At 41.7% G+C, this 72089-nt stretch overlaps 1 protein-coding gene across 3 annotated transcripts; it reads left to right on the top strand.

Moving 5' to 3' along the window:
• The first annotated feature begins 3951 nt into the window (after positions 1-3951).
• Positions 3952-45305, top strand: PITX1 (paired like homeodomain 1). 3 transcript variants are annotated; one of them, XM_087709522.1, is made up of 5 exons: positions 3952-4574; positions 7418-7473; positions 28387-28536; positions 33442-33647; positions 43210-45304. In XM_087709522.1, exons 2-5 carry the CDS (start codon positions 7428-7430, stop codon positions 43741-43743), a joined length of 936 nt encoding a protein of 311 aa, XP_087565648.1. In that variant the 5' UTR covers positions 3952-4574; positions 7418-7427; the 3' UTR covers positions 43744-45304. The 3 variants fall into 3 exon arrangements, with proteins under 3 accessions (XP_087565648.1, XP_087565647.1, XP_013925414.2); XM_087709521.1 differs by lacking the exon at positions 3952-4574 and adding an exon at positions 7085-7172; XM_014069939.2 differs by lacking the exons at positions 3952-4574; positions 7418-7473 and adding an exon at positions 27173-27463 and having other exon boundaries at positions 43210-45305.
• The last annotated feature ends 26784 nt before the right edge of the window (positions 45306-72089 follow it).

Raw genomic sequence — 72089 nt, forward strand, 5'->3', positions numbered from 1 at the left:
GCCAGGTCTTGTATATGTTGGGGAGGGGATTCTTTTCACCTAAATATGTATCTAACAAGCAAATAATCAACAAGCAAAGGGGGGAAATGAGTATTAATTTCAACTGGATGGACAAAGCATATAGATGAGCTTCATATGATGCACCTCAGTCCTAAATATATATTTAAAGGCACAGTCCAATTCATATCTGTGTGTCTCCTGTGTAATGTTCCTTGAATGGCTTAGTCTTTCTTGTTCCAACTCTGAACACAAAGATACTACCAAGAAGTACCAAATTTGTTAGCTGTAAAAACTGTTCTTTGCTTATCTTTCCTGGATGCTTTTCTTCTGGCATCCCTCTTTTTCCCACCAAGTTCCCAGACTGCATTAAGAATAATCCTCCTTTCCTTCTCAGTAGATGTTTGCGTGTTATAATTTCACAAGGAAGAAGAAAGGAAGCAATATCTTTTTAGAAACCTTCTTAATAACCTGTTATTAGATACTGATTTACATGCAATTCTCTTTTGCTCTCTTTAATTTCACAGCGCCTTTGAAACAGCTGCCCCATTGCAACTTGCACATCTAGATGTGCAGGAAATACATCACTAGCTGTCTGCCTTAAACTAGTAGAAAGTATTAATTTATGAGCTGTTTTAGTGACCTTCATACAGCTCTGATGTGCTGGGTTGGTTCTTGTGCCAAAATCTCTCAGACAAGGTTATGTTAACCCAAATCAACCTCATTCCTTCAGTCACATTTGAAAGCCTGAACAGCCCAAGTTAATACTAACATTAATATCATCAATCCATTTAACAATTGATTAATGTCCTACATGTGAATTAATGCCCCACTTCTTACTTCTGGACCAAATGGTAAGACTATAATTCTCATTTAGCCTCTTTAATCCATTCCATATTCGATACCTACATTTTATTTTACATGCAGAGAATCTGGAAAATTCTAATTTTATTATGAATTCCTCAATAAATATGAGAGGTTTTTTGTAAGCATTTGTGTATATATTCAATTGCATGGAGAAACTTCCTGATATTTGTAAATGCTTGAGTGATCAGAAACTATAAATAGGGAAACGTGTTGATCATTTCTGAGACTGTGATCAATCTTAAAATTAATATATTTTTTAATCTAAGCATATCTGGGACATTCACTTCTTATTGATGCCTATAGTTAAATGGGTTACACCCTTTTCCTGAATACATCCATTCTTAATCGCAGGGACCACCCAAAAATCACACTCATTTTATCTTCCGTATTATGCAGGACAATGTTAAACTTATAGAGAAATGCAATGGAAGCTCATACAATGCTAGTGACAAAAGGAATAAGCTTAGACCATTTTGGAGTTTACACAGTAGAATTGTATCTAAAAACTTAAATCAAATGAAAGTAGGTATAGATGTTTGTTGATTTTTGTTATTCAAAGCTTTGGAAAATGACCAAAAATGAGAAGTCACCACAAAACATGAAACAACTTGCTATCTAGCATGACATAGTAGATTCGAACATGCTGTTTTTCCCATGCATGCTTCTACGATACACAACAATCTCATATTCTGGCAGATTGCAAGTTGTTTTTTAAGGGATTAAGCAGATTGCAATAGTTAATTCATTTTATAGTACTATATCATTACATGTATTCTAGACCATCCAAAAGTCAAATAGTGTAACTATAATTATATAACTGTTTACTTTCCATTGCCATTATAAACAATATTTCTATTAATTGTGACCATATAGATGTACTACTTTTCTCAGATAAACTTACAGTATTCTTTAATCAAATTGCATTCAATGAGAATTTTAAAATCCAGTTATAGAGATGTCTGTCTGGTGTGTTTCTTAGATCGATGTCCATAGCAAGTTCAATAAATTATAGCTCCATGTGAATGAATAAAAGACAGTAATCTTAAATTCTTGGGTTTATAATAATTTATATCCTGAACCTTACTGTTCTGAATACAGTTCAGCATCAGATTAGGCTCAAACTGAGAAAGTTGGAAATTATGAGCATATGTGATTTTTCTTATTTTAGTTTGTCTTATTTCCAAATATCAGTGTGCTCCTCCTTCATTTAATCTAGATTTGTGATTTATTTCAATGGATATACTATAGATTATCCATGAACAGAATGCCAGCTCCTATATTTAAAAAATGCTGTATGGACAAAATCAGTCTAAATCCATAATATCCGTTACTGGAACTGATCTTTCTAGAATCTTTCATATAGTATATTCTTTTGTTCTAGAATCTCTTATACTTCCAGCTGTACACATACATTATTTCCTGAATTATTCTCTGAAATTCATAAACAATGAATTCCTTGAATTAGGTCATCTGCTCAAATTTGAAATTCGCTGCACATTTTAGTTTAGCACATTGTGTCAACCCAGCTTTCATCTTTGTACAGATTATCCTGTTAGACAGTTACCGAACTTATATGACAAAATGTGGGGCAGGTACAAGATTTTTAATTCCATTATTTACAAATGCATTTAATCCGTAATACAATTTGGCAATCAGTTTCAGTGTACAATGGATTTATCTTAGTATAAGATGGATTTACTTCCTAACAAATGTGTAATGGGCAAATTGGTCGGGTTCTTGCACCAGATCCTTTAAACTACATCTCCCATAAACCTCACAAACATTATCAATGACTTGGGACTCTGCAAAGTGTAATCTAAGATACCTGGGTGGCATCAGGACAGCTAGCAGTTTCTTGGATGTGTTGCAAGTGAGCACAAATGAATTTTTAAAAGGGTTCAGATTTAATATCTGAATTTGTGGCAATATGTGGTCTTTGTTCTCACATTCATGCCAAATTCAGATTTTCTTTAAGCTGCCTTTGTACAAAAAGGCCTCACCCCGTTCGCCTTATCTCCTCCCACCCACTCCCAGCCGGGCATTAACCCAGGCCTTCTCCCAACTTTGCAGAATCAACCCTTTCAGTCTCAGTTCACGCTTGCCCTTCTTATCGCGAGATGAAGCGACGTGATTTAACTACAAAGCACTCTATTGTATGGGACGCCGATTCCTTTCAGGCCCACTTGTCACCGCGAAAAGGGTTGGTTCGTGGGGCAGGTCGGACTAGAAAGGGAACTTCCTTTCACCTCACCAAAGCACTGTAAAATAAATCAGCTTCGCCAAAGAAGTGGCCGACGGGCGAAGGAGGGCAAAGAAGGGCAAAGTGTGCCCGTTGACCCAGGAAAAAGGACCCGCTTAGGAGTTTAGCTTATTTTAAGTAGACTCGGGCACTAATTGTATCAGTACGGAGCCAAAGCAAGGTTAGCAGGAGAGACTAACGAGCCTGGGAGCCCGTCAAGGCAGCCCTTTTCTCCTCTCTCTCCCCGGATCCCACTTTTTGGCCTGGCTGTTTAGGCTCCCTCTTTTGCCTGCTGGGTTCCCACCTCCTGTCATTGAGCGCTTTAGCAATAGGTTTAGCTAACTTGAGAAAGAGGAGGTGGTGGTGGAGGAGGATTAGGCCTAGCGAGGGAAAGGCATCCTCGCCTGCAAATCCCCAGGCAAAGAGCTTGTTATCCGCTGCCCGGGTGAGGCTCTCCGTAATCATCATTTCCCCCAGCAAGCAAAGGGGGGGAAATGTTAATAGGTCTGTCACTAGCAATAGGGAGCCGGGAACGAGCTGGCAATTGTGGCAGGGCGCGGGGGGGGGGGCAATTTAAGCGCGCCGAGAGGGAAGGAAACGAAAGCAGCCAATTTGTAGAACCTGCGCCTCGTCAGGGCCGCTCGGGGCCTCCACGTTTGGTTTCTGATTGGGAAGTGGCGGGAGGGGGGGGAAGACAAGAAGGCCGTCGGACAGGGGTGGGGGGGGAAGGACGAGGAGGAGGCGGCCCGGGGTCAGGATAACAATCGGGAGAGCAGTTGCGGGAGGCAGGAAGGGAGGGAGTAGCGCGCTGGTCAGAGAAAGGCCGCTGCTGGATGGACGGGCAACCCTCCTTCCCTCCTTGGAGGAGGATACTCCGGCTGTAAAGAGAAGGAAATCCTCTCAGGCGAGGTCGCGGCTGATGCCTTTTCCATTGGGAACCGGCACACCTCTTTGCTGGGGTCGAGACATCCCGGAAGCCAGGTCCCTCCGGAGGCGATCTTCTGCGACGGGGCGGCAGGCGGAAGAAGGGCGGCGGGTGCAGCTTAGGTGCGGCAGGATCAGTCAAAGGGGGGCAGGCTTCCCCACCATCACCACCCCCAAACGCCCAAATCTCGGTGCGTCCCTGGCTCGCTCCCCCTCGACAGCGTTCACCACCCTGCTTGACGTCAGAAGAAACAGTGAAGATCTCCCGCAGGAAAAAGCCTAAAAGCTCCCTGCTCGGCCAGCGCATACCTGACTGGTGGGCTCTCGGACAGAAGCAAGGCGGGGCCAGGCGCTGCAGGGCCACGAGAGGGAGCGAAAGGGAAAGGCCTCCTGAGCGCCCACCCGCCGCCCTCCTCACGCAGGGCTCCGCGAGCGGAGTCTATATGGGACCCCGGGAGTAGAGCTAGAGCGCTCTGAGCTGAGGCGAACCAATCTTTTCTTGGCTGGGAATAAATATCGCCGGCGAACGAGAAGATCGAGACACACGGTAAGCGCTTCTTGGGCCAGGCGGGCGCAAAGAACGGACTGGAGGGAGAACTGCGGGATTCCGCCGCAGCCTCCGGGGAAGTTGGATTTGTCCACTAGTTGTTTGGGGTTCTTGGGAACAGCTCTCGTTTGCCCCCGCGCCCTGCCCGATCCTAGCCCTTGTATCCCCTCCCTACTTAAGCTCCCTTTCCTAACCCCACAGGGCAGTGCTCGAACCCCACTGGCTTATGGGGTGCGGGGACTTGGGAGGGGGGTTGTTCACTGTTTTTTTTTCTTCTTGTCATACTTCAAGAGGGTCTCCGAGGCTAGAACTAGTCCGCGACCAGCAGAAATTCTCCTTTAAACCCCTTCGAGAGGAGTTGCTCAGCCCGTCTAGTCGCCCCAGAGCTTGGCAACCTCCTCCCCAGTGAAAGGAGCTACGGATCGGCTGGGCAACCCGGTCTGCACGCCGCCCTCCTCTCCCTTCCCTTGCCTCAGCACTTTTCCCCCTCACTCCAAGTCGCCGTCGTCCCCGCGGCTTCCCTAATTGCAGCCTGGGCTTAGCCTTGAAGTTGCAAGTCCTTGACATCTTTATACCTTGTATAAATTCTCGAAGGTTCCTGCGCTTCGTCAAACCTGACAAATATACCCGAAAAATATAATTCCAAGGGGGTTACCTCATTTTGCATAAGGCGAAGTCTGAAATCAAACCAGAACGCCTTTGCTTAGGGGAGACTCTGGATGGGGCTGTCTAGCGTCAAGGTTGTGAAGAACAATTTTATTCCCTGCTGCTCCCGCTGGATCAGCGTGACAAGGAGCACGCTAGGACGTCGCTAATAAATGTTATATTTGTATGGAATTCTATTTTCTTTTACGGCAACCGCTACTTGATCTTGGAGTATGGAATTATGTATATTTCTAACACACATTCAAGTATTTTTCAGTGGGAAAAGTTTAATCTAATATTTCACAGGTGTGTTTTTCTAGAAGTTATGACAATCGAAATGATTTTCTTGCAATGTTTTTGCCAGATTCCGATAATTTGCTCACTGTTGATTTGTATAAGCCAAATAAAATATAACATGTATTAACCCCAAATGGAAATAAAGAAGAAAGTTCAATTCTTGTAAAGACCATTTTAATAAAGAGAAATTAATCTTTGTTTACATTACTTAATAGGAAACATCATTTTAATTAAAAAATACAAAGTCTCAGGTAAACTTTAAAGTTAATAAAAAGTATTTATTTATATGGAGGAAATCAAACTTTCCTTATTTAAATTAAAAGTCTAATTAGAAATTATGGCATTAATAAGAACAGAAATAAGTTGATTCCAGAATTCAAAGTTTGACAGATATTGCTGTCATGTTAAAATACTGTTCCTTATAATAAAAATTCCTCTTAGTTTGGCTTTTTGGATTCTACATATAGTTTAAGACAGAATACTTATATTTAAGCAGATTTAGATTTAAATCATTCTCTTTAACTTAAAACATACACATGTTGATAGTACAACTTGGCATTATTTCGATGGATCCGTATTTGTTTGTTTAGGAATACAGATTTACTTGGAAGTAAATCCCATTTCTACCAAGGGTACTTGCTTTTTAACAAACATATGTTTCAAATTGGAGTGCCAATCCCACAATCAGTTTAAATCCAAACAAAACTCTGGCTTAAATGGACTGTGGATTTAAAATACTTCTTTCCTTGAAATAAAACAAGTACACAAGCAATTATTGTATCCAATCAACAATTGACATGTTTCTTTGGAATAGGACAGTTTACTCCCCAACCCACTCCCCAAAGCTGTATATCTCAATATGTGCCCTTCTGTGACACAGTTTTCAATCTGTTCATGTTGATCTAAAAATAACACATACGCTGACAGTATATGACATTAATCTTTACATTGGAAGAAAGGGAACACTTTCATATCAATGCACTGAGACATATAATGTTTCCAAAATTGATTTTAAGATAAACTGGAATCTGCTGTTATAATATTAACTTTCTCTGCTTGCCTTTGGCATTATACAATATTTACAGTTTTTAGTTTCAATTGTTCACTTTTGCTTTATTTTATATTTTCTGACTATCACCTAGTTCAGAATTACCCCATTAGGTTCCCATAGTCTGCAAGTTTTCTGGAAAGCTGTTCTAATTCCTGCTCCATTAATACTCCATTAGGTCCTGGGGGAAATCCAGGAATTTTCTACTCTTTGGGACCTAAGGTTGACAAATAATTGAAAATGAGAATTTAATTGTGGTAGCATTGATATAATTCTCAAAATATACCCCTTCCGAATAAAGTGAGAATAGGTCTGCAGATTTGCTAGTGCCTGTGGGGGATTTCTCTGTGACAAAGATTTAAAAGGAGTTGCTGGTAAGAGACTTGCCACAGCCGTTTTAAAACAGGATATTGGCCTCCCGTTTCACTAACAGCACTGGCTTTCCTTGCCAGATAAATCTTGGGCAGAACCCTTCCACATCCCCTTGTCTTCCGCCAAATCGAACTGAACCCGATAGACATCAGAGGGACAACTGAGCCGTTTTTTGTTTAGGACAGCTGGCTCCCTCATAGCTGCAGAAAGATGGTTGTTTCGGCTATGAACCCTAAGTGAGCAAATGGCCTAAGAAGGACTTAAATTCAGCAATAAAAATGGAGAGAAGTTTTCCCCATCTTAAAATGTACTTTATTGAATGTTGGCTTTTTCAGGGTATTTCAGTTAAAAAGGGATCTTTGAGACATAGCGTCCTTTTTTAAAAAAAATAGTGGGGTTTTTGGCGTTTATATTATTATTTCTGGCAAAGCAAACACTATAAAATAGTTAATTTAATCACGGTGTGTTTTGTTGTTCACAGAGTTTGTGCCATGGAGCTCGGTCGGTCCAAAAGTATCACTCCCTATGCGGATTTAGGTAAGAAGATGGGGCATTTTCGCAGTTGGGCGGAGTGGGGCAAAGGGGTTTCGAACTATGAGAGCCGCGATTCCTTTCGTGCCCTAATAAATCTCAGACGTGATTCAAATTCGTTGCTTATATTTGCTTCCAGTCTCCCGATTCCACAGGCCGGTGTCAGCGGCTGAGTACCCCGGCTCTTCCTCCGCTTCCCCAGTCCTTTAGCGAGTGATTACCTATATTAAGATCAAGCGGGGTTTTTTTTACAATGCAACCACAGAAACGAGTGGGGTAGAAGCAACCCTGGTTTTTGTCACAGTTTTGGCTTTCCGGGGCTGTTGCTTCCGTGACTGGAGGCGCCCAAGTGACACACCGGGTCTAATGACCTGGGTCAGGCGATCTGAAAAGAGCTTATTTATCTCAAGGGAAATGCATGTTAGTTGGGATTTATCGGTGGTGCGACCCAGTTTGCAGTGCCCTCTGGGCTGGGTGACCCTGCCTGGGAAATGAAGTTTCCAGTTTTTTCCCCCGCGAAGGGCAAAATCCGGCGAAGTCCGAATCAGATTGGTTAGCGGAAACGCCCACTGGACTGCCGCGGATTTGGGGTTAATTAAGCCGATTTTCTCGGTAAATCGCCTAGCTTAGTTGCCCAGTGCCTGAGTTAGATTTGTGCTTGTGCTTGTTTTCGTTTAAATGATTGTTTTCTTTGAGGCGACGTTTTTACTCGGAGGCCATACAGCTTAGGTTTGGGGAAATGTCTATCATTGACCTTTATGAGTTTTTATCTTGAGTTTTCTCCCGATCAGAAACTTGTTTTCTCAGGTTCTTTTTATATAACGTCTTAAGTTTTTTTCCTCCCCACAAAATTGACCCGGTTCGGGACGAAGCTTAATTATTTATCTGCTTGGGGCAGGAAATACGCTGGCTCTCCCAAACCTCGAATTTACCCTCAGCATATTAAAACACTGGGCATTATTAGAAGACTTCAGCTATTCAGGAAATGTCCCTTAAGAGAGAACTTCTTCCCCACTCCCACCCAACTCCGAATATGCCAGCAATTAAGAGGCTGCTCGAATTAAACATGTATAAGGAGGGTGGTTGGAAGGTGTGGGGGAGGGAGAAAGCGTGGAGATGGTGGAGGGGATGGAGAGATAGTCCCAAAGGGGACATATAATCTCTGGAGGTCCGGTCGCCTTTCTTTTCAGCCTGGGAAAGGGCCCTAACGAAAAGGAAAAGCTGGCTCTTCGGCCTTTGATTACACTGGATCAGAGAGAGACTGTTAATTCAACACATACCCCCTACGCCCACAAAGGCGCTCCAAGTTCAGAGATGCCCTGAGTAACCTGAGCAGCCCGCTTAACAAACTCTCTGCCCCCTTTTCTCCATGCATGCAATTAATCTAAAAGGCATGCTCTCCGTGGGGGAAAGCCAGGAATTCTCCAGGGCCCCCGATCCTGCTGTCCTTCTTTCCCCACTCTCCCGGGGTTTTTCTGCCTCTCCTTCCCACCCCTTCGCTCCAGAAGCCCCTTCTCCTCTGCGGATCGAGAATACGCATCTCTGGCTCAACCAAGGACCGCTGTTGGCCCTGGAGTGGTGGATAGGAAATTGCCTGTGTGGAACCAAGGCAAGAACTACATGGGGTTCGGTTTCATTTGCATGGAATTCGCATTAAACCCTGTTCACGTGATTACTTTCTCATGTATGCAATTATTTCTTCCTTCGGCTCCATTACAGATTGCGTGGTCCCAAGTCTGGGAGGTCCCTGAAAACCATGCCCAAAATAGACCAATGAAGCTGATCTGAGCAAACGGGTTGGCTGCTGTGGTCCTAAGGCTGTGCTTTTCATTGAAGACTAGTTGGTTGGTGTCTTTTAGTGAGACTCTTGGCTCCATGGAATCCTCTGCAAACAGGAGCACGTAGACCCAAAAGGGTAGCCTCGTAATCCGAAGCTGAGTTTCTAAGCAGGTTAAAACCAAATTCGGAAGGATTTGATGCCAACAAGCTTTGCCATCAATTGGTACCCTCCACGGAGGGTTTGGTCTTATTTTTCCACTGAGTGGAAAAGTGTCCTTTGCTTTCCTTCTGATAATAATTCTTCATTTCTATGTCAGCAATTTATAGCATCACCTTGACATTGTTCTGGCATTGCGTCAATGGCGCCTTCTGCTTAATACTATTTCCTAGGTGTCCCATTAAAAGGGGGGGTCAGGTTTGTAGTGTTAATCCTATTTGAGATCATTTCCAAATTGTCCAAGAGGGAAGTGGAAGGCTATTATGTTAGGCCTGTTTGCCCATATTTAAACTTGGACTTTTCTTTGAAGCAACTTCTAGCCTACTGAATGGGACGTCAGCAAATGATTTTACCAAATTGCACCCCATATATCTATCTATACAGCTGCTGCTGCCTTCTAGGTATTTTGTGCTTCAACTTCTCTCATGCTCAGCCAACATAGCTGATGGGCATGATGGGAACTAATGCCCATCCCAAGAACTCCCAAGTCCGTACACGCAGTTGTTCTTCCGCATTTCAGACCGGATTCTGGAATATTTTCCAACTTACCTAGGAAATTTCAGTAATTGGACCTTTTGATTAGCTCAAGTCTTACTGGGAGAAGAATAACCCCTTAGATGTTTTCTCATCTTCTCTTTGTTTTCTGTCTTTAAAAAAAACGAATGAGCGGTCCAGGCCTCTGTGGGTCTTTTCCCCCAACTTTTCGCCCTGGCCACCCTCCTTCGGGTTTTTTCGTCGGAGCGCTCTGGAAATGGCCCGCAGCGCTGGGCGGGACCTTAGGATGTTCACGGTTGCTTAGTCTCCCGGTAGAAACTGACCGCTGTAAAGGTAAAGGTGTCGCTGGTTACCTTCTTTTGAGGAGCCTTTCTGTTTGTTTGTTTGTTTGCTTGCTTGCTTGCTTGTTTGTTTTGAGACTTCCTGGCCTAACCAGGAGGTCCCTATCCAAGCGCTAGTTAGGACTGAGTGGCTGAGATCACTCAAGAGCTCTCTGGCTTCAAGTGAAGGCGGATCAGCGCAGCCGGCCGTTTCTCCTTCGAAAATAAGCTTTGGGGTGCCGTTTGTCTTAAACTTCCCATTTCTTAGCCCTTGTTGTTTCTGTTAGACACCCTTCCCCCCAGACCTTTTTCGGGGCTGCGAGTGTATTATTAAAAATCTCTTTCTCTCCCCACCCCACCGTCCCTTCGGAGCAGACCTAAATGGAAGACTCAACATGTTCGGGGTTGCTCCTCTTTCCAGCCACGCTTCCTCAGGACTTCCTCCCGCTTTCCTTGATATTCCTGCAAGAGGAAAGAAGGAAAGCTCCCGGCTTGTGATGCGGGGGGGGGGGGGGGTAGGGTGCTGAAGGGCTCCTGACCTCGCCGAAAGCGGGAAGGTTGGAAGGTGCTCCTTTAGATCCATTTTGTTCTTTAATCGTTGCTGATCTGACCCTCTTCGGCTAGCAACGGCACCTGGACTGCTGAGTGGACCACAGGATGTCCCCTTTCCCTCCTTCCCTGCTCCGAAAGCGCGCCTTCTAAAAGTCGGGGGCTTCCAAGCTTCACTGGAGGAGTTGAACTCTTGGGCTAGAAAGAGGGCGGGCCAGTCGCCAGTAAGATCCAAAGCCTTGGCGCTCCCACAAGAAGCCCGGCACCGTGGTTGCCTTCCCCGGGTGATTTTGCCCAGCCATGGTGAGCAGGCTCTACAGCGGGTGTGGACCGTGCAAGCAGCCGAGGGGAAGCCAGGCCAAACTCAGTCAAAAGGAGCCCTACTGGCTCTGGAATCACCACCGCTGCTTTTCTGGCAAGCGGCTTCGACGGAGAGCCGCCAAGGATCACTTTCGGGTCGGTCGCCGTGGGCCTCGGAAAGCTCTTCCGCTTGGCTCTTCCCAGTACGCCTGAAGGGAAAAGTCCTGGCTGCCTGCCTGCGCTGACGGCGATCGCTTGGACGGGACTCCCTCCAGCTCCCGCCGTCTCGCAGGCCAAAATCCTCGGGGCGGGGCGGTCAGCTTTGAGCCGCCTTGGGAGGAACCGGGCCCCGAGAGCAACGGCCACCCGCGCCGAGCGGGCTGCCTGCCCTAAGGAGCCTCGCCACGAAAAAGCGTTTAGTCTGCGTGTTCCTTGGAGGTGGTGGTGCGGGGGGGTTCTACCGTCTAATCCCACCTAAAGGCTTCATTTTGCAAATCTACTTCCCGGGCCCCGGAGAGAATAGAAAGAATGGGAGTAGTTAAGGTGGCAGTTTGATGGGAGGAGGGGGAGATTTCTCTTTGTGCCCTGCTGGAGGTGCAGACGCTCGCAGAGGTGGTTCATTTTTGCCCCGCTTGGAGTGGCGACTTGGCAAAGGCCGCTTTTCCTCTTCGTTCAATGCTTTATTTTCACGGGGCTGTCTTAAGTTTCAAGGGCCTGTTTTGAGTTTGTATGCACGACGGCGTGCACAGATGCCATGCCTTTAATCAATTTCATTACAGTATGTCCTATCTATCAAAGTAAAGATGGCTGGGTGGAGTTTGCAACATTAATTTAGCGTGTTGTGTGTGTTCTGCTAATACTGCAGAATTCGCACATGCACAAACCTAGGCATTATGATAAGCTATAATATAGGTATGCAAGTGTGGATACATAGATAATGGAAACAAGGATAGTTTGTGAAAGGTATGGAAAGGAATTGGAACTGATATATACATATACTGATTTTAGCTATGTTTCCTTTCTCTAAACCTTTAATTAGTCTGGTTGCTTATCCCAAAGGAATAGTGTGGTGGGCATGTATGTAAGTCCTATATGAAGAACTCTAAACAGAATGTGAATAACTGAGTAAACTACCCAAAGCAATGAATTCACATTCCATGCCTTTAACCCAACTGGAATTTGGTAGATTTAAATATCAATAGTGTGATTGAACAGGAGACTATCACTGCACTATGAAGTGTGTGTGTGTATTGTGTGTATACGTTGTGTACATTAAGTGTGTGTATACACACACACACACACACACACACACACACACACACACACACACATATATATATATATATATATATATTGTGTGTGTATGTATATATGTATGTGTTTGTAAATATATGCATGCAAGCAGGTAAGAAATCTACAAAAATTAGCAGTGTGCAGTATTATAAGATTCCTGAGGATAAACATGAATACTATGGAAGGGTTTCTCACTTTCCCCACAGATTAAGACAATGAGTGATTACATGTGGTTATATAAAATAGACATGAAATTTGATGTTAGGGCCCTAAAACCTAGGGGGAAAGACATGAAGAATGACCTCAATAAATCCATTGCTAATGAAAGAAGTGCAACGCAATCCTAAACAAATTTACAAGGAAGCAACCCCCCTCCACTTGCATTCAAGAGGACCTATGTCTGCATAGACAGTTCTCTGTCCATGCTAGGATACATATCCACCTCTCCCACTAAAGTAATGGAATGTGGCAGTAGATCAGTCCCAACTTTTATATATAGGTGTAAAATCTGCCGGTGTTTTTTGTTCAAGACCTTCTAAAATATTTTACTCTGATATCAAAAGCCATAATGTTTGGAGGTCTTTTATTGCGAGAAATAGATCTCAGTTACAACTGGAGCCACTATCTAGAACATTCAAAATAATGCCAATTCAACGTAAGTGCCATTAAATTTGCGGAGGATAAGGCCTGTTAAGTTTGAATATAAGGCCGGAGTCAGAAGATTTTGTCTCTTCTTTTTCTTGAATGTCCACTGCTATGACCATGGTAGTAAGAAGATACTTGGGGTAGGGTCCATTTTAATTGCAGACTTGCTCATTTGTTTTGCTGGTGGAATGTTGTGGAAGGCGGCTTCTAGCGACAACATTGAAAAACCAACAGGCATCTTCTACAACATGGTATGCTCCAGCTGTTTGGAACTACCACCACCATTTTCCTGGCAAGCAAGACTATGGTGTTATATTCCGAACAGGTATCATTTGGGGAGAAGCCGAATTAAAGTTTAAGAAAAGCTCTTAAGAATGTAGAGCCTGTGCATGTAGATTTTGTCACTTCTTGGGTATTTTTCCCTTTTACTGCATGTTTCCTTCTCTCTCCAGCCTCCACCTTTTTAGCTGCACCCTTGAAGAAAGTATTGTGCATTCATTAAGCCAATGACTTGTCCCATTGCGGATTTTTAGATAGAACTTATCTTTTCTTCACAAGATAGAAAATAGCCATTGTTCTTTTCTTGTTGTCTGCAAGAGGCTGATGGGCAAATCGTCATTCTATGCCGCATTGTCCTCTGATAAAATAGTTACATATTTCCCATAGAAATCCCGGTGTCACTTTGTGTTGTCAAAAGGCACACAATGAAGTCCGGCTCAGGAGCCTGCCATAGAAGGGGGAGCAAACCTTCCTTCCATGATAAGAAGTCAAAGCCCTTTCTCATAGCTTCTCAGATGCCCTTTACTCTAGGCCAACCTTCTTTAAGTTGGCGCCTTTCAGTTATCTTGGATTACAACTCCCATAGTCCACTAACCACTGATTATGCCAGCTGGGGCACAGGAGGGAATTGCAGGCTTTCCCATCTCAAGGGCACAAAATAACACTTGGCAAAGTTGCAGCTGAAGACTTTTTTAAAAAAAGACTTTCACTTGTGTGGAATAAAATCTGCAAGTTTGCACCAAAGCCCTTCCCTCCAAGCCAGATCAATTTCATTATCAACTTGGATATTGGTACATCTGCATGACAGCATTCCTGCAGTGATGGTCCTACTGGCCCTTGCAATGGAGCCTCCTCTATCCCATCCAGTTAAGACTTTGTCTTCTAGAGACCATGCCACCATGTAAAGTGGGGGGGGGAGGAGCACATAGAATGGCTTATTAAATTCCTTTAAGAAGAGCATAACATGAAGCAATAAAGAAGCAATCATCTCAAAAGAGAGTCCACCGCCTTTGTTTGTTTGTTTTTAATTAGCTGTTCATTATAATAGGCTTCGGCATTAGTTAGGAAATGGCATCATTTACAAGTTAACAATTCTCTATAATTTATCAGTGAAATATGAGCTTCTGTAGCATTAATAAAGCTGTACAAAACCAGCCCAGGCAGGGAGTCTAGTGGTGCCCTACCAGGGAAGTGAATTGCTTAAGATGGTCATTTTCTTATGAAGATGCAGATACAGATACAGATAAATGCAAGGATAAAACATGTTCACCACAACCCTGCTGTTTTTAAGCCTCCTTTGCTCCCACAACTGGTATGCATGCGTGAAAGATAGACACATTGCATCAGAGTTGTTCTTTCTTCCCTTTTTTTTTTAAGTGACTGATACTAGATAAAGTTAGATTTGCAACCACACATTAGTCTCTTCTGTGTTTGTTGGGAACAGATGGTTTTTATCTGGATCACTCTGTTTGAGTGCTCATCCAGGCCCATTTTTATTCCCATGGAATGGTAGACATTTCAGACTGGCTTGTCATATTTTAACCTTGTTTCCTGAAGGGAGGGAGGAGAAAATCTGACCGATTGTTAATGTAGGTAGAAGTTTTACTGAACTTCTACCAGGTACAGACTGGTTTATCTTTTGTTTTTTAATAGCAAGATTTCCAAAGTTCAAAATTGCCCAACCCAAACAATTGCATTTAAAAGTTTGTGGTTTTTCTCTGTTCTCTATTAATCAATTAATACAAATGTTCTGTCAATTCGAAACATTTGTTACGGTTTAATTGAATGTAACAATTTAGTTAATGTACTTTAAACTCAGATTTCAGTTTGAGCTGAATGATCCAGAATAATAAATGATCCACTATTGGTTCTTTGTAGATGTCCCGTGTTTTATAGATTATAGAATATTTATACTCTATCATCTTTATAAATATACCACTTGAGAAATGACATAGATATATCACAACGTTGTGAACATTAGATAAGGGAAATTCTATGACCTTTACTCATAAATAATTGCATGCCAATGTAACCAATTACATGAGTGAATATATATGGCAGCCTTCTGTAGAATATATTTCCAGTAAGCATAAGTATAGGATCAGAAGAATGTAAAATTTGTTTCATAAATTGTTATATAAAATTGTGTTCTTGAGTAACATTTTTTAAATTGTCTACAGACAAATTTCACTTCAGGCAATAGAAGCTGTATCAGTCTCATAAAATCTCAGTTTTAAAACACGAGGTTTACAGAAATGCGCATTAATCATTTGGGTCAAGGGAAAGATGCCTGTTATAAATGGTCTGAGCCTGAGGTAATACTTATGAGGCAAGTAAATAGTTAAAAACAAGTCAGAATAATGGGGATTTTTCTGTAGGAATTCCATGGGTATACCTTAAATGCAAACTAACCTCAGCTTTCATGAAAAAGTATGGAATTGCATTAACCTTTGTATAGATCTGACCCACGAATCTGTTAAAGGGAGCTGAATGAATGCTGATGAATCCGTTTTGAACCATACAAAAAGTAGATACTGAAAGGTTGTAGGCATTAACTTGAGCAAGAAGATTCCTGGTGAAGTTTGACGTTTACACTTTTATCAAATCAGATTACAATTATTTATGATGGTGATAGTAGCGATGAGGATGAAGGAAAAGAAGGGGGATGCAGATTGCTGGCTCCGTGCCTACTGTTAGTACGATATTAATGCAGGATCTCCTCGGTTCCCAGTGCGCTCCCTGAAAGGCAGAAAAGTTACGTCCACCAACACACATTTTCGAGTGATCGAACCCGGTCCCGGCTGTTCACTTGAAAGTAACCCCGCGATCTCCAATCACCTAATCCCCCCCCCAAAAAAAACTCCATTTCGTCCTATGTCTTTTAGTCTACAACACAATTTATACATGTTCGCTTAACTCTAAGACTCGCTAAGTTCGACCCGGTGACTTTTGAGCAGAAATGAACAAACCTATGCGGCGCTAGGATCTTTTCTTTGTTTAATGGAGTGGGAACTCAAGACTGGATTGGGACAGGACGGGATGGGACAGGACAGGAGGGGCCGAGGTTGAAATATCTCCTGGCTTTGTGTGCCTACAATAAAAGCTTGAACGGGAAGAGAACGGCTTCCAAAATACAACCAACCTTAAGAAGGAGATCTGGAAGCCGGGCGCGGTCCTGGTGTTTACTCTGGGGGAAGGGGAGACTAATTGTGGAAGACCCGCAAATTTACTTTGATTTTTGTACCAAACGCAGTCTTGCAGACCTCTCATTTCCCCTCCTTTCTCCCCGTCGATTTAATCCATCTTTCCCAGGCCCGGCATCATCAGTTCTCGCTGCTCCCCGCAGCTTCCAGCTACCATCACCCAGCGCCCCTTCTAAGAAGAGTACCAAGGACCGTGGCGGGCGTTCTCCCAGATTTCTATCTTCTGGCCCCGCCCCCCAACACACTACCTGCCTTTGGACGAGGGCTCTTAACAAGCCACCATCAGCCTCAGAGAGCAAAAGCAGGAGGGCAATCTTAAAGCACGGTCGTATGAATCTTCCCTTCCAAGCGGAAGGTGACCGGCCAGCCCTACTCGAGCTTTCCTATTGGTGGTCGTTTTATTTGCTGGCCCTCCAGGATGCGGAGCCCTAGGGGGACCGGTGGAGGCTAGCGGGTGATGTCCCGCTCCCGATTAAATGACCCATCACATGAACCGTCGGGTCTCTCCGGGCACAGTTATTAAGGAGGAGGGAGGAATCCATGCATTTGGGGTTCAAGCAGACACCATTTAATCATCCATATTCCTCATGCTAGATGAAGTCGTTAATCCAACCTGCGATCTTTGTTTTCTTCTTCGTAAGACGAAATAATAAGTGGTTTTACTAGCGTCGATTTAGAATCAAAATAATATGTCTAATTCCTTTCAATCAGCCTTTCCTAATATGGCACTAAATTCTAAAGCAATATGTTGGGATTCTGGGAACTGTAATCTAACTTCAGGCAAGCACTACCGGCATATTGAGGAAAATGTTTAAGAAATCTACACTCACTGCACAATCATAGTAAGTGGTTACACCGGATGCCATCCCCAATTATGCAAAGCGACTTGGATCTTAGCACAAGCAACAGCTATTTGCAAGCCAGTTGATCCAAACTTCTCTCTAAATGATTGGGATATTTCATTGATTGATTGATTGATTGATTGATTGATTGATTGATTGATTGATTTTGGTGCCATCAAATCAGAGTTGACTCCTGGTAACTGTCTTGGCTAGTCCTTGCAGTTCTTTATATAAATGCATTGTTCTAAACTTTAGTCTATAACTTCATCAGAGTGATCCAATATCCCAAATGGAGAGATGGTGCAGATATTAAATGATAAATGTAACATACAGGGTTCTTTTCTTCCAGAAGATCCATGGAACTGCAGGTACACAGCTTCTCAAGGACACATGCATAGACCAAGCATCTTCAAGATGAAATGGGGTTGGGAAAAGTAGGAATGTGGGGAAAATATCGAGTCCAACTGGATACCTGGGTTTAAAGTGCAGCCAACCTCTTCCCAAAGCTTTAAATCCTTATCTCTATGGAGCTCACATAAAACCTAAGAAATGTTTCGAACAGCACTGTTCAGGCATGGCATTGCTTCAGATGCCACTGAAGCCAAGCCAGAATGTTCGTAGCAGAAATTGTATTGGGAGAAGAGGGGAAATGCTTTGAAACAGGAAGAATTAAGACAAATTTAAGTTACCACTGCTGTGAATTAGGAATGAGACAAAGGCAATGTCACAGTAAGGATATGCCACATTCGAAAATGTACTGCAATCTGTTAATGCCACAGGTAGGGATATGCTTGGTAGGGGAGAAGGAATATTGATTGTGTTGACAATTGAAGTTTGTTTCTGCATGGTGAACTCAGTGAAAACTTAATGACTGCTGTGCTCTTGTTGTTTAGCTTGGAACATTTCTCCAAGCCACAAACCTGAGGCTATATCAGGAGACTGAACCACGGATCTATCTGTGTACGTACATGTGAGTGTGTGTGCACGCGCACGCACACACATGTGTTCTAGCAGTAGAAAAGGCTGCATAACTTTGAAAAGGAAAAGGAGAGAAAGGGAGTCCTGCTGCACAGTAGTAGCAGCAACAAAAACCCCACAATATAATGCACATAGTGAAAAGGGCAGTGTTCACGCTTGAGCTACTTTGCAATGAACAAAACACAAATATTACAGGCTAAAATTACAAACTTAGCAGCAGCAAGAGTTACTTGGGGATCTTTAGGCACCAAAAGAAGCTGTGCATAGAATTCTTTCTGTCCACCTAGGAAATGGTCTAAAAAGAAGTATTAGTAGTGCCTTACAAATATCCCAGTAAAAATTACCCTCAAACAAAACATGAGCACCTGATTCAATATCATCTTTGTCCTTGGAAAAAGAGGATAACTGATGGGTCCCTTTTAGAAGGCATCGGGAGGAGAAACAGAAGCTAGGTACCAACTCAGAACCCATTTGGGGCACAGTTGTCTGAACCATTTGGTAGTGTAACCTCTAAATTGAACTAGCTAGCATCACATTTCGCTTGACTACCCAGCATCCTGTTATGATAGGGAAATAAATGGGCAAGGAAAGTCAATAAAGGGGAAACAAGGACAAATCTTTTTTTTCCTACTTCAGAAAAGTCTTGTCCATCTTGCAGTAATGAGAGTATAATAGTAAAGCTAGTAGCACTTTTATGCAATTGTATCTCAGCCCCACCTATATCTATGTACATTCTGTACTTCGGCTTTGAGGCTTTGGTGTCAATTGTCTTCTAATTTCACATAGAGGATTATTGGGATTTAAGTTGCTGTTAATTCTCATTGATCCTAATTTTAATAATCAGCTTTTGCAAGCTTGTTCTTCCTTGATCAGATAGCCTTTTCATGAAATCTAGAGAATCCCTACGAAGTAATATACTGAACAGATCATATCTGGTCTATCTTCCAGTATTAATTCTGAGGTCATTAATGCAAAATCAGAGCAACCAGAGTGGTTGGTAGCCTCTCAGAAAAGGAAGTAACTAAAGCAAACATGAATAATGAAGGGTATGCATATCTCATCTCCCACACTTCCTTTTATCTTCATTCTAACTTGACCCAGTGGTCATTGGGTCATTCATGGGTCCTTGTAGAGCATAATGCCCCAAATGGTGCATCCCTCCACTTCTCCTAAAATGGTCAGCCATTAGTTTTAAAGAATTAGAATCGATTTTCGTGAGAATAAGATTCCTTTATCTTTACAGTGTAAACATATAATTACAAAGGATAACTACTCTTTTTTTTCTCCCACAATCTTTTCATGATTGTCAAAAACTGAAGACAACTTTTTCATCAAGTGGTAGAAGAGGTTAAAGTAATAGTAAATATGTAAACATACTAAATTAGTTTATATTGAGTCACATAGATAACTGATCACACTCAGTATTTCCGCTCAAACCTTCCCTTACCTAGGAGCTAAAAGGGGTTGGACTTAAATCCACCATTGGCCATGATGGCTGAAGGAACATGAAAGTTGAAGCCTACCACATTGTGCTGGACCTAAAGTCAGGGGAAGCTGGTCTATTTTAGCTTTTCCAATTGTGCCACCCAAGATCTGTTTTACCTGCTAAAGAATGAATATACTTAAAGCTTTGGAGTTCACCTGAACTTTTTGACATGCTGAATGGCATGACACCAGAGGGAAATGGTTCAGTCATGTTGAGGAAGCCAAAGTTGCAATAGTCCATACTTCAGATCAAGTGTAACTTTTTTCATAATACTCAACAACTCTGTGGGGGGGCATGCGCACGTATGTGTGCGTGCGCGCATGTGTGCTTCCTCCCCACCCCCCACCCCCACCCCCATTGTGTATAATTCAAAATGATAGAGAGTTCCTTCAACTTCCAACTTCATGGTGTGATTCTTGTAATATAAGAAATATATTATGTGGGAGCCGTGGTGGCACAGTGGTTAGAATGCAGTATTGCAGGCTAATTATGCTGACTGCCAACTGTCAGCAGTTCAAGTCTTACCTCTCAAGGGTGTCTCAGACTTCCCTTCTCCTGAGGTCAGACCCAGATTGTCAGGGACAATATGCTGACTCTGTAAACCACTTAGAAGCAGTATATAAGTCTAAGTGCTATTTCTATCCCTACATTAACTACCATTACTTGGGAATAATTGTTGAGAGAATCATTTCCTCCGTCTTCTGCACGTAATATTGATTTTCTCCACACCAAAATCATTCCAGGCAGCCTTGCAGACCACACTAGTAACTGAGGAAATCTTCAATAGTTAGGCCCTTTGTTTTATTTCACTAAAACAATCTTTCCTCTTCAAAAACAAAACAAAGCAAAAACCAAAACAAAACAAAACAACCCATACATTCAGACTGCAGACTTGAATTACAAGTATTGTAAAGTAAAGCTCTCTGAGCTCAGTGCCATTTGCTCTTAAATAAACCACTTTAGGCTTATTTTGTTTGCAAAAATGCCTGAATTGATACTTGACACTAACATAATGTGTTGTTTCGCTTTTAAAAAAAATGCTTCCCTTTCTTTTACATTGGCACTCTGATAATGATGATTCTTGTCTCCAAGATTGAACTTCAAAGTCAGTTTCACTGTGGTCACAAGCAACATCTTTATTTCAAATCAGTTCTGAATGACCACTCCTCCAATCATAGCTGTTTCTTAATCTGTTGCCCTGCAGATACATTGACCTAGATTACACATTATCTGCAATAAACATCACTGAAAACCATTACAGGAGCCCTGCTTGAAGAGTGTACTGTATCTAAATCTACGCTTGTTGTAAGATATAGTGCCCCCACACACACATACACCTTTTGACTCTGTGCTTGGGTGAAGTTTAGTACTGAGATTTACAAAAATTCTTTAAAAAAGCAAATCCAGAACCAACTGCTCAACCCTCTCTCATATACATCCTGATGAACCTGTTTCTTACCTGGCAGCCAGACCTGAGAGTGGCAAAGTAGCATAAGAGACTTGTGGTTGCTGGGTCCTCCTACACCACATTGACTAGGTGGAGCAAATCTTTCCATCTGGCTCTTCTGATCCCTAGACTAGAACCCTCTCAAGGCTGTTTCCTTCCTTTCAGGGCCTTTCTGGTCCCCAACAGTCCCTGTAGCCTTCTCCTTGGCTCACCTTCTCCCTGGCTCCACGTTTCCTTCCATCGTCCACAGCCCAGGCTGCCACTGGCCCTGCAATCTGCTTCTCCCCCAAAGGAACAGGTGAGCCAGGCCACTTTTGCAACCTGGAATTGAGAGAAAGAAACAGAAGACAGGTACAGCTTGATTGTCCCAGTTATCTCAGTGTTTATGTTTTCTGGAAAGACCATGCTGAGAACCAGCATTTAGAGCTGTGGTGGTGTAGTGGTTAGAGTGCAGTACTACAGGCTACTTCTGCTGACTGCCAACTGCCAGCAGTTTGGCAATTCAAGTCCCACTCATCCTTCCATCCTTCTAAGGTCGGTAAAATGAGGACCCAGATTGTTGGAGGCAATATGTTAACTCTGTAAACCACTTAGAGAGGGCTGTAAAAGCACTATGAGATGGTAAATAAGTTTAAATGCTGTTGCTCTTTAGGTATTTTCTGTTCTAAATGGAAAACACGGTGAGTGAAAAGTAAGAAGAATTAAAGTTCCTTCTTTCCAACGTGGGAGGGGAGGATGGCAAGGGAGCAAGAGAGTTACCCTCAAAGCTGTAACCCAGAGATAGGAAATTTGACTCTCCCGGATAGCAGCTCCTGGGAAGTAGCTTCAACAATAGCAAGAGACTCACCGTTTTGTTTTCCCTGCTGGTTAAAGCTGGCACACATAAAAAGGGCACACTGAACCTGCTTAGGGACATTTTTGTTACTTTGCTATTAAGACTGATACAAAAGCAAATGATAGAACTGCAACTTGGCACAGATGAGCCCCAGCATGTCTCTTCCCAAGAGAGCCCCATTCATTGCAATGGGACCTTCTCCAAGAAAAGGGGATATATGACAATGGCTTGATCCTGTGTTTACCGGCCTGGAAGGCATCGGCCAATGCAAGCTGGAGAACATCTGTTTTCTAAAGGCCTCTGGACATTTGGTCTGCTGGCAAAGATACAAGTGTTCATGAAAACAGCAGCATCCTCTGAGGAGAGGAAGGGGAGAGGAAGTCTGTCTGAACGTTAGGAGAAAGTTGAGCAACGTTGTTGTGCTGCGAAACTTTGTACTGGGCTTCCCCACCCACCCACTCCCATCTTGCTGCTTTTCTGGTTTCTAAAATCCAAAAAGCCTTTGGTGTCTTCTGCTGCATTCCCAAATGACATTTCAGAAAAGTTATTCACTGTAGCGGTTAGAGCACCACAGGCTTAATTTGTGATACAGTTAGGTAACAGGTTTGCCCTCCCCCCCCCCCGTCCTCTTTAAAAGCAAAGGGTGATTACTTCAGGTATTTCTTATGTAACAAGGCAGCTACGTTGGAGTGGGGGCTCTGCTCCATTTATTGAGAGGAGCCTCTACATACCCCAAAGACCAGCCCTGACTGTTGGCATGCAAGGTAGTCAATGTAAGGTAGAACCCTAACTAGGTTCCTGAAATAATCCATTTTCTGGATTTTCTCAATATAGTAAGCCACTCCCTAAAATAACACTTACAAAATAAAACCCCAAAAAAAAACTAAAGAAGAATCTAACCCTAATCCAGCTTCATTGGTTGCATTGAAAACAGCCATTGTAAAGTCGGGGTCTTTCAGGAAAAGTGTGATGAGGCTGTGCTAACCTTGTGTCCCAATCTTCAGTCTTTCTTTGATGTATTTCCCACTTATTCGCTTGGGGGAGGGGGTTAATAGAGGAGATCTAATAAGACCAGGGTGAAATGACTGGACTTTGGGAGTTTGTTTAATCGAAACTGACGTTGGGTGGGTTGGTTTGTTGATTATTTGAGTACTTCAGTCAGAGGAATCGTTTCTTCTCCTCCTCCACGGTGGTTTTCCTTGTCTCTGAGCTCAATATAGACAAACATTAGGCAGCGTTAAAGTTCAGAGGTCATCTTTTGGAGCCTGAACATGGGATGGGGGTGTATGTGAGTGGGGATAGAAGATAGAGAGGGAGGGAGGAGGGGAGAGAGAGAATGCAGAAGCTGCCAGGAGTAAGATCTCGGTAGTGGGGCAAGATCTTCCTGGTGCTTTATCAAAAGGGCAAAGTGAGTGAGGTAGAAATTTTGCGTCCCATTGCCTTGCCAGGTGTCACTACTGGAAGTGGTGGTTGACCAACATCTAAAGGGCTTCAAGTTCTCTCTCCCCACCCCCTCCCTGGATTAATGCTCTTTGCCCGTCGCTGCAGCACAGTTATGGGGCGTTCCGAGTCGAGTTCGACTTAACGCTGTATTTATTTCCAGTTTAAACTTTAAAGGGTCTTCTCAGATCGCTCAGAAAGTCTGGATTTGAATTTCTGGACCTTAATGCGCAGGAATGACTGTCAGAGGAAATTGGGGGGGGGGGTGTAATTCCTTCATTCAATCGGTTGGAGGGGAATCCAGTTTCCGAGACGAACTCTGGGGGAACACTGTGGAACCACCTTTGACAGTTGGTAGCGGAGTGTGGTCCTGGCAATAGTTTTCCTTGGATTTCTCCCCGTGGGAAAGCGCAGGGTGGAGGGAGCCTACAAAGGCTGCTGGTTTGGGAGTTACGGGGGGGGGGGGTCCTAACCAGAGCGGTTGCGGCGGTGCTACTGGATTTCGGCAGGGTAAAGCAAAGGACCCCGAAGCGGGCCATGTAGGAGCCTGGAGGGCTAGGCGACAGAGAGAAGGCTATGTTCTTAGGCTGTGGATCGGCTCTAAACTGCGCTCTCCAAAAAGCCATTTGTTTTGCGGTGGGCGTGAGAAAAATCAGCCCGGCCGCCCTCCATCCTGAGCCCTCGCGTGGGGTGGGAAGAGAGGATCCTGCAGAAGCTCAAGGAAAGAATAGGATGAACAGAATTTGGCTTCTCCAGAAAAGAGCCCTCACTTTTCCCTGTCTCTTTGTAAAATTCCATCAGTAGTATTTCTCCAACCCAGAAATGGGGTCTGAACATGACACCATCCCAGGTCCAGAAGAGGCAGATAGAGACATTCGCCCGACCTTCGCGGAATCTTTTCGTCTGTTTTGCCCGTGCAAAACTGGGTTGTAATTCGCATTTTTTTAAACTCGGGGGGAGGGGGGATGACCCTGAGGTTTGCCCCTGTCCGGCAGCCTTGGAACTCGAGTTCTTCAGAGCCATCGCTCCCTGGAGAATTGCAGCCAAGTGCTCCAGCCTTGGAAAGGAAAAAAGACCCCCAGAACAAAAATGGTCGTGTGTCCACTCCCTGCCCAATAAGCCCGTTAAGAGAAAGCTTCCAGCAAGCTCGGAACGTTTGGTCTTTCCTGCTAATTAATGTATTTGGTGCTGGATAACACATGATAAAGAAATTAGTAGTGCAATGGCAATTGCTGAAGGGCTGCTCTGTAATTTAAGATCCACCGATAGGAGCTACGTTCATTTCGCTTAATATGAATTCAATCCAAAAGCTACGTTCACAGAACTTGCTGTACCAAGACAAGACATGCACTTCCTTATTGTTATTTAGAAATGCTTCAGTGAATCTTGCCATTGTGGTTGATGAGTCATAATTTACGGCATAGGTTCTTGTGGAATAAATTTGTCAGCTGTGATTTATTCACTAAACCACAGTTCAAAGAAGCCTTGGCTTAATAAGATGTGTGAACTGAACCTCTGAAGGCGTCTTCCTTGAGGCGGTTCGAGAGGCAACGGTTGTGGACCATCCAAGCAGTTGTGAAACTGCGGTGGGGGTTTTCTTTAAAACAGCATTTTAAACAGTTGCCATCGGTTTACTAATGGGCCTTGTGTGCTGTTTTCATTAGCCCCCCCCCCCTTCCGAAAAACATTTCTTTATGTCATCATCCGAAATGGATATAGATATAGATATATAGGTGGGGTGGGGGTGGGGTGTGTGTAAAGTATAAATAACATGATAAATCAGACTTATTCTTCAATACCTACTCTAATACCTACTCTAATCCCCCGTTTTCTTGGTGGTGGGCAGAAAGCCTGATCCGATACACTCTTCGCGGTATTTCCATACCGGCGATTTAGAACTCTCTACAGTGGCGACAGAACAATAATGAAGAGAGGAGACGTCCCATCCCACAGCGTAGCTGGCGGGGTCTTCCAGAGGCTCCCATCCACCTTGCGGGTAGCCGGAGAAGGCAAGAGATGTGCCCAGGCGCCAATGTTCCCGACCGGCTTCTTGCAAAGATGGGAACCGTAAAGGCGGTGAGGTCGGTTTATATGGTCGGTCTTCGCCGGTGCTGTCATAAGGCAGCGGCGGCGTTCCAAGCCTGACCCCTTCTCCCCCCCACGGAGAGAAGGAAAGGGAAGGTGGCTTGGCACGGCTTTGAGAGGCACGCGGCTCACTGTGCTGCGCCCTGGCCGGGTCTAAACCCCAGGGCTTCTTCCCCCCGCCCTCCAGGCTGAATTGAACGCGAAACCAGCACGCAGTGGCCAGAAGATAAGCCGCCCCTCTCGCCCCCGCGAACAAGTTGAAGAATCTGCAAGCAGCTTCCTTACAGAAGGGTGGAAGGTCAGGCCGGAGACCAACGCTTTGGGCTGGAGTCCACACCCACAGCTCACCCCCCCCACACACACACACAGACCAGTAGTGCGAAACCCAAAGCGGAGAGGAGGATCTGTGTTGATCTACCCAAGACAGAGGAGGAAAACGGCTCCGAAGACCTGAGCTCTCCTCCTGAAGCTGTCGGTCCCGTGGCCGAGGGGTCAGGCAGTTTTCGCTTTGGCAGGGCGCTACCTAAATATCCCAAAAGTTTGTGGCGAAACTTTGGAAGGCAGGCGAGGGTGGCAAGTGAATGGCAAAAGCAGCCTAAAATAGCAGCTAGTCGGTTTGAGAAGAAATTCCGCGGGGATCCATAGTTGGAATTTGCACGTTTGGAAGCGTTGTTTATGAACGCGGCAAAATCCCATTTACTTCGACGGATTTGTCGCATCGTCACCAGATTTATAGAGTTGAAAAAAATCTCATTTAAGCACAGGGTCCTCTGTTACCCAGATGAGATTTCAAAAGGAGATCTGGCGGCTGTTCACTAAGAGCGTCAATCATATTAACGGCGGAGGCACTTTATTTAGTTGTTTATAATGATACCTAAAAAACTCCTGTTTTTTTAAAAAAAAACAAAAAACAAAATAATAGACGCAGTTCCACCTTGGTTTGAAGAAAATATTCCAGTTGGACTCAGAAAAGCCAAGGGATGTGGTTAAAGCGCTGAGGCCTAAAGTCTCGATTTCCCTGTCCAAAGACATCAGGCAGGGATCCATGAAAACAAATTATTCTCAATCTATCGTACTATATTATATTTCCTCTCCCCAAACTCAGAACTACGGGAAAATTTCCCTGAGCCAGCATTTGCGGGCCACCAGAAAATTAGCAGAAGGCAAAAGGGGAGATCCACTCTGGGCTGTTCAAATGTTTGAAAGGTTTTTTCCTCTCCTAAAATTGGGAGAAGCATTCAAGAGGCATTGTTAGTTACACACACACACACCTTGTAGCTTTTCAAACAGAATACATCCCGCTTACAGTACTCCCTGGCAGTTTGCTTCTAAGCTCTGGTGTAGTTTATAAATTGCACGTCTAACTCAAAAATCGGTCGCATTAAATTTACTAAAAGGCTCTCCGAAGTCAGCCTGTTGACCGGAACCAAAAATCCTTCTGATTAAATGTGGAAGGACTTGGTTGACTTATTCGAAATCTGAGTACACGTGCAGTCACTGGAAGAGTTGGTTTTTTGCTTGCTTCTTCGGGAACGTGTCCTATGGTCATGGTCTTTTAGTAAATGCATTTAGGATTGCACTCTGACTGAGTCACCTAGCTGAACAGCGGACTAGAAGGCCGACCTTGCACAGAATTCGCTGCAATTAAGCCTCATCAATCCCAGGAGTGACATACATCCTGAGCCTGGAGACTTTCCACAGCAACCACTGGGGAAGCTTCTCTATATAGGACGTAGATGGATACAAATTGCTTTTTCTGGCTAAAATCCGCCGGGAGGAATAGACGTGTGAATGATCGCTCCGGTAAGACGGATTTCCATAGAAACCCTTCTCGAGTAAGCGATCTCCTCCTCCTCCCCCCAACTCCCCCAATTCGGGTGATTTTAATGACAGAAGTCCCCTTGCCTGAAGCGGACCTTGGAATGAACTACACCGTCTGGAGGGCGGAGGGGGGAGAGAAGCCAAGAGAGAGGGGGAATCAAACTGGCTTTGGGGAGAAGAGCTTTGTTCTGAAACTCGGCTTTTTAGCTTGGGGGAGAAGCGAGCCGCAAGGGAAGGAGAAGCCGACGCGGGGCGGGCGCGGTCTCTTGAACCAATGCGCGAAGCCCATCCTCGGGAACTCTCGCTCGCAGGGACCGAGAGCTCGCAGGAGGCTCCTTTAGGCGAAGGAGAGAGCTCAGTGGACGAGATCTAGTAGTCAGGAGGACGGGAAGGTTTTGAACTTTCCTAGGCGGGTGGGGGCGGGGAGAGAAGGGAGGGAGGAGGGAGGGAGGAAAGGAAGAAAGAAGGGGCGGAGTCTTGCTTCAACTTTCAGGCGTTCGTTCCAGGGCAGGTCACTTGAATCTCGGCCACCCCAAGCGACTCGCCTGGTTTCCTCGCCCCCCCCCCCCCCGCGCGCGCTACCTAGAAGGGGGGCGCCGTGGCTCTTTTTTTCCCGGGAAGTCGGACCGCTAGGAAACTCGGCGGTGCCTGCCCTACAGTCAAGCCACGCCGAATCTTAGTGGATTTAAAAAGTAAATTTTTAAAAATAATATCAATAGAGCGGACTTCGGTGGAACCCTCCTCGGCAGCCTCTCGCTGTCATTCTCTTTAGCTTGGTAGTTTCTCTTTCTCCTCTTAGTTTGTATGGACATAAAACGCTGCAAGGCGAGGGCACGCAGACTAAAAAAGGGCAGGCGCGCAAGGCTACGACTCAGCCTCCTTCTTGCTTATGGATTCCTTTAAAGGTGGGATGAATCTGGAAAGGCTTCCCGACAACCTGAGAACCCCGCAGGCGTCCCACGACATGGCTTCCAGCTTCCATTTGCAGAGATCTTCCGAAGGCAGAGAACCGATCGAGAACTCGGCCAGCGAATCTTCGGACACCGAAGTCCCAGGTAAACCCACAGTTTGGGGCGGTGGGGGGGGGCGCGGTTTACAGGAAGTAAGCAGAAAAGATTCCCCCCCCCCGCCTGCTCTCTTCCATCCCTACCGACGAGGCCGCGATCAGGCGAGAGGATCCGCATTCAGAAGAGAAGCAGGGCACCCCAGAACCCCTTAGTTTCGGTATGGGAACGGGGAGGGGTGGTGAGATTCATCGGGCCCTCTCGGCTGTGCCGGAGTTTGCGCTCAAGTTTCCAAGGCTATCTGGCACCGTTTATTCTTTCTTCCCCAAAATAAGCAGCTCCTGGGTTTCTTTGAAAGCCCTTCCATTCGGGCACCGGGTTTTCAAACTCACGGCACGTCCGGTTTGGGTTTATTTTCCAGTCTGGATGGCCTAGTAGACGTGGTAAAAGGATCTCTCTGTAGGGCCGGGGGAGAACACCCATTAAAACTCAGGCAGGGAAGAAAGAAAGAAAAAAGGTGGAGGAGAAAGGAAGGAAAGTTTCCAGGTCCTGGCCAGGAAATGCGCAAACATCTTATTCCGCCCGGCGTTGCTTTTAATCCGTGATGTCTTTGTAGAGGAGAGGCATATTAAGGAGACGAGGTTGTGTAAAAGGATACCGGCTGCAACTTCCCTCCGTCAGCCCTATTTGGCGGTGAACGAGCGTCAGTTGCCAACCCCAAAGTAACGCTGTGCTGTGCTAGTTGTGCTGCCCAACGTTGGCAATACACGAAAAATAAGAAGTAGTTCTCTTGAATTTCAGGGCAAAGGAGGGGGTTGCAAAATGCCCCCCCCCGCCGCCGCCAAATGCAAGCGCCCAGTCGCGCTCCTTGCTTGAGAAAGTTACCCCGAGTGCTCCGCGGCTCAAATCTTGGGAAAGTTAACTCCCTATAAAATTGAGTAAGAACAACGCCTCGATGACAGACTGTAATCTCAGGGTGAATCCTTAACACTTCTCCTTTCCCAACAACTATGTTGTGGCCGGCAACCTAAAACACCCAGAATCGCGGTGTGCCTTATTAGTGGACTCTTTGGCACTCGCGCTTTAGTGACGGCACCTCGAGTCTAAAGAGGCGTTCGGAGAAATTAGCAGCTATTTCTTTGGGAAAGGGATTAACTTTCAAATTAGTGGGCAGAAGAGTAGAATCTTATTATCGAACTCCGGAGAATTTCTGCATTTTAATGCGACAGTTGTTCTTAAGGGAAAATAATGGCATATCCGAATAATTCTGGCCGAATTCAACCAAAATGAAATAAATTTAAGACCCAGCTCTTCAAGTCCATCCTACTATTTATTGCGGAATTTAGGCTTGTGCTACCCTGGGACCAGCCCCTGGTAACGTTTAGGTATTTGGTTGCATCGGTTGGAGAAACAATTTCCCCAAGCCAGAGAGGAAAGAGTGAAGAGACACGGTTCCGAGATACAGTTATAGTAACGTCAAGTAGGAAAAATAAAACAGGGACCCACCTGTAATATTTAATAGAAGGGGGTAAGATTAAACAGGAGCCTGGGAATTAGAACAACAATAGGGCAAGTCAAATTGCTATGAAAAACACTTTTGCCTTTAGATTTCCTCTGAAATAAATCTTAGGCTTCTTAACAAGGCCACAGATAAATGAGGGAACGCTGGTAGAAGCGGCCCAGCGAAAAAGCAGCGCCTTCGCCTTCTCACCAAGTCCCGTCAAAAAAAGCAGCTGTTCCCAGAGTGGTTTGCAAATGGCAGGACCACCACAGCTGGATGTGTAAGTTGAGGCCCTTATGGTTGTGCCAGGCTTTAGTCCTAATGGTGAAAAGGGTCCGAGCAAGCAGCTCCTTCCCTGTTTAGGCCCACCGCAGCTTAGCTTTCACTTCTTGCCTGTGGAAAACAGTGCAAAGCCCATCAAACTGGTGGGAGCCGCGTCTAGGCCTGGGGGAGACAGCAGCTTTTTGGAGGAGCAGGGGTGAGGGGAGACCCCATTGGCGAAGGAAGGTTAAAGTTCACTGCCCCCCTTGAGGACTGATAGGGATGTAAGGTCGTTTGGGGGCTCCCGGTCTCCCCCACTCTTCCCCCTCTCCAGGTCCAGCCTTAAGAAAAGTCAAGGCCACCAAAGGGTCCCAAGCTGAGCCCTCTTTTCTGTGGCCTTGCTGGGAAAAAGGTGAGAGGTGTACACAGGCCTAGGTTAGGCCCTGGTGGATAGGGAGGAAAAGGGGCCTAGCTGGAAATGGACTAGTTTCCTTAGGCAGCACCCAGGCCTTGTGAGTTTTGTGAACTGCTTCCCTACCAAGACAGCCCTCCTGTCTGAGCTGCATTGAAAAAAAGCTTCACTTTTCCTGATCTATTTGTCCTTTGGGGGCTGCCAGTGGCCTGGCCACTGACAAATCTCTCTGATCAGAGTCCTCCGAGAAGAATATCAAATCCAGACCTTTAAAAGGAGTAGTGCGTGTATTTAGGTTTTCAGTGTACAGAACAGGCTCCCAAGTCATTCATACCATGAAGTTGGCTAATATCTTATGGAATGGGCCGGTGTCCTGTTCCCCACCACCACCAAGAAGCAGCTTGTTATACAAGGATCAATGTGATTTTAATCTTGCCGGTGCCTGCACGTGCTCCTTGTCCATTTTTCTTTCTTTCAAGAAGCATAAATAATTTCTGCATTTTTATGTGGCATCTGATCTTGCTGAAAATAAGCCATTGAGCTCCTTGCTCTTTTCAATAAGAAAAGCAAAGCACTTTTGTAATCCGCTGAAATCAGGGGAACATAAAGGGCTTATTTTTGGATGGATCCTGTCTGCAAATTGACTTTTCAATATAAAAAGGATGTATAAATATTAATGTGGGAGGGTGTAGGTCTGTTTAAGCATATAAATATAGTAGATGCATATGATAATAAGGAGACTTTCTTAAATGTCTGTAGAGGGAGGAAGAAAAAGATAATATTCTCTAAAAATCGCTCTCACTTTTCAGAAATACACGGCTGAGACCCACAATTCCTTTACTACACACTTTAATCTGAGTCATGCATTTTATTTTAAGCAGGCTATTAAAGAAAGCAATCAACGTGGATTATTAGCCAGGTCAACTGCAGATCCCTCCACAGAATCTTCTGTGTAGTTTCAATTACAATATATTCAAACTGCAAATTTGATACACATCGGCAAGTTTCCAATACTCTTTTGAAATACTTACATAATATCAGTTTAGAAATTTATGGCACATCTAGAATCATGTGAAGATGAATGGCTGTTGCTTCCATCTCTCCACCACATTGCAGCCTGAATTACTTCAGTGACTGTTGCACAAGCAATTTAATTATAAGTATTTGGACAAAGAAGACTCTGCCTTAATCAACACAGGAAGCATTTCCAGGTTCATTAGACTTATTAGAATTATGGGCTATAAATTGGCCAGTTTGAATATAATTTAGTTATCAAAGCATTAGCATAAAGAGACATTTAGATGAATTGCTGAGGTGTTCAATTGAATACCAAGCCTTTTCCAAAGTGGAGGTTCCCCTGAATTCAGCTACACTTTCTTCAGTAGTCATGGATCTAGGCCTTAGAATGGTAGAATTATCCTTTTTGTGTTGACTCCTGATCACTGGGTGGGCAGATCCCTGCAGTTTCTTGGCAAGATTTGGAAAGTGGTTTTCCACAGCCTCCTTCCTAGGACCGAGAGGGATTAACTGACCCAAGGTCACTTAGCTGGCTTCCTGCCCAAGACAAGACTAGAACTCACAATTTCCTGGTTTCCAGTCTATATCAAACTGACTGTCAGAAGAATATCTCTGAAGAATACCCTTATGTTCTCTAAATATTCACTTCAGTTCCACAAATAATAAATTGCACCCATATTCTTAACTATATCTCATCCCTCCAGAGCATAGCGGGAGAAACCTTCAGTCCATTTAAGATGTGGGTATATGCTGGGAACTAATGTGGATTAGTTTGTATCTGGAAACTGCCATGCATTTTAAAAATAGGAGCGCCCTCACATTTCTTGCACTGAAGCCTATAAAACTTGGGGCTTGAGTAAATCCCGATTTCTTCCCTCTCCGGTGTACCTGAATGGATCAATGCCAATTGGCATGCCACTTCCAACTTGTACAAACTTTTATGCTTTCTAGAGAACTTTGTGTACAAATGTGATTTTTGTATTTTTGAACAGAAATAAACCCAAATTTTCAAACTATCCTTATCTCAATAGTTCAAACAAAAATGTTTTCTTAACGTTCTGTCATTTTAATTAAATATAAAAAAGGATCCTTGAAAACTTATCCTGAAAGTAGAAATTCCAAATTCCCAAGCTATAGAACTGCTCCTGTCCTTTTCTTTCCACTCCTTCAGTTTAAGGGGGGTGGGGGGTGGAGTTGTTGTCTAAGTAGTTATAGAGTAGTAGTTGAAGAAGTGTATATAGTATCTTTTGTAAATTTAAGTCCTCAGCATAAAAGAAAAATGCCCCAAGATAATCAAAATGAGCAGCGAACTTCTTTGCTTTTTGAGAGAACAAATGTAGATTTGTAAATGAAACTTTTCATTTTCATCTCTATTTTTCTATTACACATAAAAGCATAATTTTTAAAAAGTTTTTTCTCTCTCCTGTATTCCATAGCTTATTTTCTAGCTTTCTGAGTCTTCTATCCAGAACAGCACAGGTCATTTCTGACCCTTGTTTTTGAAGTTTGTAGTGACAAACGGTTCTCCAAACTTTTTGAAACAGAGGAGCGAGCGGTGTGTAATTTACGGGAGATTCGGGTTACAGACTTTCGTATTAATCAGCTTGTTTGCAGGGAGGGGGGGATGGTTGCTCGCGCTGTCTTGGGTTAAAAGGCCTGGCGGGAGTCCTTTGATTTTTCTTTGCAATACTCCTATTAATCGCACCCCAACCGATCCTTATTGTGGTCTCGATCTCCTCGGCCCTCTTTCCTTTTCTCTTTGTAGAAAAGGAGCCAAGCGGCGCGCAGAAAAGCGAGGAAGGGAGCGCGGACGACCCGGCAAAGAAGAAGAAGCAGAGGCGCCAAAGGACTCATTTTACCAGCCAGCAACTGCAGGAACTGGAGGCCACTTTCCAGAGGAACCGCTACCCGGACATGAGCATGAGGGAGGAGATCGCGGTGTGGACCAACCTCACGGAGCCCAGAGTCAGGGTGAGCCACCTCCGCGGTCGCCTCTCCAAAGCTTTCCTTCCTCTCCCCCTCCCTCTTGCCCGCTGTCTGCAGACCACGCAAAGGTCCCTCCTTAGAGCTTACCATTCCCTCGCAGTCCTCAGCAGCCTTTCCCGGGTTGAGCGGGCCTTGCCTGGGAGCGAGCCCATCCAGTTCCACTGGGCAACCCCTCAGTAAGCTGGGTCTCGGAACCAGGAAAGCCAGGGGGGAAATTTGGTGGGAGCCAAAGAGCTCCGAAGCTTAATTGCAGCCATTTCCCTCCGTCCGTAGAAGGTTCGGAACGTGTGAAGGGCGAATAGCCCCGCGCGGGAGGGATCTTGGCGCGGAGGCAATCCGCGGACTCGATCTTTGCACGCGAGCAGAAGGCGAGCCGTCTTTGCAGCCCTGTCCTTTGCAGCAGCGGGGCTAAGAGCCATTGGGCCGTGTTTGAAGGGGGCCGGAGGGACCCCAGGCCTGATGGAGGCCTGATCGGGGAAAGCGTGTAGGCCACGCAACTTCTCCCTCGCTTTGCAGACACCGCTTTGCAAAGCAAGTTCTCAGTTCTGGAAAAGCCCACAGAAGGAAACAAAACCAACAAGTATGTGAGCAAAAGTAAGGGGTAACACACAGACAGACGCACACACCCCGCTTGGCAACATGCATATTATCAGGCCTCCATTAGGGCGCAAGCAAGAGCGTATTGAATTGCTGCCTAAATTCGAGCGTCTCCCTGTATTTTATTGGAAGAATCTCATATCGTGGAGGTTTGCTTAACAACCAGGGTCTCTCAAGTGTGACTCTGTCTGAAGCCACTTTCTTTGAATTAAGCTCAAGGACTACCGATGCCTCCCCGTTGCTTTCCAGTACATAAACGTATACAGAAAAGGCTGCAAAGCTGGGAGCTACTTTAAACACACACACACACAAACACACACAAACACACAAACCGAATTAAACCCATGTTTAATCTCTGTTTAGAGGCGAGCCGCTGAAATCAGTAAACCGAGCTGTCTGTCCACACAAGCTAAATCTCCTTGATTTCGCTGGGTGTCCTTTCTTAAATAGGATTATTTCTTGATTAGTTGTTGGAGGCTTTATTATTTGTTGGGTCCAACCCTTTGGACGCTCATTAAAAAGATCCGTCAAAGGAAGGGACGCTCAACACGTGCTCCTAAATCTCGCCTGCGCAATTCCGTGGAGGGGTCAGTCCTAAGTGCCGCTGTCTCTTCAAAGCGGACCTTCGGCAGAACTGAGCGGCGCATCCAAATCGGGCTTAATTTTTTCTCGGGAGAATGCGTCTAAGCTCCTCCACCTCCAGCAGTTTTCAAAAGCCTGGGGATAAACGGATCTTGAACGGCAATCTTAATCGCAATTCCTGATAGGAAAAGATGCGGGTTTTTTTCAAATGGCTTGAAATGCAATCTCTCCCGCCTTCCCTCTATCTTGAAGGGAACGCCTTGCTAAGAAAACACTAACAGAGTCACACAAGCCTTTTTGCTTACTTATTCATTTATTTATTTGGTGGCCTGGGAAAAGCAGGATTTTCCCCAAATAGACAAAAGTCGCCCAAGATTTACTGTTTCCTCTGGGCTGATTATAAATGCAGCCATTTCATAACAACAGCCATTCTAGTTCATCTTGGGGTGGAAGGAAAGAGGATACAAGCCTTCTGGGTGGATGGGCTTTGTGAGTGCGCTCTTTTTCACAGGATAGTTGTTGTTAGTTGTGAAGTCCGACCCATCGACCCATCATGAACATATGGGTGATGTTCCTCCAGGCCTTCCTGTCCTCTACCATTCTCTGGAGTCCATTCAAGCTCACTCCTGCTGCTTTAGTGACTCCATCCAGCCACGTCATTCTCTGTCATCCCCTTTTTCTTTTGCCCTCAACCATTCCCAGCATGAGGTTGCCAAAATATTTGAGTTTCATCTTCAGGATCTGGCCTTCTAAAGAGCAGTTAGAGTTGACCTTCTCTAGGACTGACCGGGGTTTGATCGGGTTTCATCAACCCGTCTTGCAGTCCAAGGGACTCACAGGAGTCTTCTCCAGCACCATAGTTCAAAGGCCTCAGTTCTTTTGCTCAATTCTTTGGTGCTTTACAGGAAGGGGGAAATGTGTAAAATCCCCAGATTTCCACCCCCCCAAAGCCGGATGAAGGAGGAAACTGTTTTGGTCCCATTTCTTACTTCTGGAAACTGACAATGAAGCTTTGGGAAAGCAAATGTGTTTCTCCCCTGATTTCTATAGCTTTCTATTGGTTCTAACCATAAATGGGAAATTACGGGAGAAGTGTGAATAGGAAAAGGTTAAATAAACAGCTATGTCTGAGCCGGAGGTAAATGGGCCAGGTAACATGAAAACGGTCAGAAAGAACTAGAAAAAAAACCAAAATTCCCATCATGACTGAAGGGTTGACCCCTCAATGGAGCTATAATAGCAAGGCTTTAAAAGCTTTGAACCCCCGGACAAGGCCAATAGTGTAGCTGTAAAACCTAATGCAAGTATTGGGGTTGATTTGACAGGCAGAGTCAGTCCCTCCCCCTCCCCCACTCATCTCTCTCTCTCTCTCTCTCTCTCTCTCTCTCTCTCTCACACACACACACACACACACACACACACACACACACACGGCAGTTACCCAGCCACTTCTAAGCACTTTAGCAGATGTCCTCTGAGGTCAGTAGGGCTTAATTTCAAAAGAATTGTATCTAGTTCTGGAATGAAAAAAAAATCAGTTAGCAGGTTAAGTTGCAATCTTATTCATGGTGACACTGAATAGCAATCCCATGTTTAATGAAAATTTTACACTACAGAGTAGCAATCAGTGCGCCTTTAACAGCATACCTTGTAAAGGCAGGAACAGACAAATTCTATTACAATCACAGAAAAGCTGGTCATACATGTATAAGCAGGTTTCTGCAACATGCTCCATTAAACTCTATTTCTTTGAAATGGAATGTTTTGTTCACATCTAATCATTCGGTTGTGCAAATGCATGCAACTGTGAATAATACAATAAACCATGATAAAGCAAACCACAATTTACTGTGTCTGAGATGGATATAAACCCGATAATTTGGGCAGAATTGTGCCCTATAATGGAAGTAAATCATAGTGAATCGGAAGATTTTAGGTATGTTGCTTTCAGAGAGCTGTATTCATTTATCTATCTGTAAAAGTGTAAGAACTGCACCAATTGTTTAAAAATAACCAAGAAATATTAATTAAATAATATTAGGGGGGGGAGGAGAGACAGGTATTTGGAATGATATTTAGCTACTTCTTAACAATGATACACTGAACATTTTAATACTAACAGCCAGTTATTATATATGAATTTTTGTCCCCCCTCAATTCATGCCAAGCTGAGTTTATACAACGATACATTGCTGCAATGCAATGGAGTGATGTATACTTGTATTTGAACAATTGCTGGGTAATAGGTTTTGTTAAAATCAATAGACCCTCCAAATAACAGACAAGGGAAAGATTAAATTCATCAGAGGATGGGATTGTTTGAGATTCCAAAATCAGTTAAGGGTTTCTAGATAGATGTGGCTGCTTGAGCTGATTGTCGGGATTTCCTGCCTTCAATGGCAGGAATTGCTTGAGTTTGTTTCAAGGGATCCAGTGTCAGAAATAACCTGCAAGACAAACAGGATTGACATTTTATTAGTCATTCTCTTTGCTTGTTTTGTATGCTGGATTCTTGGTTTATTGGTTTTGGGTCTCCTTCCCTCAACTTCATAGTTTGCTTTATGCTTTCAGGAGGGTGAATGAATCCTACACTCCTGAAGGTGTGGGTGTATTTAATTCCTATTGAGTTGCTGAATGCAGTAGTTCTTGATTTAATAGGTTCTAAAATGGAGATTACCCTAAAGGTATGACAATATTCCAGAGATAAAAAGTTATTGAGGATTCCCAATAATTTATTGGGCCCCAGAGGGAAAAAGATCTACTGAAGTGTTATCCAAGATCAGCCTAGTGTTAGCTTTTATATATATACCATAGATCTTATTAGATTTGAAAGGAAATCAGAGCTTTATCACGTCCACTAAGATTGTTGTCGACATCTATTTAAAATCGATATATGAGCCTCACATTTCACCCCCAAGTGGGATCTACTGAAACTTAGCTTTGCCAAGAAGACCTCTTCAACCCACCCACCCCCAAATGCTAGCAGGAAAACAGAGACTTAAGTGGCTTAAGGCATCAGGCTGCAGGGAAATCAAGAGGTTCCTCATTATTATTGTCTGCAAAGTAGAACCTTAGCTTCTTCCTGTGTCTTTCAAGATCCACCAAGTTCCATAAAGTATTTTTCTCCTCCTGAAAAAGACAGCCTTGGCTTTCAATCTTGCAGCTGCTTACTGGGAGGAAATTAGTGGGAACTCAGGATCTGCCCAGCACTTTCCTGAAACTTTGAGGACAGAAGTCATATCAAAGCAGTTCTTCCATACCTCTATTCTATGTATTTTCTTTTCTGCACTGTTTCTGTACCTTGAAGTCAGCAGAGAAATCTGAAATGTTAAGTTTAGCTTTATATTTCAGCTGATTAGTTATGCTGCCTTAAAGGAAAAATAGTAAACTATCAGATCATTTCAAAGCCTAAATTAATTCCTCTTTTAACATTGCCTTAGGGCTGCCCCTTAATGAAACATTTTGAAAATTGCTTGGAAAAGTGCTTTTGTGATAAAAGACGGGGTGGGTGGGTGGGACGACTTAGTATGCTGAAAGAAATTTTACGTACATTGAAAGTCAAAGAAATTAAAAACACACTTCTAATCACATTTGCTCTCAACATCAGTAAGAAATTCCCATTTGGTGTACATCCCTAGAGATACACTTCCCCGAAGATTGCAGCAATTCAATTTTTTTTGTTAATTTTGGCACAATTCAGCCAAAGTTTGTATAATAAAGTGCAACTGATGCCATTTGGCCCATTCTGTCCATCTCCAAATTATTCCGCATATGATCTAATTAATTGCTAGAGAGTTAAAATCCTGCTGTGTATATTTTGTTTTTTCACTGATGTGCCATGATGCCTAATGAGTTTGCCCTGTAAGGAAGGAGCACTTCATACAAAGTTATTGACCCTAAGCATTTAATGTGGAGGCCGGGCTTGGCTTCAGTAGGGAAGGATTGCTTCCAAATTAAAGTATGATGTTAGCTATCTTAGGCAGCCATCTGGTTGAGATGCTTTAATTTAGATTCCTCCACCAAGAGGTTCAATCCAATAGTCTACATTCCCTCCTTCAGCCCCTCCCCCAATGTTTATAAAGTAGGGGGAAATCAGTGAATTACTCCATTTCCTTCCAAATCTTAGCTCAAACTCTTCTGTAGTTGTATTTTTCTGAAACTTTGATTCAGCCAAATATGCTAAGAAGACTTTGTTTGAAAATATCTAGAGGCAGCATTAAAATGTTTAGCCTCAGTTTTGGGAAATCCCTAATGTCTGGAAGTACTTTATGAGAAGTGCATTTCAAGCTGCTTTTTGGCTTTTTCCACATTTTTTTCTTCTAGGCCTAGCAGTTTCAGCTAATTCTTCCTCCCCAACTCCTCCTCTTGATCTTTCTTGTTGAAACTTGCATTTTTTGCTTTCATTTGGTTAAACCTTTCCCCAAACTAGCAAGCATGTTTGACCTGCAAGGAACTTTCTAAAACAGGAGACAGAATAGGTATCCAGAATCCTGGGAGCGTAGTCTAACCTTAGTTGGGTTTAGGAATTACATAGCCAATTAAATAAGCCCTTGCTTTGTTTTTGAGAGCCGATTTGGTGTTGTGTTTAAGGCATCAGACTAGAGACTGGATGGCCATGAATTCTAGTCCTGCCTTAGACAGAAAGCCCACTGAGTCACTTTGCGCCAGTCACTTCCTCTCAGCCCTAGGAAGGACAAACTACCTCTCAAAAACTTTGCCAAGGAAACTGCGGGGACATGTCCAGGGAGTTTCTGAGAACTGGACATGATTCAATAGAGGAAGGGGGGAGTTTCAGAATTACAGGGCCACTGCTTTGTTTTTGAAAGTGCCTTTGGGGGGGGGGAAGCAGTTAGATTCCCAGTTTGGCTGGTTTTTGCTCTTAAGATAGTTTTTTGCACCTGCTTGCCTTAGTTGGCAGCCAACTCCTATCAAAATCCTAACCTTCCAATAATGCAGGCAGTTCCACTGGCCACATGTCTCCCAGGAATCTTGTAGCTAAGGCCTACTGCTCTTAGAAGAGGTGGAACTACTGAGATTGCAACTGTGTCCTGCCTCAAGTTATGAATGAGATACTCTTGGGGGGGGGTGTTTGAATCCCTGGATTTTTCATGAAAACAAATTGAAAGCCTTTCCAAAAAGATTATTTTCCCAAAGATTGCATCAGCTTCTCTCCTGTCTTAGACCTCCCCCACCCCAGGGCATCTAAACTGATTCCCTTTTTCTAGCAGCAGAACTGTAAATATTGAAAACATTCAGTGTAAAAGAAGATACCACTTTGCCCCTGTGCTTACCTTTGGGATACTTGTCCCATCCATTTCTAATTTCCAGAAATAAGGAATTTTTGTTTGTTTTTTTAAAGTTGGATAAAGCCACCAGGATCAGTCTGAGAACAGCAATTTGAGCAAGAGGTTTGGCCAGAAAGTGGTTAATGGGAGGGAAACAAGTAAATGAAATCCAGAGGTCTTGAACACGAAACAAAGGAGATGCCAAGTCAAGGCAGCAATCTGTAAGCAGGGATTTCTCAAGGCCCCAATCGCAAAATGAAAAGGCCATCTCAGAGAGAAATGCCAGCTATTCATCTAACTAAATGCTATCTGGGACAATCTTTATCTGCTTTGGAGATAAAAGGGCAACTATTGAAAACATTGCTAAGATTTCTTTTTCCAGGACAGCCTGTTAAAAACAGGGGCTTTCTTTAAGGTGAGAATTTCTTTCATGGCAAGTTGCTTTTCATGGTGGCAAGTTGTTTTTCAAGACTGGAACAGTTTATCCCTACTTTAAAAACTATCCTCTTAAAAGTGTTAATTCTTATTAATATCAATATTAAAATATATCCCTTTGTTTTCAATCACACAGGACCAGGCATGTATAAGCTGTGATGGCAGCAAATACCCCAAATAGGCAATTAGAATGATTTGCAGTCTTTCTTACTAGTGCAAAAGTGCAGATTTCTCATAGCTTACAATAAAGAAGTTCCAGAATGTTGCATAGCATGAGGCTGAAAAGAAATAGGAAGATTGGTATCTTTTTCCTATTGGCTCCCCAAAAGCAGAGTGAAATATTAATTAATATGCCTGTTTAATGTATTGAGTAATGAATAAGTTGATCTGATTGCAACCAGAGTTCTGCTTATAGCTCTCTCAGCCCAATCCATGTCACAGGGTTGTTGTTGTGGGAAAAATAAAAGGAGGATATTTTGGATATGTTTGCCACCTTGAGTTTATTGTAAAAATAATAAAGGCAGGAAATAAATAGATAAATAAATAGATAAAGAAATAAATAGTTCCTCCAGAAAGAGTAAAATCTGGACTTTAAGATATCCAGTAATAAATAAACCGATCAGAGGTGTTGAGCAACAATTCCTTGTTGCTACAGGACCTTTTAGGAGAAAGCATCAGAGGGGTGAGTTGGCTGAAGAGACAATAGAAATCTAGACCCAGGCAAAGAATGGTGCAACAGAATACAAAATCAATGTAACAAACCTATCCCTTATGTTTACACCAGTCCACCTATCCTTTAAATCCCCATCTCTATGGATATTTTTTTAAGGTAATCTAGCATATCAGTAGATGTTTTCAGGTAAACTTTACACACCAAACCTAATTTAAATCTCAAGAGGCTGAACTCCAGAATGTATTTTCAGTCCTAGATCTTAACTTACATGAGAACAAAGATGCCCGGAATGGCCTTAGATTAGCTACATTGCCTTACATTAGCAGAACCAACTTTGTGTATGGTGAAAGAGAAAGAATGGCTATTCAACAGATATGCAATTTAGTTTGGCACCTTTTCTTTCAGAAAGAAAAATCATGCTGAACAGCTTTTCCATTAGGTTCCCTTCCCTTCCAAATTATTGTACCATATTCAATTTTGAGAAAAGATCCAGCAGTGGATTCTTTTAACTAGCCAACTGAGACAGTTCTGAATCATGTAGATCGTAGATCTGGAATCGCTAGCCCCTGGGCTAGTGGGCAGCCATGGAATCTTGAGAACTGGGGGCAAAGAATACTGTCTTTGTTTACTCTTCCCCAAAGCCTCCTTCAAAAGATTGTCTTTTTCTTGAGCAGCATTTCCAAATGGGCTGCAGCTGCTGACCATTTTTATTTTGTATACAGATAGGAGAAGCATTCTTAGAAATTAAGGCATACTGGAGATGGACAATTTACTTTGCAAAATGTCAGCTGTCAATGTGATGGTTGATTTTTAGTGACCACAGATAGATTTTCTCCAGTGATCTATCCCCGACCTGGTCCTTCGCTCTTCCTAGTGTATATTCTTTGCTACTGTAACAGACTCTAACCATCTTGAAGCTAGCTATCGTCTTCTTCTTTTTCTTAATTAGATTAAAGTAACAATAATTAAAACTAAAGAGGAAGGGTGACTGTGCTATCGCCTGTGTGGGCCCTTTGGAGCCCAAATGCCATGATGGGCCCCCCAGTTCTGGTTGGAATCTTTAATCAGATTATTAATTGAGGGATTGCTCTCAGTTTCTTGCCGCAGGAACCTTGTTTTTCTTGGAACCCTTCACTGTGTCATGAAAGTGTGCCATTTGAACACACAAATTCCCATTTCGTGACTTTGCTCTATGTGTCTGAGCTTGAAGGGATCTTCCAGATCTCCCTGCACCCATGAAAACGCATCCCTGGTCACTCAAAGCTTTATTCATTTCAACACTGCAACTTAGGGCAGGTGGGTACAAAAACCACCACACACAAAAATGTCCAATAACCATAGCGGATGATTTCCCAGCATTTTTATCTTGCGTCCTATAGGAAAGGTAAAATCTCCCTCAACATCACTCCACTGATGAATCAGATAGTTTCCTTACCAATATTACTGCACTGAAATTATGTGCCTTTGCCTTCTGAATCTAGGAGGTTTTTCCAACTTCCCAGTCTAGCCCACGCAGTAGTCTTTAGATGTCCTGGGGGGGGGGGGGGAGTGTCATTTCCAAGAACTAACCAGGTCCAGCCTTGCTTAGCTTCCTTAGGTCCTCCAGATTGTATAATGGCTTTTTCAGAGCTGAAATGACAAGGTGTCTGTCCCAGTAAGACTTCCTACCTTAGATGTCCTCAGGTTGTGTTCTAATAGACAGACACTTCTCAGGATGATGGGGCAGAGCAGGGACCACCTTGGAGAAATACTCACACTAAGCTTGCCAAGTTTCACCTGGAGGGACTGCAGGGTGGACCGTGGGCGGGCTCTCCCCCCTCCTCTTTACCTTAGGCAGACAGGTGCTCATTTTAGGCAGGGACACCCCCCCCTCCTCCACATACACACCATTAATGTCTGCGAGCTTCATGTCTGCAGTTTCTAAGCCTCCGGGTACCATTTTTTGTGTGTCTTTTCTCGCCCCCTTCCCCCTCAGGTCTGGTTCAAGAACCGTCGCGCGAAGTGGCGGAAGCGGGAACGCAACCAGCAGATGGACCTTTGCAAGAACGGCTACGTGCCGCAGTTCAGCGGCCTGATGCAGCCTTACGAGGACGTCTACCCGGGCTACCCGTCCAACTACTGGCACGCCAAGAGCCTGGCGCCGGCGCCGCTCTCCTCCAAGAGCTTCACGTTCTTCAACTCCATGAGCCCGCTGTCGTCGGCCCAGTCCATGTTCTCGGCGCCCAGCACGCTGCCCTCCATGAGCATGCCTTCCTCCATGGGGCCTTCGGCCGTACCCGGCGTGGCCAACTCCGGCCTCAACAACCTGAGCGGCTCGTCCCTCAACACGGCCATGTCGACCCCCGCCTGCCCCTATGGCCCGCCGGGCTCCCCTTACAGCGTCTACAGGGACACTTGCAACTCCAGCTTGGCCAGCCTGAGGCTGAAGTCCAAGCAGCACTCGAACTTCGGCTACGGAAGCCTGCAGAGCCCCGGCTCCACTCTCAACGCCTGCCAGTACAACAGCTGACCAGGCTCGTCCGCCTCCTGACAAGGGACCGCGGCTGCGCTCAGGGGCAGGGAAACGCGCCGGAGGAGGAATGGGGAAGAGCGGGCAGACGGACGGACGGAGGAGCCGTGGCTGGGGAGGAGGGAGAAAGAGAGAGAGAGACGGGCCCGATCGGACCTAAAACACAGGGATGAGTTGCAATGTTTTTTTTTTTAATTTTCTCCTCTGGATGATGCGGGTTTTGTATGCGTGTTTACTTGAACTTGCACAGGACTTTCCTTCCTAACAATCGTCCACTTTATACGACCAGAAGATGCGGTAACGATGGAGAGGTGTGTGTGTGTGCGCGCGCGCGCGTGTATGGGGGAAGGAGGGGGGAGAGGGACGGAACAGTGACGTTGCTGAGGAGCTCCGAGCGCCCTTCGGGTGGGTGGGGGTTCCCTTCGGGGAGGAAAGGAGGCGTGGCTCCGGGTTCGCCCCTTTCGGGCTGGGCGTGCCGGGGATCGTTCGACGGGGGTGGGTGGGGTCGCCGGTGCAAAGCGGAAGGACGGATCCCTCCGAGCCAGCGCCGCAGCCGCGGGGCGAACCCGCTTCTCCGAGGCGCTCTATTTATCTTCGCTTTTCCCTTTGCGCTTCGCCGTTGAATAGGCGGCGGTTCTCCAGTGCGTTTGACTCTCGACGGGATTTTGTTTCTCAAGCTGGAAGCGTCTTTCGGGGGGGATCCTACCGTCCGCAGCAGTTCGCGGCTGAAAAGGTTCCTTTTCCTACCTCTTCATTCTCTACCGAGCCTGCAGTACGGAATCCCTCTAGCCTCTCTTCACACAAAAAAGGACCTTTTATAGGGGACCCTCCCCCCTTCTTTCCTTTCAGAGTCTTACCCTGATAATCAAATTATCGTCCGTCCTTATTTAAAGGGTTTTTTTTTAATTTAAAAAATTAAAAAAAAGAGGATTCTCGTAGAGAATCATAGGGGAAATTATTAAGAAAGAAAGAAAAAAAGACAGAAAAGGAGCGTTGGAAAATACTGCATCTCAAATAAAGGAGAGGAAGTGACCTCGTGGATGGGTAAAATAAATTTGGGGTGGGGGATTAAATTACTTTGTTTCTCCAGCTTTGGATTTAGATGAATCAATACAAGTAAGGAACCCAAACAAGAAATCTTTAAAAAGATGTTATGTGTTAAGTGTAGATAATACTTAAAAGGATTTTTTTTTGTTGGAATTTTTTAAAAAAATATGAAAATGATAGATATGATCTTTAAATATTAATACGCATACAAAACACATATGAAGTTTTCTCGCAGACATACTTGTTGCTTCTTCCTGTTGATACTTATTACCTGTAGATGACAAAGAAACATAATATAAAATGCACAAGGTACTTCTTTCTCAGTGTATCCCCACCTGTGGTAACCGTTACGCTGGATGTTTCAATAATGCTGTTGTGGAGGATGCAGTATATATATTGTTTTATAAGTTATGTTTTCGTGATTTTTTTGAAAATTAAGAGCATGGGAATAAAAAAAACTTCTTGAACCTCTTCGTCTTCCTTTATATTTACATTACTGTCTAGATCACCCTTCCTCAATTTAGGACTCCACAGATGTGTTCAGATTATAATTCCTATCATCCACAGCCTATATATTCATGATGGTTGAAGACACTTGGGTTCCCAGCATATTTATTTATTTTATTTTGTTAGTTTGTCAAACATATAAAGGATAGCAGGTATAAGTATGAACATGGACATGAATAAAGGATATATATTTTATATTTTCCACTTGATGGAAATTCCTTATTGGTCTAATTTAAAAACACACAAAACATTTTTGATAATATTTTTCAATGATATTTTAAAGCTATAATTTGATATTTTCAACACATCCAGACATAAAGAGATCCCAAACAGTAAACATTACAGTGAGACCAGTTAAACAGAAATAAAATGATAGTGTTCATCAAGTAAAATGATAGTTCACCAAGTAAAACACGGTCACTTCTTATTTTTATATTAAAATTGTATGTGTTGCCCATCTCTGGCTGTCAAGTAACTTTCATAGTGAATACACCTACTTGCAGTTGAAACCCATAGATTTAATTATGAGGTTGGATGCCAGAATACTGATTTATCTCCTCAAGCATTTTCCCTCCAAACTCAGCATGGGGAGGATCCAGCTTCAAAGAAGGAAATCCAGCATTTGTCTCTGGAATGAACTTTCTATTCTCAATAGTTTGACAGCCCCAAAAGAAAAGTAGGGAAAGATGAAGCAGAGATATTCCAGGGCAAATGGCTCTCCAGGTCCATTTTGGCATGCCTCAGATTATGCCACCTGACCAGATTTTTAGCAGAAGACCATGCAGTAGCGCCACTGACTGTGTATGTAGATTTTCAAAGTTTCGCATCTAACTCTCATGAGTAAATTTAGAAGAAATTGGAAAAGAGAACTTGTCATGGATTGTTAACTGGTTAAAAGCTGAAAATAGATGAAGGAAATATTTTTTTCAAAGATGAAAGAAGTAGTATTTTTCAAGGATTAGTGGGCTTCTTAACCAGAAGTTATTTTAACTTATGGCTGAGCACTGAGATGGCCAGGTTTAAAGATAATACAAAATATTCAGATTAGTAAAAACCAAAAGGATCTGTGTAAACATGTATAGTCAACTGTACAACAAGCATACCACACACACACACACACACACACACATACCTATCAAACCCTAATTTCATGTTTAGAACTAATTTACCTATGAACCCCTGATAGTAAGACTTTCATAATCTTGATTTAATCACACAACATAATTTAAATTTTAATCACAATTATGATTTAATTTTTTTGGTTGGATCTTCTTAGGTGTATTTTCAGAAAAAGTTCAATCAGTATGCAACTAATTTTAATTTCCTCTATTTAATAGACTTTCAGAATCCCCTTCAGATATTTGTGTATTATTACTGGTAAAAAATTCATACCAATAGAATGGAATATTCTAGCTCAGGGTTGAACTTGGAAATGGGGGAAGAGTCCTTGGTGCTCTCTGAGCTTGGTTTGTGTGTGTTTGTGTGTGTGTGTGTTTGTGTGTGTTTGTGTGTGAAGTTTATTCCCAGGTGAAAAACCCATAGCAAGATTTATTCCGCATGTTCACTGAACTGTGCTTGACAAGTACTGGAATTCCTAATGAAAGAAAGAAAGAAAAATACTCATGTTTTTAAATTCATGTAAATCAGAATGTAAATTAGAATGTTATTCTCAAGGGAGTTGCCTGTGTCTTGACACTGAGCATGCTTATTTGGGAGTACACAACCTTATGCCATAGAGAAAAGAAAATATTTTAAAAGTTCAAATAAGAAACTAAACCTTTGCAGCCATGCACATCCATGATTGGTCATCCTCCAATTATTAATAGGGTGAGAAGATGAGGAAGGAAGAAAAGGAGGAGAAAACGCTAGGATAACCAATGGCAGCCAAGTGATTCAGTCAGAGCTAGAGGAGAACGGGTCAACCATCAAGGCCCCAATCATCTGAGAGATCCAAAACAATGCCTGCTTTTTTTTTGGCTACCCTTTTCCATCTCCGCCCAACCTTTGAAATAACACATTTGCAATGCATTGAATAGATTATATCTGTGGGTTATTTTGTTTCAAACAATATATTTTTTTGCAGAGGATCTTGGTCCAAGGTTGCTGTCTTAGAGCAGACCCTTCGCAATATTGCCTTTCCAATCTTTCCACAAGGCCCATGAGATAGGTGTGATTGTTATTTCTGAAGGGTGTTTGAGACCGGTGGAGAAACAAAGGGAGAATCCTTTCCATGCTTCCCATTAGCCCACCCTAAACCTTACATGTCCAGGCTTCTTTTCTCCCTGGGGAGTTCTAAATGTGTTTCTTGGGATACACCCAACTGAGTCAGCATGTTTTTGCAGGCATCCTTTGGCATGCTGCACTTTCTCCCCTTCTGCTGAGGAAGGCTGCCGTTTGGCTGGTGAAGGTTTCTGGGAAGGCGTTGAAGTAGGATTCTATTTTAGGGCGGTGAGTGATATGTTTGCAAATAATAATAACTTGGTTCCATGAACAACGAGAATCCACCTTGAAGCAGAGAGAAAGTTAAGAAAAGTATTCTGGTTAGGTTAACAGATGTGTTAAGATAACAGATACAGAAAGGAAAGAGGAAGTCTTCAGAAACAACCTGGGAATTCAAAAGAGCAGAACTGGAAGCAGCATCCATTTTTACCCTTTAAGCAGAAGAAAATAAAAGCACAAAGTCCTGAGGAATGTGAGCAAGCGTAAGCAGCAACAATGAAGTTTTCTTTCTGAACAAAATCAATTACAAAGAGGAAGCCTGCCAAAGAACTATTATAGTTCTTAGTTTTTAGACCACCCAGGTGTAAGAGAAGTACTTAAACAACACTCAGAATAAAAAGTGAATTCTTTTACTTCCACAAAAGATGCTTCTTATTTTTCAATTAAAGACCTAAATAGATTGCTTACAAAATAGCCTGCATTTACAGCTCTCTCTCCTTGGTTTAACATGCAAAACCCTTTTTGTATGCAGAGGAAATGCTAATGTTATGCAAGAGACAATTAAACAAAAGACCAATGAGAAGTTCTCTAGCGTCGGCAAATAACTGTACTTGAATTCTGTACCAAACTATGATTGCAAACATATCTGGTTAATATTTGTCCTATTCTACAAAAATAAAATATTTTCAAGAAAAAAAAGTCACATGTCAACATGTGATCTGGAATTTATATTGTAGATGAAGTGAATGGTTAATTCCTTTCAAAAATGCCTGACTTGGAAGTCTTGTGGTTTTTCGCTAAATATTTGTGCTGATGGACAGCTAGTGCTAAGACAGAAAATGCTGCCCATATTTTAGTGTATATCTCTCTCTATTTTGTGTCCTTCCACATGTACATTTATCTGGGTTCTCCATTCACACAGATAGGAGTGTTAAGGAACACTGACTTAATCTTGGATATTTCAATCAATACGTTATCCTTGAGTTTTCCCACGAAGCACTGAAAAGTTGTTTTAGCACAAAATAAAACAGAACTGCAGTAAATGTCTGATAAACCAGCAAGGAACCAAAGAGAATGGAACACTTTATGGCAGATTGGTTTAGATCCATTCTAAAGTCCATTTTTATTTCCAGAGCAATTTATATATTCAGTAACATACATACATACAATTTATAACAGCACTTAAAACCAAATAGGGCAAAATTATTGAAAATCAATAATCCTAAAATAAAAAGTGATCCAGCAGTGAGAGAATGGATAACAAATAGTGAATGATTATGTAATCCTATACTTTTTCTTTCTATAGAAGTAAATTCAATAGTGCGGGATATTTCTTGTGGGAAATGATCTTGTGGCTTCATCTTCAGTTTATTGTTGAGGATTGTGTTGAGAATAAAATATATGACAAAATAGATTTTCTTTAATTTTAGCAAGTTGGACTGACTTTTTAACTACCTGTCCTTTACATAAAGAAACTTTTTAAAAATGAAATCTTCATATATTTTGTAGATTTTAACTACTTGCTATCTAAGACATCGCAACATTTTGCTGGTAAAAAAAAGAGACAGAAGCAAGTCTTCTTGAACAAGTTGTGATCTTTTGTTTTGGATCCTTCTGTCTCTCTAAAACAAAAACAGTTTTCTGCTTATCCAGTAGGCTTTTATAAAAACAAACATATTATAAGAATTGCTAATTTGGAAGCCCAAAGTACATGGAGTATATCTAAGTGCACATCTACGTTACATTTATCTAAATTACAGAGTATATCTGCAATAATAACATAAGCTTTGTGGAACTGCTGCTACTAAATATAAATATGAATTAATCATTTTTATCGCCGGAGGACAGTTTTCTTCTACCAAAACTCTTGCTTATAATGAAACAAGAAGAAAAGAATATTGGCAGCTTTCAATGGCTATCTTTGCACAATTTTATAGACACACAAGTGGGTACCTGATCTATTTGGAAAGAAATTAGGTATTCCCAACTTGAGGTACTGTAGCATCTTTCTGAGCATGCAACCAGGGTGGGAGACCCCCTAGCGGAAACTGGAGAAAGGCTTAGCTATTAAGAGACAGTTAATAAGAGACATTGATTTACAATTACAACATTTGGAATGGGAATATGCTGGTGGGGAAAGGACAGGCTTAATAAAAAAAATAGTGTTATGATACAGGATATAGTCAAATAAAGGAGGGATAATGATGACAACCTATATACATATATATGAGTATAATATAAGGAAACTAGATGAAAATTGCCAACAGCGATTTGGAAAGGAGGATTAGAAAAGTCTGTTATTAAATATTATGGATGTTTAGCTAGAATAGAACATAAGGATTCAGTGTTATTGGAGGAGTTTAGAAATATTAAATGAAATGCCAGTATGTGGTTATGTATTAAATTTTGGTATATTTTATGATGAAGGACGTTTAAATAATTATAGTCAAATATAACTGGAGGTATAAGGGTGACATGTATAAATATTTGAGTTAAAATACTTGAGTCAATATGAATTATGTTTGATGACTGTGGAAGAGATGCACGAAAACCTTTTATAACTAACTGATACACTTTCTACAGTATGTAAGAGAGGAAGATTTTATGTGTTGCATTTGTTTTGAAAATAAAAAATAAAAAAATTAAAAAATAGTGTTGACTCTTCATATGAAGAAACTTATATTTATATTTAAACCTTCACATTTTAGCAAAAGAATGAACCTCACTATATACAAAACCAATTTATTTCCTTGCAGATAAATGTATCTTCTATGGTTAATAGAAGAAAAGAGTTACAACTCCACCTCTGTCAAGTCTACAACATCAAATTATCATATAAATCATAAAAAATAATTACCTAACTTCTCATTAAAAAAAACCATTTAACCAAGAAACTATATTAATCAAATGACTGAAGGGGGCAGCAAATCAGGAAGGAATACCATAAACTACTTCAGCGTCTATCACATTGCTTGCACTGGCATACTTGTTATGGAACCTCAACATAACTGTTATGAAATCCCAGTGTGAAGGCCACAGAGGCCTCTATGCCTGCAAATCTTTGTTTATGGCTCAATACTATTGTGGCTCAATGGGCCTTGCTGTGCACAACCCAGGCCAGGTAGGCTGATACGGAGGTGGTATTCAGCAGGTTCTGACCAGTTCTGGAGAACTGGTAGCAGAAATTTTGAGAACTGGTAAATACCACCTCTGACTGGCCCCGCCCCCATCTATTCTCTGCCTCCCGAGTCCCAGCTGATTGTGAGGAAATGGAGATTTTGGAGTATCCTTCCTCTGCCATGCCCACCAAGACATGCCACACCCACCAAGCCACGCCCACAGAACTGGTAGTAAAAAAAAATTAATCCCACCAGTGGGTTGATAACATTTTTTTTACTTGGCGCTTTGCAAATCAGAAATGAAAAGTTATTTTTGTCAAAAATACATATGTGGCTGGAAAAGATGATAAAACAGCACATTGATTTAAAACCAGAAATATTTTTGTTGGGAACTTTATCTGAAACCAATAGTAAGGGGAATGCATATCTAATTATTCATGTATTAACTGCAGCTAGAATTGTATTCGCACAAAACTGGAAAAATGAAGAGCTCCCCTATTGATGAGTATGTGATTAGGAAAATATTAGAATGAGCAGAAATGAAATAGATTAACCCTTGCAATTAAAGAGAATGGACAAACTGAATATGACATGACATAGGAACGAAAGTTAGAAATAGGGGAATAAAAGAAGAAGATCAGCAAAATATAGAAAATATGTTAAGAGAGAGACGTAAACATTATTATTATTATTATTAATTTTAAGATTATTATGTTTAATACTACTATTATATTCTTATTAGAAGGTATGTTAAGAGGGAGAAATGAGTATATTTATAAAGTTTATCATTAGTATTGTAAAATCAGAGAATTAATAGTAATGTAATGAATACTGAGAATATTAATGTAATGAATACTGAGAATTAATATTAATGTAATGAATACTGGATGGATGGAATCACTGAAGCAGTAGGTGTGAGCTTAAATGGACTGCAGAGGATGGTAGAGGACAGGAAGGCCTGGAGCAACATTGTCCATGGGGTCGTGAAGGGTCGGACACGACTTCGCAACTAACAACAACAACAATGAATACTGTTGTAAATTTTGATTATTATTGCACAAAGATATTTGTATCCAGATGACACATTGTTTAATGGAAGATGATATTATTAAACTAAAAAAAAAGTATAAAAAAAGAAAAGAAATGAAAAGTAATTATCAGAAAATTCCCTTTCCAAAACTGAACTTCTCACTGAAAACCTACAAAGAGCATTTGTGAGCATCACTGCAGCTGAAAAAACATTGTTTAAAGGGAAACCAAAACTAATTCCATTTTAATGATATACATTCATTTATTTATTAAGTTTGTGAGCTGTCCATCTCTGAAAAGTTCCTCTGGGCGGCTTACAATTAAAAGCATACACGCAAAAATATTTTGCAAAATTAAATACAGAGGCAAGAATGAAAAAGGCAAGATTGGTATGGCGGTAGCATCTTCTCAGTTTAAACCACCAGCAACCTTCAGACTGAATGTTCCCATCAGGACCCCAGGCTAACTGGCAGAGCCAGGTTTTAACACCTTTTTGAAAGGCTGGAAGGGTGGAGGCAGACCTCACCTCATATATTATACTTTATTATAAATAATAGAGCCGAGGTGGCACAGTGGTTAGGGTGCAGTACTGCAGGCCACTTCAGCTGTTATCTGCAGTTCAGCGGTTCAAATCTCACCAGCTCAAGGTTGACTCAGCCTTCCATCCTTCCGAGGTGGGTGAAATGAGGACCCAGACTGTGGGGGCGATATGCTGACTCTGTAAACCGCTTAGAGAGGGCTGAAAGCCCTATGAAGCGGTATATAAGTCTAACTGCTATTGCTATTGCTATAATAATATAGCATGGTAAGTAACAGTGACTCAATCCAAAACAGATGTAGAATGGAAAAAATAGTCCTTTCTATTGTTGCTTTGTAAAGGTTAAGAACTTCTGTCACTCCATGCTGAATTATAATATGGAGCAAAACTTAAGTATTTACCTGTGATTATACTTTCTCCTACACAAGCAGAAAGTCTTTACTGAACACTCCTAAACACACTCTTTGCTTACTCAGTAGTCTCCAAAGGATGTGAAACATTCTGCAGATACAGTTTAAGGGCACTGATTTTAAAAAAGAATACTGTGGACCAAACACCTCTGGAAACAGGAAAAGAAACATCTGGTGAGAGAAGGTTTGGCTGCTCACTGTACCAATTCAAAATCTATTTATACTTCTATTTTCAAATTATATAAATGAAATAGACTTTACTGATTAAAACAAGACTCAGTGAAGTTATGTTATATCCTAGTTGGCAAATAGTGGGTGAAAAAAAGAATCTGATAATTTCAAAACAGCTTGTGATTCTAACATATAAACCAAGGTTTACTCATAAGTCTACTGCTATTGCATTCAATTTTTGAAAATTTAATTACATGGTGATTTTGCGAGCAAAAATGGTGTTTAACAAACAACACTGAGAAAGCAGTTCCTACACATGCTTTATATCTGTCCAGTAACAGAAATATCTTTGGCTGCTCCAAAACATGTTTCACATGCCTAGAAGGCATCAAATTGCCTTGAGATATAGATAGAAGATAGATGATGGATGAACAAATGGACGGGTAGACAGATGGATAGATGATAGATAATTATATAAAATCTTTCTCTTTTAAAAAAAACTAAAAATCACTTACATTTAAGACAGTTGAAAAATAACACAGTTGCAGTTGCAACTGTGTCACTTCCTTGTTTTACAGTTTTGAAGAAAGTGTCAGCCAGATGTTTAAACTGGATTTGGCATTTTTATCCCCCTAGCAAGTCCTTCCCAAGTTGTTGTTTGATGGTATTAAATGATGTAAGCTTTTCCAAGTAAAGCTAACTTTTGCACTTGACTAATGGTGATTTTATCAGTGCCGATGGTGATTATCATTATGATGGTGAGAAGTTTAGACTGGATTTGGCATTTTTCTCCACCTCTCCAGTCATTATTATTATTATCTCTTTGATCCTTACATTCTTTAATTTTTGCTCCTTTCTGTTTTTTAAATTACTGGCTTCTTGCTTTATTTATTTATTTGGCCTCAAGTCAAATCTTACACTTTTGAGTTTGAATATGATTTTGGTTTTGGTTTTCTAATTAAAATAGCCAGTTCTTCTGCAACCACTACTGCTGTACAGTAGTCAAGCAGATTGGTCTATTTGATAGGTGTTATTTTAATCCTTTACATGCTTTATTATAGGCACCACATCTTTTTAGGGCACTCCTTTCAATGGTGGCACTCTTTGTCTATTTACTGGTAATCTGCATATGCCATAAACTTCTCTGGTTATTTAAGAAATATTTAAATTAATGGTAATAATAATAAAGTAAAGAAATAATTAAATTAAGAAATATTAATTTCTTGACAGTTCACATGTTTCAGTGCTGACCAATAATGCTACTGTTAATACTCTTCTAAGTTATCATCTGTATATCTCAGTTGTCATTTGTATATTACATATCAGTTATTTCCTTTATATTTCCATCATTTTTTGTGGGTAATCTACAGTTAGATTCAAAGTTTAAGACTGATAGAAACTTAATAATTGAAGTCCTAACCAAGGGCCTAAAATTATTAAGATAGTGTCTAAGAATATAGGCAGTTGCAAGTACGGTAGGTTTGTTGGTTTGTTTTTTTAATAGGATATTCAGGTCAGATAAGTTCAATGTTTCCAGCTTTCAAGGAAGTCTTTTAGATAGTGCTCCCAGGGTCACAATTGGATAACAAGGGATTTATTTTTCCATAAGGGATTTATTTTTCCATAAGCATTCAACTTTGGTATGCAAGTTCCAATATTTCGTATTTGTTTCCAATTCTTTTTCCTCAATCCTAGTCTCACTAGGAATAGTAACATCAATAAACCAGAGAGTCTTCTTTTATGAAACTGTTATATCTGACATGTTATGAACCAGGGACCTGTTTGTTTGGATCTTAAAGTCCAAAATAATCTTAACCCACTGATTCTCTAAAACCTTCTCGACTTGATATCTCTTGATATTTTTACTACTTTTAAATCCGCACCTCCAGCAAAAATTTTCAGTGAGTAATTTTGGTGATTTGGTCACGATGCTACTTGCAGCAGTTTGTAGCTTGCTGCAGATACTGATCAAATAATCAATTGTTTCATCCTTTTCACAACTACGCTGTTGTTCACTACATGTTGAATTTTTGCTCCGTGCAATTGGCTGGTAAAACTTCTTGAGAATGTGACATGAAACATCCTTGATTAGGAGTCTTATTCATGTGACATTCTGGTGAGAGAAGTTCCCTAAGGATGGGCTCCATCATGAGTCCAAAAGCTTGGAATACTCTGGTCTTCTGGACTCTGAAAATCTCTGGTCCCGGTGACTCATCCAGATTGGATCCTGCAATTTCAAGTATGTTTGCATTTCAACAATTAGTTTTGTGTCTCTTATTTAGTCTTTATCAAAAACCCTATTGTTCAAAAAAAATACTTCCATCTGGCTATCTTAAAGTTATTCCCTGATTTCTAAAATGCTACAGGTGGTTGAAAAAGGAGAAGCAATGATTAGCTTTTTGCTTTTTACAACTTCTCTTAATCAGAAAAAGAATTCCATGTGAACAGTTCTGGGCCAATGCCACAATATACACTTCAATGAAAATCACACACTGAGTAAAAAATATGGACAATCTATCTCAGTGTCTATATATGGCAATACTTGGTGCCAGAAATTTCAGAACAATTATGAAATAATCCATTCCCATTCACTCATCCCTTTGACAAAGCAGAGACTTCCAAATACTTGAGTATGAAATTGCATCCCACAGTCATGTTGGCTCTCAGCCACTAAAACATTTAATCACTATGAATTTGTTTAAATCTGTGTTGAATTGAATGATACAGCCTTAACAACATGCTTTGAAAGTAGGTTCCAGAAGTGCTTACATGACCTAATTATTTTAAACTTGATACTTATTCATGTCATCATGTTCACCCTGGTCCTTGATTTATAGTAGGGGAGAAACAAGAGTTCTTCATTCATGTCTTCCCTACTATTTTTGATCTTTTATGACTGTACTACATGGTTGAAATCTGATGCCTTTTCAAGTGACAGACTATCAAATTTTCTGTGATGGAGACTCCATGTAAAAGAACTGCTGAAACATGAAATCCAGCTCTATCTCTTTTTATTTTGCACTCTGTTAATAAACTAATCAGGACATCCTGCATGTATCCAATAATCCAACCTCAGTACTTAAGATTTGCCAGCAGTTTTCAAGTTATAGTTAAAGGTGATGCTTGCACTAATGCAAATGTAAAACAGCACAATCCTGATAAGAATGCTCAATATTTTTTAAATTAAAAGCTACATTACCAGGTGCCAAATAAAACAATAGAAAATATTACAGTATTACCTTTTAATTTGTTTTACAAATTTTTATGTTCTGAGAACCTTATATATTACCACTAATCTAAGGACTTAAGGTTGCAGCTCTATAATTATCCACTGAATTAAACAAAGCTGTACTTGTGATAGATGTGTATGGGATTGCATTAATATTGTGCAAACCTTTGCATGTTTAATTTCGAAAGGACTTACTTCCTTTAGTAAATAAGTATTTCACATGTGATGAAGCTTGATTTACAATGCTTTCTTATCACTTAATGAGTCAAGAGATGGCACAGAAAGTCAGGGAATAAGACCACAGTGGATGACCAGCAGAGTAAGTCAAATTTTTCCCTACTTAAAAATATATTGGAAGGATCATGCAATTGGTGCCAACAACAGCACATATATAGAAATCTCCCCCCCTCCCCCCCTTTCTCATAATATTGGAAACATTGAGGAATGAACCTCTAATTCTGATTTTCCCCAGCTGTTATTTTTAAAGGAAATATAAGGTACATTGAAAGTGTTCTCTGATTTGGCTCTTAAAATCAAATATACCGAGAATGGTAAGGCTACTTCAATCATCTCTAAACACATGAAAACAAAGTTCTTCAAATATTTCATCCAAAGCTCAATATCTGCTGCATAAGATGGCTTTTGAAAAGTGGTTGAAAAGTTTGTGATCCCTATAGATGTCAATATTATCATCATCATTCCTTGTCTGGGAGAAGGATACATGGAACTTAAAAGGATTGATCGTTAAATAGAAAAGTAGAGTCTTCTCAATTTTTTCTATTGCATAAATAGAAACTGGGGGAAAATCATGCATACATACATTCAGAAAATAAAGTTGGGAAAGCCTCTTTTAATTAATGCAAAACCTCAGTTTTCCAAAGTACATGCAGTTTCAAATTAATCCTCAGAATCAGAACCTATGTAACTTGTGCCTATACAAATTGCAATCATACACCTGTGTAAAGTATTATTGGGGTTGCTAGATTGTGGCAGCACTTTTTAAAAAATATAGAAAGGTATTTTTTTTAAGTTCATAGAACATTGCCACCATATCCCAGGGTGCTATTAAAAAGCAAGCTAACAAGAAAATATACCCAGCAACACATAGTCTACCAAATCCTTTGTAAAAATAAAGGAGAATATTTGTGGCTCATGCATTGAAATTTTGAGTCCTTGGTGCTCTCTGAGCTTGTTTGTTTTCTTGCAGACATTGCATTAACCAACTAAGTCAATGCCTGGAACACACTACCTGATTCCGTTGTTAGTTCCTCAAACCCCCATATCTTTAACCTTCAATTGTCCACTGTGGACCTCACATGTTTCCTAAGAGGTCCCTAAGGGGGCTTGCATAAGCACACCAGCCTGCCTACCATCCCTGTCCTACTACCCCCATTGATATGTACACATTTTATGTGTTCATGGCCATGTTATACTTATATATATATCCACCTATTTGTACCAATCTCATGCGATAATGTCCATGTCTATACTAACACCTGTTACCTTGTACATGTAGATTGATAAATAAATAAAACAGATAACATCATCAGTGTTAGTGGCCAAGGGCCCCTCCTTTGTAAAAAGATCCTTTCAATCTTGTCCTTGGAAAAACACTGTATGTAATGCGTTGTTTTTCTCTCTTTCATGGTTACAAGAAGGAGATATCGACAGGCAAAACCCTCTTCCTGGGCTAATTCCTTCAGTCCTGGGAACATCAGAGGAAGAAGGATGGATGATGTGGGAAAGTCAAGGATCCACTATAGCAATAGCAATAGCAGTTAGACTTATATACCGCTTCATAGGGCTTTCAGCCCTCTCTAAGCAGTTTACAGAGTCAGCATATCGCCCCCAACAACAATCCGGGTCCTCATTTTACCCACCTCGGAAGGATGGAAGGCTGAGTCAACCCTGAGCTGGTGAGATTTGAACAGCCGAACTGCAGAACTGTAGTCAGCTGAAGTAGCCTACAGTGCTGCATTTAACCACTGCGCCACCTCGGCTCTTCACTAGATGCAATATCCACATAGGGGTAAAGATATAAGTATTCTTACCACACACATTGTTCCCGCTAGTATCCTGGTCTAGTAGGAATCACTGAGAAAGTGAAAAACATAACAAAGGGCCCATTACAATTCTCTGCACAGACCTTGGAGAAATTATACTTTTTAAAAAGTGGACTGACCATGTCCTATTCTTAGAGTAAGCACTGGGTCCTGACAACTCTGATGATTCTATTTCACCATCGCGTATTAAATGAGGGAAATGTTGTTCTGCATTAGTTCCAAACAGAGCTTCCATACGTATTCACGATTTATGAAACAGAGGTAGACTAAGTAGTTAGGAAAATCCCCTTTTGAAAATAACATCCCTTATAAGCTTGCCTTTCTGTTTATGTATGATGGAACTGGTCTTCAAATTTATGCAAATCCACGGCTACCTTCTTGAGGTGAGAGGTCTTAGAAGGTCTTTGCTATATTGGGATGTTGTAACGGCTTTCCTTTTGCCCAAGGAGCAGGGGTAGTAAAATAAACATTGGTACCTCCTACCAATGAGGCTCCAATATACATTAAAAAGTCACTTTCTTCCCACCAGTAACATGCACTGCTTGATGTTGTTCAGTGCTGCTTTAATAACGAACAGAGTTACTATTTGGGAAAACCTACAGGCTTTTGTTATTGCATGACTCCTTCTCCAGTATACCAATAAACCCACTACAAAAGAACATGCCTTCTGAAGTGATAGTGTTTGAAATGTAGAGTACTGTTTACGCAGAGCACAAAATAATAGTTCTGGTCTAGAATCCACCAAAATCTATGGCAAACATCCCATTTCTGAAGCCATTCATTTTTTTTTTGAAAAGTCAAACAGAAAGAAGAACATATGTTCTAATTTCTATCCTGTATCAAACAGATAAGATATATACAGTATATTATTTTGGGACAGACTGCATCCACTGGTGCTCCTACCTCTTCCAAGGGCAATGTGTACAAAACAAAGATTCTTTTTAGTAAACATAAAAAAAACCCATCTCTTCAGACCACACTTAATATGAAAGGAGTTCACAAAACAATGTAGTCTAATTACAGTTTGGAACTTCAGATGTTGTTTTAATTAACATCTTTTCATGAAGCCATATATTTTTGCTCTGGATGAAGATTTCAATTTTCTGTTGAATTAGCACACAAGATATACTAATTTTCTGAACATCTTTGAGCTAATGAGTCTCCCAGAAGGGACCAAAGCAGGCTCCCAATTTAGGGCTTTGTCTTCATCCCTATCATCTCCCTGAAAATCTTCTCCAAAGGGTCATACAGATACTTTGGAATTCTGTGGGAGGTGGTAAAAAGCTGCAGAAATATGGGAAATTGATGAGCTTGTCAAATAGAAAAAGCAATTACTTCAATGGAAGGGCACCTTTGAATTCGCTCATGGAACATAATCCATATGTTCGTGTTAATATGATAGCACATTTTTAGAGTCAAGAAATATGAGACATCCGGAATCTGATTATTATTTTTATCGAGTGACCAGATTATTTGATCCTGAGGAGACTCTGAAAGTATATTTTGATTTCAGCAAAGCATTTGATAATATTTGCCACGAAAACCAAAAATAGAGGATGGCAAAATGTGGTCTATGCTACCAATTGGTGGATGCAAAATTGTTTGAATGTGTCCATGTCAAGCTGGAATGAATTGTCAAATACACAAAGTTGAGCTCTGAGTTCTTCAACATTCATTTTTAAGTTACTTCAATGAGGAGCTGGAAAACATGCTTATCAAATGTGTGGATGACAGAAATCTATGGAGGGTAGAGCCACACTTAAGAGGACAGCAGAGGTGGGTTCCTACCAGTTCGCACCTATTCGGTAGAACCAGTTCGTCAAATCTACCGAACCGGTTAGAAGAGGTTCCACCAGTGGACCCGGAAAGCAGGCCACACCTACAGAAGAGGCTCCACAATTTTTTGAAACCCACCACTGGTTCTTGGATATGATTATTCTACACTATCATGCTCATATTTATAAAACTCAGTGCCTCTGTGAAAGGTAAGGATGACTACTGTGTTTGTGGTGCAATCAGAACATTGCGTGTGTTGAAGTTGTTTTAACGCAAACCAAAGATGCCTTTTAAAAAACAAGTTTACATCATATCCTTATGCATGCCAGTGCTGTGTGAGAGGTGATTTAAGGTGGTTCTGAGAAGTGTCGTCGGCATCTTCATATCCAGTCACATGGGCGGCAAGCCATTCCCATCCAGTCACATGGGCGGCAAGCCACTCCCACAAAGGAGGCCACACCCACAGAGTAGGTTCGAACAATTTTTGAAACCCACCACGGAAGGACAGCATTACAATTCAAGAGAGTCTCAAGAAGTTGGGACAGAAAACAATAAGATAAATTTCAATAGATAAATATGTAAAGTCCTTTGTTCAGATAGGAAATGTCATAGCAATGAATACAGGATGGGGAATATCTATGGGGCAGCAAGCTCATGCAAAAAATCTGCCTGTCTTGGTGAGTTACAAGTTGAGCATAAACCAAGAGAGTGATGCATTTGACACTCCCATCCCAAATATAATCTTGGCTACAGTATCAAAAGAGAATTATAGTGTCAAGAGCAAATGTGGAAATTTTAGAAAGTATGTAGGCAATCTAGTAAGGGGCCTGACATCACCCATGTCTTCAGTTACCCAAATGGCTGTCATGTGGGAAATTGGATCTGTATTCCAATTGGACCTGTTCAATGACATGAGATAACAGAGGAAATAAAGTATTTAAATTATGAGAAAGCAGATTACAACTGGACAATTGGAAAATTTTCAAAATAGAAAGATCTATTCAACAATTGAACAGACTATCTCAAGAAGCGGTGGTCTGTCCTTCAGTGGAAGTATTTTTTTTAAGAAAAGGATGGATGTAATTAACCAGTAGCTTTCTGTTCTCACCAAAGGTGGTATAGATAATCTCTAAGGTATCTTCCAACTTTCTCATGCTGCAATTCTATGAGAAAGCATCTGGTGTATATTATAACCTAACTATTTTAGAACATAGAATGACAGGATTTTGGACATTAGATCAGAGCTGTGATTGATCTTGCCACATTTCCAAATAGGAACAGCTCCATTTCCAAAAATGTGAGTGGAGCTTTTGCAAACTTTATTTCGACTTCCAGTGTGCCACAAGCATGCTGTTTTCATTCCAGAGATGAACAACTAAAAGTTCAGCTTTGTGTATGAGTATTTTTGTGTCTCCTTTGAAGAGTGAAACCTTTCCATTTGAAAGTGTCATAAAACTGAGAATAAACTCTAAAAGCTTTCAGATCAGTGAAGTATTAAGAGGCAAACCAGATCAGGGAAGAATAGATTTATCACATGACACTGTTGCTGATTCAGTAGAACAACACTAAGAAGAAGAAAAACAAAGAATAACATGTAAAGTTCCAATAATTTGCCAATGTTTGGAGCAAAAGCCTTTGAGAAACACTTAGAGAAGGATCATAAATTTGTCTTAAGATATACCTAAAGATCTCTGAGCTCACAACACACATTGCTGCATAGAGTTCCCAGGCAGAAAGATGCATTAAAATGTCCTTACCAATCAGGTTGAAGCCCATCTCAATTTGACTAATAAAAGCAGAAACAGAAACCAGAAACCAGCAACTCCTTGTCAACAGCAACAAAAGATGGCCACTTAGTGAAAATCTCAAAGCTGTCTATTGTTTGATAGATGACCCTGAGAGACTCCTAGTTAGTGTAATTAAGTGAGTTGGACTGGGGGGGGGGACTTGACTTAAATTTGAGGAGAGAGAGAGAGAGAGAGGGAGAGAGAGAGAGAGAGAGAGAGAGAGAGAGAGAGAGAGAGAGAGAGAGAGAGAGAGAGAGAAAGAGAAAGAGAGAGAGAGAGAGAGATTAAATTTCATCTTGTAGGATTATGGGGAGGACTTTTAGGGGCTCCTTTCTGGGGCAAAAACAAAGCAAAGCAGCTGGGAGGGATTAGGCCAAGCTGCATTTCCAAAGTGATTTAATTTAGCTCCAGTGAGACATTGTACCTGAATGGTACTCAAAGAAAATTTTGAAACAAAATAAAAAGGTACAAGCACTGTCCTTCAGTGGAAGTATATTTAACAAAAGGATGAATTCAGCTTGCTTTTACAATCTCTTCCCTCCCCACCCAAAAAAATAAAATAAAAGATAAGAATATTGACATGACTGCATTAAGGTCTTAAAGCTCTTAAGTTATGTTTCAAAGGGTCACCCACCAGTTATCAGATGGTTTTCTATTTTTGTTTTGCATAAATACAAAAACTATAAAATGAGATGAAAGCTCTCATGTATTGTGTGATCAAAAAGGGAAGGAAATACGCCCCTTACTAGATTCCTGTGACAGTCAATATTGTTTTCCATTGGGTCAATAGGAAAACAAGCAAAGAAATAACTTCATGGTAGTCTAGTAAACAGATTGCAAGGGAGTAAGTTCCCTTCCTTTCCTCCCTTACCAGCTGCTTGGTTAATAATCATGACAATGGGCATTTCCTCACAGCATGAGGAATATGCTGTTCTTTCTGTCCTTGAATGGGCAGACATGTACGTCAACAACGTCAACATAATTTGCCCTGCCCTCAAAGCTGAGCTTTATAGTTTCTCAGCAATGAGGCTGGGGAAGGGGGAACTTTCTCAGGATTTAATTTTCAGGCAGTCATGCTCCCACCCAGAGTCACCTACCAGCAGAAAAAGCAACCACCACTGGCCGCTTCCCTTCTTGATCGTGTCAACAATGATACAGTCCAGCAGCTGATGGGGACTGGATAAATAAGAGAAAATGCAGGAAAGGCACCTACAGTGGTATGACCACATTTTATAAGCAGCATCCCCCACTGTTACCTGCATCACATACCACTTTAAGATTGATGGAAAACACCCTCATGGAAAACCAAAGCAAAGATGGGAAGACACAATTGACACGGACATGAAAACCATCCAGTTGCTGTGCTTTATTGAATGAAATGGCATTTGTTGGTCTAAAAAGCAGACCTTGAACGAGTGGGAAAATGCTAGGATAAAGTAGAAGCCAGTTTAGTGATTTCACCAGTCTAGAAAGCAGGAGACCATGAGTTCCACCTTAGTCATGAAAGCCAACTGGATGACCCTGGGCCAGTCCGTCTCTCTCTCTCAGCTCAACTCACTCATATGATTTTTGTAGGGAAAATAGGAGGAGGAAAGTGTGTTAGATAAGTTCACAACCTCAAATTATTTGCAAAAATAATAAAGGAAACAAATAAAGACATAAATAATGTGAGGTGAGATAAGGTGAGATTGGAGGATTCTACAAGTATTCTCCCTTTGGCCCCCTATGGCTTCCTATGCTCATCAGTCAATCACCTAGATTTCTCTCCTTATTGGCCTTCCAGATCAGCAGTCCTCTTTTAGAAAAGTAAAAGAAAAAACAAAAAGCATGACATCATTTGGGATAGATCAGGTCACAATTCTCTTCTGCTTCAGCTGTGTCCCCTCATAGGCCCCATCAAATCAAGCAGATTTTATTCAATTGTAGGACAATTCTGGTGTACTGGAAGCCCTTTATCATATATATGGCAAATAAATACAGAGTTCAGTGCAAGGCAAGAGGATAGAAGATTGCTATTCCTATGCTAAATAAAAATGTATTCCAGAAGACACATATATCTCATATATATGGCTGAGGTGCTGGCTATGTGTCCGTTGTTCTTGTGTGTTGTAATGACCTGGGTGGTGGGTGGGGCTCATTTGTTTTTTTTTTATATAATTTTTTTATTAGTTTTATTACAGAAAAAACACAAAAAGAAAAGCATCTTTCATTACATCTTGTAGAAAGCATATCCATTGGTCACAAGTACATTTCGTGTGTTCTGTCCACAATCACATATATTCCATTCAATTTAAATTGTATATATTAAAAATTTATATATTTTACTATCACCATACCACAATTTTCATTTAGTTAAGATTCAAAGACACAGCCACCTGCTGGCATTTTTCTCTCCTCTTCTCTCCACAAATGCAAAAAGCAACCATCTCTAAACAACAATCTATCAATATGTGTTAACAAAATGACCATTTGAAGTCTAAGACAATCTAAAGGGAAAAGGAAAAATGTTGACATTTCTAGTTAATAATCACCAAAGTATATGTTAACCTTCCCTTTTGTTTTTATAGTTGAAAGACAGAAAAAACCCAATTGTTTGCCATTTCTAATCCAAATTAAAATGTCTAGTTGATAATCTCCAAGATATGCATTAACATTCCCTTTTATTATTGTAATTAGAGAAAGACAGAGAAGAAAAGAAAAGAAAACAATTGTTTGCTATTTACGTCACATCACCTCTTATTCTAATCCAAATTATTTATAGCTTCATAACAAGGTCTGAAACACAAATTAATAGGCTTTATCATACCACCAAAACTCAGTTGCAATTTGTGGCCTGGTTATTTATCCTAATTAAGGTTATCCTTTCATTATTAATATCATGATATATTATATGTTAGCAACTAAACATTCAATGATAATCTATAAGAGTCTACAAAATACTAAATTATTAACCATCAAAAGTTAGCTAATTTTTATCAATTGGCATTATCAGCCAGTGTCTTTCCAGTAGCAAAATAATCCTTTCTCTCTCCCCAGCAGTTGTGTCATTTCACTTATTAGAAGCTTTTCAGAGTTTAACATTTCTCTCCGCACTCTGTAGCTTAAAGGATCTCTCATGTAGTTTCATTGCTCTTAATTGTTATTAACGTAGGCTTAGCTTTGGTTATCAAACTTGTTTCTGGATATATTTGTCTTCTTAGTTCCATCTTTTTCATTTTTTTTTCCCTCCTGAATCTTGAAGTTGAAAGAAAGGCTCCATGTTGTCAAAAACACTTTTCCAGCTTCCCTTCTTTTCACTTTCGCTCGTATTTAGTCCACTGATGGATTCATCTGACATCTTATCTTTATTTTCTATGTTTCCATTCTCTTATTTGATCTCTGGGGCCCCAACCCTCTCCTCTTTAACTGTAGCACCCCATAAACTGTCCCATTTCTTGTCAAATCTCTCAAATCCTTCTGCAATATTTTGAAATCCAGCCAGGATGTTTTGCATTATTAGATTTTCTTCCTCTGAATATTGATCCACTTTTCAAAATGCAAAGAAATATAAAGGAAAAAAAATAGGAAAAGGAATCTGCCATCTAGCCTGTCAAAATTTTAGGAAATGTGTCTGTATTTATTTTGAATCTTAAACACCAGTTCTTTCAAAGTTTTTAAAGTAGGAGGATTTTATTCTTGCTTGTCTTTTCCTTTTCTTGCCACAATATTTACCAGAAGCACTAACAAAAACAGGTTTCGTGCTTTGAGTCGTATTAAGTATTATAAGCAAATTCCAAACCCTTCCATTGCAAGGTCAGTGAAACCAAGTGAAGCAGAACAAAGGATACATTGTATCCAAAACAGAAACAAAGTTCAGACTTTGGCTTCCAGGTGGCAGATTCAATAATTAGTCAATTGTTTTGGGTTGTTTTTTTTTGCTTTCCCTTAAATATCTTTCATATAGTTTTAACCAATAAAAGGAAAAAAATGTTGAAGTACGAGAAGAAATTTAATTTAGCTAACAAAAAAAAATTAGGGTAGTAAAAAAGAAAAAATAGAAAAAAAAGATCAGTCCATAGACTACAAGCAGGGAGACAGGAAATGTTGCAATTACTTCAATCCACAAAACATTGTTACTAACTAGAGCAGGAAATCTTCTAGTAGCAGTCCAATAAGTGTCAAAATCACCGCTTTCTTCTTACTTTGGGGACTAGGTATTATTATTATTTTTTTTTAAAGTTTCTTAACACGGATCTTCTGAAAGTAAAAAAAGAAAAAAAAACCTCACCAGATGGAACGCTTTCGCTTCGTCTCTTCCTTCAGGAGCTGTCTCCGACTATGCCAGCCTGGGGGCTGCCTTTTTGTCCTCAGTTGGAAGCACTACCCTTGGGTCAAACAGGAACTTTGCAATGTCCCTGTGACCAGCAAGGCTTTGGCTTCCCTGTCACCGTCTCTTCGGGACAGTTTAGGTCCTACCGGACCGTCCAAAGACAAAAGTTTCATCGACGGACCCGGACTGTTGGGTCCGTGTGATGTGTCGTCGCAACGTTGGCTCCTCCCTCCCAGGGGGGGGCATTTGTTGATTAGGGCTGGTTTCCAGATGTCTGGTAGGCAGGAGGTATCATCACGTTTATTCATGTTGTGGGGGTGTTTTTCTATTTTGATGGCTTCCATAACTGTTCTCTTGTTGAAGTGTTTAGTTTTGGAGATTAATTTGGTTCCTTCAAAATCAATTTCATGTCCTGTTGCTTTAAAGTGCTGGAAAAGGGAGGAAGTTTTTTCTTTTTTTCCGAAAGCACTAACCAACTTGAAGAAAGACAACAACATAATCATTCTCCCAGCAGACAAAGGTAACGCCACAGTGGTGATGAACACGTCTGACTACCAAGCCAAACTATCCAAAGTACTCCAAGACCCCACTTACAAACTTCTAAACACAGACCCCACAACCTACCTGGAAAAAACCACCAAATCCAAAATAAAAGCTTCTCCCATCAGTGAAGAGATCCAGCAAAGAATCATCCCCAGAGAGAAATCATCCAGATGCCCCAAGCTCTATGGCCTCCCCAAGATAAACAAAGAAGGAACACCACTCAAACCCATGGTCAGCTCCATAGGCTCACCTCTACAGAATCTTGCCAAATTCCTCGCCAAACAACTTCAACCCTACACAGAATCCATCACCTTACACTTACAAAACTTCATAGAAATAATAAAGAAACAAAACCTACAACCCAGTGAGACCTACTCGTGAGCTTCGATGTCATATCCCTCTTCACTCAAGTGCCTATAAAAGAAGCCTTGACAGCTAACCAGAACAAATACAACCCCCCTAAGCACATCCTGGACCTGACCAACCACTGCCTAACCAACACAAACTTCATCCATAATGGACAAAGATACAAACAGATAGAAGGAGCACCCATGGGATCACCCCTCTCACCCATCATCGCAAACTTATACATGGAACATTTTGAAACTAACGCCTTAGATAAATTTGAACACAAACCCAAACTCTCGCTTAGATATGTAGATGACACTTTTGTAATCTGGTCACAAGGGTAAGAAAAACAGGAAAACTTCCTCACACATCTCAACAGCCTACACCCCAAAATACAATTCACTATGGAAATAGAAGCAAACAACCAACGTCCCTTTCTGGACATCTTAATCTACAAAAAACCCAATGGCTCCCTAGGACACACCATCTACTGGAAAAAAACACATACCAACCGCTACTTAAATGCACAATCCCATCACCACCCTGCACAGATCAACTCCGTAGTCAAGACCCTCATCTCCAGAACCAAATGCCTAGCTGAAAAAGACCACCTGAAAACTGAATTACACACTCCCACAAACATATTAATCTCCAACGGATTCCAAAGAAAAACAATTACCAACCTAATCCAAAAGGAGACATCCCCCAAGAACCAAGACACAGAACAGGGCAACGGCATCACCCTCCTCCCTTACATCAAAGGCACCACGGATAAAATCAGCAAAATTCTCCACAAGCACAATATCAAGACCGTCTTCAGCACTGACCAAAAAATAGCCAACATCTTAGGAAACCCCAAAGACAAGATCCAGCTAGAAAACCAAGGAGTCTATGAAATACCATGCAAAATCTGCCCTGCCACATACATTGGACAAACTAATAGGAAAATAAACGCACACATTGCAGAACACAAGAATGCAGTCAGAAAAAAAAGAAAAAACTTCCTCCCTTTTCCAGCACCTTAAAGCAACAGGACATGAAATTGATTTTGAAGGAACCAAATTAATTTCCAAAACTGAATACTTCAAGAAGAGAATAATTATGAAAGCCATTGAAATAGAAAAACACCCCCACAACATGAATAAACATGATGATACCTCCTGCCTACCAGACATCTGGAAACCAGCCCTAGTCAACAAATGAGCCCCACCCACCACCCAGGTCATTACAACACAAAAGAACAATGGACACACAGCCAGCACCTCAGCCACACAGGATGATACGAAACAGCCAACCAATTTACACATATCAACTCCATCTACCAATCAGAATGCAACTACACAGCCAATCAACCCACTTACAGCAACAAAGCCAGCACTCCACACACCCCCACCAAGATTCATAGAGAGACAGCGGTTCCGACCATGCTTTACTCGCATAAGCATGAAGTCGAAAACACCAGCCTGAAGATGGCGAGTGGGACGTCGCCAGAACGTTGCCAAGACAATCTTAATCTTCTATGGGAAAATACCCGAATACAACAAAACCAGCATACCTACACCCGTGAAAATCTACAAAAACACACACACACACATACACACCTGTATGTATGAATGTATGGATGTATGGATGGCTAGATAGATAGATAGATAGATAGATAGATAGATAGATGGATGGATGGATGGATGGATGGATGGATGGATGGATGGATGGATGGATGGATAGATAGATAGATAGATAGATAGATAGATAGATAGATAGATAGATAGATAGATAGATAGATAGATAGATAGATAGATAGATAGATAGAAAACCTTGTTTTGACATCTAGGAAGGAACTCACAGGAAGAATGGCATATCTCTTTCCTGCTTCCTATACAGTCCCTCCCAACTTCTACAAACCTATCAGTCAGATTTTTTTCCCCACGCTCATCAATCTCCTGGAATTCAGCAGTCCTGTGTAGAATGACCCATGCTTTTCTAGGGAAGATGTGGCAGAAATTGGTTATCAGGTTAATGGGATGAGATAGAAGCCAAGGTAGTATTCAGCCTGTTTGGACCAATTCAGGCAAACTGGTAGTGGAAATTTTGAGTAGTTCGGAGAACTGGCAAATATCATGGGCCCTCCCTCCCATCCCCATCATTTCCTGTCCTATATTCCTTTGTTTTTAGCTCACCTGGTTCGTGTGGCAGAATGGATTGCCACACTTTAGCTGAGCTAAAAAACAGCTCAGGGCTGCATCAATGGCGGTCTTTGAGTGCTGTGCACACACGCAAAGTGCTCTCTCATACAACCAGTAGGAAAAGATTTGGGATCCCACCACTGGATAGAAGGTATCTGGAAAATAAAACCATTCATATTTGCTGGCTGCCAGATGCCAGTTGAGTAAATCTGATGAAGATGACCGAGGCAATCCAAGGACAACAAACATAAATTAATCCCGTTAATAAGGTCATCTAAGTCTTCGGCTTTACCACTTATGGATTGCATCTTTGCCCTACCTGGTTAATGAAAGCTGCCAGGGAAGCTACCAAAAGTTGGATAAGAAGTGTGGTTAATGCTTTCTTGGGAGAAATGTTAGTATTGCCTGTCTTGAAGAAGAAGAAACCATCATTCACCCAACTGTTCTAAATAGGCATTGTCTTATCTTCTTTATCTTCCTGGCGAATGTTGCGAAAAAGTGTTGGCATTGCCATTTCATAGAATTCTGGCTGAAACAGATTACCTGGACCTTTTTCAATCAGGGTTCAGGCAAGGTCATGGAACTGGCATTTCAGGCAGGATTAAGATATGGATAAAGCAACCTTCCTGCTTTTTTTCTGAACCATCTTAGAGAATTGAGAATGAGAGGCATGAGAAATTTGGAGTATTCGCCTTCTCCCTAAGTAGGCACTTAATAGATCAATAGCTTTCAAGAGGAGAGGCTGAATCCTTGGGCTCTCCATTGTGAGATGGCTAAAGGCTCAAACTTTTTCCTACTCCTGTTTAACATCTACAGGAAGTCACAGAGAGAGATCATCTATTAGAATTGGCTCATAACTATCAAGATCCCATCTCTATACACGAAGGCTGCTAAGATATGGATGAGGAGAAACAGGATTAGTTTTTACTTTAGTTTAGTTTTTATTTGTCTTGTATGCCGCCCACTCCCGAAGGACTCCGGGCGGCTCACAATAGACAAGGGAAGGGGGAAGACTAGACAAAGACAACACTTTAAAAACAAAACTGCAACATTCACAATTTCCACGGGGCTGGATGTTTCACAGGCCTGCTGGAGCAGCCAGGACTTGGTGGCTTTGCGGAAAGCCGGGGGGGTCGTAAGGGTCCGGATCTCGACAGGGAGATCATTCCAGAGGGCTGGAGCTGCAACAGAGAAGGCTCTCCCCCGGGGGGTCGCCAGCCGACATTGGCTGGCGGATGGAATCCAGAGGAGACCTAACCTGTGAGATCTAACCGGTCTATGGGAGGTAATCGGCAGGAGGCGGTCTCTCAGATACCCAGGTCAGGATACAAAAAAAAAACCTTGATTTCAATAGAATTTCATGTTTGGTCCTAGATAAGATTGCACTTCAGAACAGTTCCATAATTTGTGAGGTCAGCCTGGTATGTTCATATCACACCTCTAGTGTACTTTTTGAATTGCATTGGTTTACAGTAGATTTCCAGACCTTGGTTGATCACTCTCTCTCTCATCCCTAGGAAGCAAGCAATGACAAAGCACTTCTGAAATCTTACCAAGAAAACCACAAGGACTTATTCAGGCAGTTGTCAGGAGTCAACAGACCCAAAGGCACACATATATACACACACGACTTAGTACCTAAGGACAGTATCTTCAAGATTGCCTTGCCCAAATGAAACCTGCCCATCTGGTGTAATCCAGTTGGTATTTGTCATGAACCCAGACCCCCTGAGAATGTTGTCAACACAGACCTTAAGGACAAGCCTTCTCTATGGCTTCCCCCAATCGTCTTTTGGAAAGTATACCTCTATCCCAGCTCTTGTTCCACAAAAGAATCACGACCTTACTTGCTAGATAGTGGATGGTTTCTGAAAGAACTGTGCTAGATTATAAAAAGAACTGCATGAATAGTATGATAAGAGATTATTTGATTGTGTGCTATTTTATTCCGGTATTTTTCTTGTTGCTGTTTTTTTAACCATATTGTTGAACTGAAGAGTTATTGCAGCACTCCTAGTAAGTAAACAAAAGAATAGCATAGAATAGCATAGAATAGTAGTTCAGTTTATTTCATTTATATGCCGCCCTTTCCCCCCGAAGGGGACTCAGTATAGCATAGCATAGCATAGCATAGCATAGCATAGCATAGCATAGCATAGCATAGCATAGCATAGCATAGCATAGAATAGAATATAATAGAATAGAATTCTTTATTGGCCAAGTGTGGTTGGACACACAAGGAATTTGTCTTTGGTGCAACACAGAAAAGGCTGTGCAAGTCAGGAGTCTAGTCTTTCGCAAACCAGATCAAAATACCCACAGAGGGCAGTACTCAGTAATAAGATGGGAGGTGGAATGGTCATTTGCAGTGCAAATCCAAATAGATAGAAGTGCAAGAGACCCCCCCTGTCCATGTTACACACACACAGCCTTGACACTGTGGCGTCATACATTGTTTATGTAGGAAGTATGGGTACAAGTTAACAGACGAGCAAAATTTATTTAAAATTTGCAGAACAGCTAAATATTACTACTGTTGCAGCAAATTGGGGAATGGGGTGGAGATGACATCATGAGAATGTGCCCTTTATCAAGTCCATTCCTTTATTAAGTTCAAACAAGTCCTTTATCAAGCTCATCAGACTAGGAGGATGAGCCCCTTAGCCAAATCCTATGGAATCTTAGTGCAGTAGAATTCCATTGGCCACCTCCTAGACCATTAAGCCCAAGCAAAGTATAAACATAAAGTATATTTGGCAAATGAAATTCCAGCCTCCTCTAGGAAGACAGCAGTGGAGAGGAGTAGGATTGGTTGGGCTGGTTAAATAATGTTGCGATGTCATTTCAC

This window comes from Thamnophis sirtalis, unplaced genomic scaffold (genome assembly GCF_051295495.1).
Source record: "Thamnophis sirtalis isolate CommonGarterSnake01/CBP01778 unplaced genomic scaffold, rThaSir2_p1.2 scaffold_3, whole genome shotgun sequence".
Lineage (NCBI taxonomy): Eukaryota > Metazoa > Chordata > Lepidosauria > Squamata > Natricidae > Thamnophis > Thamnophis sirtalis.

What these genes read in the sequence shown, in the direction of transcription:
- PITX1 (XM_087709521.1), top strand. Translation starts at nt 7,147, where the DNA reads ATGGTTGTTTCGGCTATGAACCCTAA. An exon ending in GTTTCGGCTATGAACCCTAA is followed by an intron (nt 7,173 to 7,417) that starts GTGAGCAAATGG and finishes TGTTGTTCACAG; the next exon opens with AGTTTGTGCCATGGAGCTCG. An exon ending in TCACGGAGCCCAGAGTCAGG is followed by an intron (nt 33,648 to 43,209) that starts GTGAGCCACCTC and finishes CTTCCCCCTCAG; the next exon opens with GTCTGGTTCAAGAACCGTCG.